The sequence below is a fragment of the Vulpes vulpes genome, chromosome 11 (genome assembly GCF_048418805.1).
Source record: "Vulpes vulpes isolate BD-2025 chromosome 11, VulVul3, whole genome shotgun sequence".
Taxonomy (NCBI): Eukaryota; Metazoa; Chordata; class Mammalia; order Carnivora; family Canidae; genus Vulpes; species Vulpes vulpes.
In genome coordinates this window covers 67,104,255-67,176,194 of record NC_132790.1, presented here as the reverse complement: position 1 = coordinate 67,176,194, position 71,940 = coordinate 67,104,255, and the positions used below count along the sequence as shown (strand labels likewise).

At 43.1% G+C, this 71,940-nt stretch overlaps 1 protein-coding gene and 1 pseudogene across 3 annotated transcripts; one reads left to right on the top strand and one right to left on the bottom strand.

Annotated features, from left to right (window-relative positions):
* Nucleotides 1–3,073: 3,073 nt before the first annotated feature.
* Nucleotides 3,074–9,844, bottom strand: EOMES (eomesodermin). 3 transcript variants are annotated; one of them, XM_026006376.2, is made up of 6 exons: nucleotides 8,560–9,844; nucleotides 7,432–7,586; nucleotides 6,660–6,781; nucleotides 6,055–6,213; nucleotides 5,901–5,962; nucleotides 3,074–4,957 (listed from the first exon to the last, which is right to left on the bottom strand). In XM_026006376.2, the coding sequence occupies exons 1-6, from the start codon at nucleotides 9,444–9,446 to the stop codon at nucleotides 4,219–4,221; spliced, it is 2,124 nt and encodes a 707-aa protein (XP_025862161.2). In that variant the 5' UTR covers nucleotides 9,447–9,844; the 3' UTR covers nucleotides 3,074–4,218. The 3 variants fall into 3 exon arrangements, with proteins under 3 accessions (XP_025862161.2, XP_072582756.1, XP_025862162.2); XM_072726655.1 differs by lacking the exon at nucleotides 8,560–9,844 and adding an exon at nucleotides 8,175–8,456; XM_026006377.2 differs by having other exon boundaries at nucleotides 3,512–4,900.
* Nucleotides 9,845–14,817: 4,973 nt separating this feature from the next.
* LOC112925624 (malate dehydrogenase, mitochondrial-like) lies at nucleotides 14,818–56,273 on the top strand (annotated as a pseudogene).
* The last annotated feature ends 15,667 nt before the right edge of the window (nucleotides 56,274–71,940 follow it).

Genomic DNA, 71,940 nt, shown 5'->3' with positions numbered 1-71,940 from the left:
ACTTCAGGCGTCATTCCGGTCCGGGAAGGCGGGGACCCCAAGGGTGTGCGCTGAGCCCAGGCCTCCGCGGGTCGCAGGATAGGTGACCTCCGCCCCGGCGAGGAAAGGTGCAGCTGGACAGATTGCGCGGGTTCGAGACCACCTGGGCCGGAGCTCCAACACCCGAAAGCCTGCATTTGAAGGATGGGAGACGGAGGGGTGGGGGATGTCACGCAACCGGACTCAATCGGGCTCATTGCAGTTTTGCAAATGGTCTTTAAAAAGTGCTTCCTGGTGACGCCGAAATCCCCGCGAGGTGGAAAGCCAAACTTGTGCAGTGGGCGCGCAACGTAGTGGGGGACATCGCGGCGCGAACGCGAAAAAAAAAGGATGCAGCCAGCATCCAGGCGAGTGGGAAATGAGTGATTTTAATTTCTGTCCCCCACTGGAGGATCAATTTCGATTAAAATCAAGGGACCTGCGGGAATGGTTTTTACTCCGGTGCGTTTCCTTACACCTGCAAATTTTTTAAAAACTGCATCATCAGCACCTTCCCGAGAGACAGAGAGAGAGAGAGAGAGAGAGAGAGAGAGAGAGAGAGACTTGTTTGGTTCAGAAAGAAGGAAGGGACTGCAGAGGAAAGGGGAGACTGCGAGTCTGCCTTTACACCAGTTTAAAGCTAATCAAAGGTGTCTGGAGCAGAGGGAGGCTAGGACCAAAAGCTGATCCCGAGCTTGAAATTTTCCATCACGGAGTTGGGAGATGCTTTGCTGCAGACTCCGAGCGGGCTCCAAACCCGGGCCCCCGTTCCCAGTTCGGCGCGCTAGTCAGCAGCTTCCCCCATCGCTTACTTCTTTTCCTACTCTTCCGGCCTTTCCCAGTGGGCGGCTCAGCACCCCACTGCCAGGTCGGCCACCCCGGGCCCCAGCGATTCGCAGCTTCGGACCCCAGAGGGAGGAACCTGGGACCAAGGGGAGCGACCTTGCGGCGGGGTGGGGAGCGCAGGGAGGCTCCGCCCCGAGTTCTTCCCAAACCAGAAAAGACTTCCAGGGGCTACCAGGAGCTTTTTTTTTTTTTTTTTTTAACTCTAACAACCAAAAAAAAAAAAAAAGGCTATGTAAAGGATGGCGTGGAAGATGGCAACACCATTTCCAACTCAGAGTCGGGTCCTTTTTGCACTTCGTTCTCCTCTGGGCTCTCTCATTGCAGTTTATTCGCTTTTGTTTGGAGCAGGAACCGAGGTGGAGCGAGCCCCGGCGGAGCAGCGGACCCCAAGCCGGGCTCTCCTCCTTGCGCCCGGGAGCGCCGCCCCGCGCGGGTGCAGACGCGGGGACCCTGGCAGGGAATGTAAACAAACGGGGCGCCGAGCCCTTGATCTTTATTTAAATAGAGGCTTGTTTATCGGTGTCATCCTAGGAGGATTAATTAGATACATCTCTTCACAATTTGGTGTCTGACACTCCATCTTAGGAATGCCTTATCACAAGGTGTTAATTGGGGCTACTCAGCCACTTACGTTTCTATTAAACACTGTGAGGGACTTTTCACAAGTACCAGGTTCTTTTTACTGTACGGTGCAAAAATATACAGGACTCGAAATAGACTGGGGCCAGAGTCAGCTTTATCCCGGCGGCGATGAGCATTTTCGGGCTTTCTAGAGGGCGGAGCATCGCTCCGAAATTCCGTCGCAGCTCCCAGGACCTGATGGTCCCTCGGGGGCGAGCGGGGCGCTGTCCAGGCTGGGGGGCGCTGCAAGCCCTCCCGCCGAGGCTGAATCTGTCATCCACAACAAATACACAAAACCAGATTTCGAGCTTTCGCTTCCAGCGTCGTAAAATTCCGGGCGGCTTTGGCAAAGCGTTTTGGACAGACACGGTCACCGACCCGGGGCAAGAGTCCGGGCCCCCGAGGTCGCGGGCGGCGGGGGAAGAACTCGGGCGCAGGGAGGGTGCGGGGCATGGGGAGCCGGGGAGAGGCTCCCGGCGGCCTTAATTGGGCGCGGAAGAGGAGGAGGTCCCGGCTGATTGCTCGCCTCCCAGCAGCTAATCCTCTTAGCAGCTGCATTTCCGCGCCGCGCAGTTTAGCAAAATGACCCTCCCGGCAGACCTTTACCCCGGGAGGGTCAGGAAGGGGCTGGAAGGGTTTGCAAGCTGGGCCAGCAGCCGTCTGCTGATAAGCCTGGCGGGACGTCTGGCTGGGGGACAAAGGGCCCTCCGCCCCACTCCTGGCTTTAACTTTCCGGCGGGCCCAGGGCTCAGCCGGGGGATGCGGCGGCCTTCGCCCTCCCGGGGAATGCGAGCCAAATAAACGGAGCTAGACTCCGGGCGAAGCGCTCCCCAGACGCTGTTTGCAGAGCGGAGCTGCACGGGACGACCGGAATCCTCATTTGTAAGTGTCGCGCCCGCCCCTGGCCCGCGGCGTCCCCGGCGTCCCCGGCGTCCCCGGCGTCCCCGGCCGGGTGTGCCCGCAGCGCGCGGCCAGCAGCTGCCGAGGGAGCGGCCCGCGACGCCGGCGGGGGCGCCCGGGGGCTCCGCGTACCGAGAAGCCGCAGGTTGCAGCCGACCCGAGTGGTGGGCGGCCCGCTTCCCGCCGCGCTTCGGGGACCGGTAACCCGTGGGCGCTCAAAGGGCCACGGGGTTTCCCGGGGAGCCCACGTGGGTCCGGGGATGGGTGGCCGCAGGAGAGCCTAGGAAAAAGCCCGGAGAACCAAGTGGTCACGGGCCGAGGCAGGGCCCGGAGTCCAAGGGCCGGGGGCTGAGCTTTTCCAGGCCAGGTTAAGCCTCGCAATGGGCAATCCTGCATCTCTGCAACCTCCCCTCTCCCCCCACCCCCGCCGGCAGGCCCAATACCCATTGTCCAGACTTCCCAGTGGGGTGAGGAAATAAACCCATTCATCTTCAAGAAAAAAAAAAAAAAAGAAGATAAACAAAAGCAACCCCACCCCCTTGTGACTACAGTGTCCACTTACAGATTCTAGAGCCTGGGGGAGAAGGGGGGTGGGTAGGGGACTTAGTGCTCATGCTGGAGGGGGTGGAGGAGGAAGCAAAATGATTTTTAAAACAAAGATTAAAACTCTTAGTACAGAAGACAGCTCTGCCCGTTCCCTTAATGAACCACATTTATTAAAAATGACTAAGACTGTACATAAAAATCCAAGGTATCTAAAAAGCCTATAGGAGCTGTGGCATCCGGTTTTAGTTTCTTCACATTATGGAGCTGGGTAGAGGGGATGGCAAAGAAAGAGGGTGAAGTAGGAGTTTTCATTAAACACGTTTCAAGTTAGTACAGAGTAGCTGAATACATTCTTAACTATCTAAGAAGTAAACAGAATATTCCCCAATATCCCAGATGATGAGAGAACCTATCCCCCTGGCCCTGCAACTGCTGTCGGGTGATTTGTGAGTTCTTTACAAAGCCAAAGCACCAATTTTACATAATCTCAGACACATAAGGAGGCTATTTGTACAATATATCCCACATTATTCTACAGTGGATCTAAGCACACACAAAACTGTACACTTAAAAATTCTTCTTTTTTTTTTTCTTTTTTGGCGACTCCCTCGCCTGCCCTCTCCTGAGTCCTACTAGCCACCCCAGCATGTGAGCAGAGGCCTAGCAAGTGAAGCAGTCCTGAACTAGGGGCAAACATGGCTTGCCGCAAAAGCCTAGGAGGAAATCAGTCAGGTAAAGCCAGCACCTTCACATAAGGTTTTTCTCACCTCCCAGGCCTAGCATCTTTTGCCCCTAGCAGAAAGTAACAGCAAAAAGTCCCCCGTTGAAGCTTAAGGCCCAGCCCTCTCTTCCAGAAGCAAAACACCTTGCCACTCTGGGATTCTCCTTGCTTACAGATTTACAAATAGAAACCAGAACCGAAGCTTTTGACCCATTGGCTAGCGCTCAGCACTCAAATCTTCACAGCCCGATTCTCGGAATGTTTAGTGCCTCCAATAAATAAATCCAGAACCTCAAATAACCTTCGAATTTTAAAAACGCTTTAAAGTCCTTCATTAATTTTATTTAAAAAAGAAAAAAAAATGGCGAGGCTCATTTCAGTTACCTGCAGCAATCAAAAAGCTTTGGTACCTTCTTTTAGAGGATTGCACAAAACGGGATGCATCAAGGTGGAATGCAAACGTCTTTTTGGCAAACCTAGGCAAAGAAGACAACAACAACAAAAAAAAACACCACCAAGTCCATCTGCAAAAAGTGAGCTCATTTTGACGAAGTTAAAATAACTCTCTAGGGAGTTGTGTAAAAAGCATAATACCCCCCCATGCCTTTTGAGGTGTCTTTACTGTACTCTTCAGCGTTAATGTCCTCACACTTTATGGAGGGTGAATTTTCATTACTAGAGGTGCTAGGAGACAGCCGCCGTCGCTTACAAGCACTGGTGTATACCCCCGAATCATTGGAATCGAGAGACTTGATGGAAGGGGGTGTCTCTATCCAAGAAGAGCTAATTTCTTCTTTGACTTTCTCCTTGGAGAGCTGATCTTCAGAGAACACAGGGGGGCTTGTTCTGGAGGTCCATGGGAGTCCAGCCGCCATTTTCCTCTGATAAGAACCCCGACCACCCCAGCCTGCCATGGCAGGGAAGGTTGGGTCAGGGTAATACCCCAGGGCGTGGGACGTCTGGAGGGGCAAGGATTTAATACCATAGGGGAGCAAGGTGCTGGAAGTATATTCAGACTCATAGGAACCGATGTCTAGTTTGTTGGTCCCAGGTTGTTGGACAGGCGTGACAAGCCACCGCTGGGGAGGGTTGGCCACCTCTTCGCTCTGTTGGGGTGAAAGGAGGCCGTTGGTCTGTGGCACGGTTCTCTCGCCATTATAATATCGGGCTTGAGGTAAAGTGTTGACAAAGGGCTCCGGGAAGAAGGATTGAACGCCGTACCGACCTCCAGGGACAATCTGATGGGATCTAGGAGAATCCGTGGGAGATGGAGTTAACCTGTCATTTTCTGAAGCGGTGTACATGCTACAATATAAAGAGAAACACTTAAAAAAAAACCCTAATGTTGTCCCCAAATAACCACCTCCCAGAAATCAAAAAAGCTCACATAGTAGGCTGTACTGGGAGCACTGGTCTGCTGGAGTGGAGGGATGGAGGTAGGAGATGCACTGGTCTACTTCAGCTAGACCATTGGCTCATACAAAAAAAGTTTCCTCCCAAGCTCTAGGTGTTTAAACTAGAGAAAAATCTGCCTTTCCAGGTCCTAGAACTTGGAGAACATTGCAATTCTCCTTTGTCAGTGTCACAGAAGGAATGCTGGCTATGGTGTTAGAAATCCCACATGTAAATGGTCTGGTGGGGCCTTACTGTTTAATGTTGTGAAAATGACATCCTCTTAGTTTTAGGTTTTTCTTATGTAAAATAATAATAATAATAATAAGAGAAAGAGTAATAATACCCAATCCTAAGAGGCTAAAAAAGTGGGATCAAATGAAAGGCATATAAATGCAGATTATGAAAATTTCAAATCACCACTCAAATGTTAAAAAAAAAATACCTCCTCATTTTAGAGCCCTTAACATTGCTTTAGAAAATGATCAAAAGGGATGCCTGGATGGCTCAGCAGTTGACCGGCTGCCTTTGACTAAGGGAGTGATCCCAAAGTCCCATATCAGGCTCCCTGCCTGGAGCCTGCTTTTCCGTCTGCCTATGTCTCTGCCTCTCTCTTTCTCTGCATGTCTCTCATGAATAAATAAATAAAATCTTTATAAAAAAAATGAACAAAATCATTCCATGAAAATTCCAAAGCAAGATTAGCCGTGGGGGGGGGGGGGGTTGCAAAAATAAAAATAGGTGAAAATCCCAAACAAATGTGAAATCTCTTCCTAGAACGTTCTCTGGGAAGTGTCAGGTTATATATGTCCTGTTCAAAGACGACCGTGCAAATATGAATAAAAGCTGCACTTACGAATCGTAGTTGTCTCTGAAGCCTTTTGCAAAGGGGTTATGATCAATCTTTAGTTGAGTTATCTAGACAGGGGAGAAAAACAGTCAGTCGTTGAGTGCTTTGTCACACTGGACCTAGCTGTAGAGATTCTTGGGACGTTTAGGAGGACACTCACATCGGTGTTTTGGTAGGCAGTCACCGCAATGAACTGCGTTTCAGAGAAGGTAAAGGTCTGAGTCTTTGAGGGCTCATTCAGATCCTCCACACCATCCTCTGTCACTTCAACAATGTGCAGTCGGGGTTGGTACTTGTGTAAAGACTGTAACACTATCATCTGGAAGTGGTACAGAGAAAGAGTTGCCAAATCCAAAGAGTCTCTTAGATGTAAATCTTAACAAACTACACGTCTTGGAATGGGACTCCTGCTTGCTCCCCCACCGACAGTTCCCTTGTTCTATAGCCACTTTTTAAGATCTTATCATTGCTGCTTTTGAAACTTAAACCCTAGCTAGCTGGGTATGCGTGTTTGAAAAACACTCTTTTCTCTTAGTTTACTAAGTCTCCCAAAAGACTTTAGTATTTCTTCTCCTAACAGTCAACTCACTGTTAACCGAAATCTAGTAAAAATGAGAAAGGTCAAAAGGGGAAAAAAAAAAAAAGGTCAGAACTAGGTAAGCAAACAGGTGACACCTCCAAATATTACAAGTACAGTGAAGAGTATGGAAACTTGTTAGGAAAGAGATCTATGGCCAAAAGACACCCCGTCCTCTGTCACTCTACCTGGGTGTTGTTGTTATTTGCGCCTTTGTTATTGGTGAGTTTTAATTTCCCAAAGGAAATCTCCTGTCTCATCCAGTGGGAACCAGTATTAGGAGACTCTGGGTGAACATACATTTTGTTGCCTAAGAGAAAATGAAACAAAACACAAAACCCAAGCAGATAGGGCTGATTACAAATGGACATAGGGGAGGGATGTCTGTTACTTCTGGGCAAAGATCTGAGAGATAGTCTTCTGGCACAAGGCTCCCCAGGACTCTGCTCTCCACTCTCCAACTAGACTCCACTGACAGCCCTCCCAGGGCCCCTGTGCTTCCTGCCTTCCATTGACAAGGCAGTCCTCTTAATGCTACCTCCACATAAAAATGACAGCCACCAGGAGATGTCTCTGGAAGGTCAATTTGGGCCCTCCTAAAGCTGGAAGGGCAACATCTCTGATGGAAAGTGGCTGGGTTCTCATGCGGACTCAACCTTGAGCAAGGCCTTGTCAAGTGAAGGTTAGAGTGTCAGGAGGCCTTTCCACTAGAGCATTTCAAAGGAATTGTTGGGGGGACTAGGGTCATGGTTGAAAGTATCCAAGCTTATACTGGTAGGCAAGAAATGTGACTTGGCAGTTCTCTCCCACTCTCCCCGTTTCAAACAATCAATATCAAGCAAACTCAGACTAACACCTCTAGGCCCCAGACCAGGGTGGAAAGTGTTGGATTTAAATGAATTTTTTGAGTCAGGGGTTCCCCGCCCGCTCCTCCCCTGCCTGGGCCTCCTCTCTCCTCACCCTGCATGTTACTGTCCGCCTTGCCGCAGGTCACCCACTTGCCCCCCTGGAATCGCCAGTGGTTGGGGTCCGCCAGCACCACCTCTACAAACACGTTGTAGTGGGCAGTGGGATTGAGTCCGTTTATGTTGAAGCTCAAGAAAGGAAACATGCGCCTGTGCAAGGGAACAGAACCAGGATCAGCGATTTGAGTCCAGATGCCTGAAAGCGGGCCAGGTCTGCCCGCATCTGGGGTGGGTAGGCGGGAGTGGGACGTTTAACAGCCTACACGAAGAACCGAATACCGGTACAGAAAGGGGCCCTAACTCTGCGAAATACACCAGTTGTCAACTCTTGGAACGTGTCTGTTTTCTGAAACCCTTTGCCCCAAAGTCAGTATTTCCCAAATCGAGGTGCTGCCACACCCTCTCCCCACTCAAGTCCTTAATTTTTCTGCCAAGGATGTTAAAAATCATTCATTTTTCTACGTTTAAGGGCCAGAGAACAACATTCAGTTGTTCCTGTTAAAATTTTTAAATTGTACTCGCCAGGTTCAAAGCTCCCCTCGAGCGCCCCTCTCCCGGCACCCACCGCTCACTTCCACCATTCGCACCCACCCTTAGCAGTCGGATGGGGATCAGAACCCCACCAGGTCCGGCTCCAGGGCCTGCCTGACGCACGGCCGGACCAACTAAGCCTCTGATGCCGCCTCCCCCAGGCGCCCCACGGCGCCTCTGGCGCCTAAACTGCGGGAGCCCACCTACCGCGCTCAGGAAGCCGACCTCTGCGCCTTTGCCCGCCGCGGCTCCTCGCGGGTATGCGGGACCGGCTCGGTGTGCCGAGCGGGCGGTTCTAGTAAATCCAGCTTTGTGGGCAAGCCCCGATTTCCATTTCCGCCCCCTCGCCAGTCCAGACGAGGGTGACGGGAGGGGAAGGGATGGGGGTGGGGGGGCAGCTCTAACATTAGCGCCGTGCACAGACCTGTGCGCGGTCCGGGAGCGACACCCGGCTGGAGGTGCGCGCGGGAAAGCGCCTCCGAGCGTAGCGCTGGGCCAATGGGCACAGCTCCCTCACCCCCGGCTTCCCCAGGGCCACGCAGTCAGTCACTCAATTGTCATTCACCTCGGGGCCCCTCCGCGCTGCTCTCACCTGCCCTGTTTCGTAATGATCATCTCGGTTTGGTGGCGGTGGAATTTGAGCCACAGAGGCCGGTTGCACAGGTAGACGTGGGCACGGAAGCCGGAACCAGGAACCCCCAACCCCCCCAATCCTCCGCAGGACCCCGCGGCGGCCGCCCCAGGGTAGGGCCCGTAGAGCGGGGCGCCCTGGCTGTACTGATAGGCCCCCGGGCCGCCTGCCCCGCCGCCGCCGCCTCCCGCGCCGCTACTCGCGCCGGCTCCCGGGCCGAACTGCGCCCTCCCAGGTGGGCACACCGCCGCGGGGAAGCCGCCGGGGGGCAGCATGGAGCCGTAGGGGTAGCGCGCCCCGTTGGGAGCAGGGTACACAGATCCGTGGGGCGCCCCGGCCGCCGCCTGGTAGGGGAAGAGCGAGCAGGGCGCGGCCAGCTCGGAGCCCTGAGGCCCGGGGGACTGGAGGTAGTAGCGCTCCGAGCTCAGGCTGTCCATGGAGTACCGCGCGGTGGCGGCGGCGGCGGCGGCGGCGGCGGCGGCGGCGGCGGCGGCGGCGGCCGAGGGCAGCTCCTCCTCCCCGCAGGGGGAGCCCTTGCGGCCGTCCGGGGGCCCGGGCTTGGCCACGGCCGCGGCGCTGGCGAAGGCGTCCCCGGCGTCGGCGTCACTGAGCATGGCCGCGGGGGCCCCCGCGCTGGCGGCCGAGGGCTCCCCGCTCCCCGTCTCGCACGCGAGGCTGCCAGGGAACTTCTTGGGCGCTTTGTCCAAGTCCAGCCTCTGAGGCGAGGGGGCCGCGCCAGGGAGGTGGCCTGCGCCCCCGCTGCCCCCGCCTCGCGCACTCTCCAGCGGGTAGAAGTGCGCGCCGGGCAGGTTCACCGAGCTCACCAAGAGCTGCTCCCCTAACTGCATGCTTTGCGAAGCGCAGACGGCAGCTGGCTGCTTCCTCTCCTCCCGCGGCCTTAATATAAAGGCAGGATGGGGGAGCCAGCGCCCTCTTCCGAGGGGAAGGTAACTTCCCCTTGCTCCGGTGCTGGGGCTACCCACCTGGCCGCACGCGGGCCGCTAAGGCGCGCGCTCGCGCGCCCCGAACACAGCGCCCTTTCCGCCGGGAAAGCGCCCTGGGTTTGAAGGCAGGGGGTGGAGATTGACCGAAAAAGCACTCTCCTTTTCCTTCCCGGCCTTCTCGCCTCTCTGGACCCCCGTCCTCCTCCGCACTCACCCCCCAGGAATAAGAAGATTCAGATCTCTGTCCCTATCCACCCACCAGCGCTGCTATAGCCTTTCTGCCCTTCTCGACTGCCCAAGTGCGGGTCAAGTTGACCACTTGGAAACTTGCAGCCTGTCATCGGCTGCTTTATATACGTGCGGCCAGGGAGGGGCTTCGCGGCCCCACAACCCGGGGGCTCTCCCATTGGCTGACGGAGGTGACACTAATTCAATTAGGCATTTACTAATTGGATCATGTCGACTGCGACTTTCTTTTCCTTTAGTCTTTTTTTTTTTTTTTTTTTTTGAGACTGTCCTACTGTGAGAATCAATCGTGGTGTCCGTATTTTGCTGGAGTTTAGGGGAACAGGGTTTGGGGTCTCCTTAGCGGGGTCCACTGCTGGCACAGAAGTCATCTCAGCACTCGGAGAGGAGGATGCCGGGGCGGGAGCAGGGTTTAGAGGCTGGCACGAGAAAGGCTCTGCAAGCCGAAAGCTTGCAGGAGGCACCGGTCCCAGAGGGTGGGGATCTGGGCAAGCGAGGTTTCTCTCCACATCAGGAGTTGTAGCTTCAGGTACACTTTCCTCCCGGTGGTGGAAGGCTCCCAGGCCTTCAGCACACAAGAACCCCATTTTCTTCGGTCCCACTCTTTTACTTATCGGGAAGGGTTCGTGAAGAAGAACCTTGAGCTTGGCTTTTGGGGTTCCGGGGTCGGTGAGAGCACAACGTCATCCTTGAGGACCCAGCTTATGAATCAGAGGCCCGGGTGGGGTGGGGTACTGGAGACACCCTCATCCTCACGCCCACACGCCTGCTTTCAGGAGGCAATCGCATTTGCTCCCCACAATTTAAAATCCACCGCAGCTCAGTTTCCCTGAACCTCGGATTCCCTCCACACACCATCTTCAGCTGGGCCTGGCACCAAGAGACAAAGGTTCCCCAGCAGCAGTGCGGTTGAGATTCCCTGCGCCTCTCCTCTGCGGCGCAACACAGAAGGTAGAATAATTAGTGAAATAATCAGTTTGATATTGAATCAAGCCCTTTTGCCCCAGCTGCCTGTTTCTCCCTTGCGTTTCCGCAGACAGTAGAGTCAAGAGTGGTGCCGTCTTATTTTATTGTTTTATTACCGAAAAGGGAGGGAGGCACGTCTCATTGCGGATAAGGAGAAGCATGAATATTCGCTGTTAATAAGCAATTACAGACGCGGCTTGTAAGCGCTCCGGGAGCGCATTTTCCGGCTGAGATGTTGGGACTCTGCTTCCCCAACCGAACGCGATCACACGGGAAACTCGTAGCCCACAACAGATGAGGCTGCCGCAGGATTTGTTGAGCGGGCACACGCCAGGGCAGAACGGCTCGAAGCCTTCCGACCTGGGCTCAGACCACAGCAGCGCCAGCCGACATCGGCACGTCTGGGGTGGAAACCGAGACGGTCCGTAACACACTCGGACGCTCCAGGGAATTTACCAGTTTTTCGGGGGGAGGGGGGGTGAAAACCGGGGGTGTGAGGTTGTCAGGGTCAGGCCACAGTCAGTGGAGAGCGAGCACATGAAGCGAGTGGGCCGGGCTGCGGCCCCGCAGGTCCTGGGCAGAGCAGCCCGGGAGCGCATCCCTGGAAAGTGGCCCAGAGCGCGCGCTGCCCAGCGCTCCTAGCACTTCGCCCTGCCAGGAGAGTTCGGGTTTGACGTGGCTCTCCGCTCTGCTCACCCAGCCATCCACTCCCACCTTGCGCCTTTTGTTTTACTTCGACCCATGGAAGTCTGGGAGAATTGAATTTTTCAAGTACTTTGTGCGTTTGAAGACTTCGTCATTTCCAAAGTGATGGGGAGTCCGTGGGGGGTCGCGAGAACCGGAGAGGAAGGGGCTGCGCGGTTCGGGCAGCTCGGAGACGTAGTCCGGGTTTGGGGAACCTGGTTACACGGCCCGTACACGGGCTTCTCCACGTTAGGCTGGACCTGAACCGCACGCGGGACGTGTGAGGGAAAAGTAGGGGTGAGATCGAATCGCACATTATTTGGAGATAGGATGGCTGAGGGTAGATACCAGTTTTGCGCTTTATCACAGAGAGAAAGCGGGCTTCCGTGGCCCTTCAGACTGCTTTCGAGGCGGCCAGGGAAGCGCTGCGCGTGGCAAAGTGCCATCGCAGGCAACAGGCATCGTTCCGACCCACTCTGGCGCAAATAACGCGGGCCAGCTGTCCCCCGCGCCACATCAGAAAGGGTTGATTTTATTCCAGCCCCAGAGCAAGCTCTGAAAGCGCGTGGGTTCATTCTGAGTGCTACCTAATTATTAAATATATACACTGTATGTGTGATCAAGATTAACGTGGACTCTTGGCGCGGGAAACTGCAGTTTATATCTCCTCATCTCCCCGATATATCTATTATTTTACCCAAACTTTAACACATTTGACAGATGGAGAAATGAAGAGGAATTCAAAGAGAATCAAAATCCAAGCTGCACAAAACTGCTCTGAAACCTGGGATTTGGGGAACATGGAAAACATATCCATGATTTATATTGCATTTGTAAGTTACAAATTACTTTTTGACATCATAAAAAAGCACTGTTTCAACTAACGATGATTTCCGCCCCCCCTGACAACATAAAGAAATCTCATTGTATTGCATGGTTTTTCCTGTATTGACTAATTGCATTATCATTATCGTCACATATGGAATATACTAATCTAAATGCCTGAAGAGTTATAGATGAGCAAATCTGTGATTTCCTACTTGGAATGGATTTTCTTTTGCTGGCTCAATTTTACTTATAATCAGAGAAAGAGACATAAAAAATATTTTCATGTATCCCAGCCAAACTTTAAAATCCATGCACTCTTTTCCAGAAATAGGAACAGAAAAGAAAGCTAAAGCAGTGGCTTCAGTGAACATGTCAGGCAGCACCCTCCTAAGATTGGGTGGGCAAATAACAGCGCCTTCCAGCCTGTTTGCTGTTTGATTTCAATTACACCCCAAGCTTCATGAAATCCAAATGAGACATTTATTGAAAGGTGCCTGGTTTTATGTGGCTCAACTGACAGTGTATTGGAATACATTGAACAAAAACATCAACACTGGGGAGGAAACGTGGAGACCCCTTGGAACCCCAGACCCAAATGCCGGCTGGATTAACTCAAATCTTGCACCTTTCAGCCTGAGCTGGAGCAAGCAGCACCCTTTGAAGGCTACCAGAAAGCCCAGGCCAAGCCTGTGTGTGAGCCTATGGAAGATCTTTATGCTCTACTGGTTTAAGCGATCATACCAGCTTCATGCCACCATCTCATCCTGAGAACACAAAGTTATTGCCAACCCGGGGCCAGGTGACCTCTTTACCCATCTCTCCCCGCTTAAAGGTAACCACTATCGGTACATTCTTTTAAGAGCAACACTGAGAAGCATTTTGCTAGAACAGGAGTATTACACATCAAATACATATGCATATATATAAGTTACAGTATATAAGTTACAGGGGTGAGTTATAGATGAGTGCAGTGATATATGGTTTTCCTCCTGCCCTGCCCCCCCCTCCACACACAACCAAGGGGGCCCATATAAATGTCCCAATAAATTCTATTATTTTCACCCCCACTAAAAATGTGTTATCAAAACACCGTCCGTGTTATTCAAACACTTTGTAAATTCTGAGCAGACTTGCTGCCGGTTCTCCTTTTAACCCTAGGAAAACATTCCAACATTACCCGGTCACCAGCGCTTCGCCTGGACTCTGGGAAAACGTCAATGGGTGTTTTGTGGTGAGTTGGTCCTTTAACTATTTATCTATGGCCTTTTCTTTGTTGATGTTACATTTTATTTCACCATCTCAGGTTAACTCTTTGGCCCTTTGTTCTCTGCTGGCCAGACCTGCCACCTCCACTGCGCTTTGCAAGGGGGAGGGAGCTTTCATCACGGTAAAGTTGTTCGTGTTTCACTTTTTTTTTTCTTTTAAAGAAAATGTCCTGTAAGATAAAACACTTTGGTAAGGACAAGTAGTTTTGATTCTGCTGACAACAGCAAGATACTCCCACCAACCCAGTTTCACTTTTATAAGAATTTATATTTCACCATAACGGTGAAATAGACTGATCACTTGCTTTAAAAAAATAAAAAATAAAAAACTCGCCAGTTCCACAAATGTGTGAGGCAAAGGATTACCTTAAACCTTAAACTCACTTTATTTTTTTCAAACAAACATGGAAAATTTAAAGTATTTTCTGAGTTATCAATCTATGTCCTTAGATTGCTAAGAGCAAATATAGTTCACTGGCATAATCTGAGGAGGTGGGGGAATCGTGAAAAGAAAGTTAAGAGATATACCCAAAGTTGCTCATTATGAAAAAATAACTTATGTTTTCTTAAATATTGAATCAAGAATCTTTTTTTATGAAAGTATTTTTTAAACTGCAAATGAATTCCTGGATTTCAGTGCTGCCTTATCATTATTATATTCACATTTATGGAAGTACATAGATTTACATAAATACAAGAAAACCATGTGGGAGCAAAGTAAATGAAGTAAAATATGCTCAGAAATAAATTATGGGGCTGTTTGGCTAATTATTGCTACATTAAAATACGAAAGGATTATACAGGGTTCCACCTGTTTTGCTTACTTTTGAACCCTGAAAGTCCTGACACTTAGTGGCGGTTCATCTGTTAACTGAAAGGAAAGGGTTACTAAACCAGAACAGATAAACTAGCCCAAGGACGGTCAGGTCTCAGGCTTTATAACCATAAAGACCAAAGTGAAAATGCTATTTTCTCCCATTAAAAGAAAAAAGATAACACAGATCTTCCTAAGTTAATGGACCTGACATCTTTATCTTTTTAAGACTTCTTAGGACTTAAAAAAATCTTTTCTAGACCTTTTCTAACCAAAAGTTATTACATTATTGCATGGCTTTTCCTGTGTATTTCAATGTTGACACACTTCCACAGGAAAATAGAAAAGTTAGTGCTGGAATTGCAGTACAGCTGTTGATGGCAGCGAGCAACATGTAGCCAAGGAGAAATATCATCCTGAACATAAATCACTCGCATGTCACTAAGAGAGCTGACAGGCCGAGCCTATAGCGATGGATGTTTCAACAACAGAAGGCACCTCTATGGTACAGGTGCGGCAGGATGTCTTACACAACAGGTGGGCAGGATCCGATCCTGTTGACCACAGCTTCAAAATGACCAGGCAGCTGGAATCTCCCATTCAGGCCCCCAGTGAGAAATGGGGAGAGGGGAAATCTTGGTTGGGGAGTTACTCAGCAGAAAGCTTTAAGCCGGTAAGATAACCGAGGAAGAGAGGGGGAGGGAGAAAGAAGGGCACCAATGAGATCATTCCATAAACTAAGAGAAAAGCAGAATGTTCTATGCAGAATTGTATGTGCTTGTGGCTTTACCTTTGACTAGCTTTGTGAGTCTGGGTAAGCTCCCTAACCTGCCTCCAAGGTCCAACTTGTAACACCAGCATACAGAATGTAAAGCAATTAGAACAGCAAAGGTCTTTCCTATTACTCCCCATCACGCTTCTGTTGAGCTGTCTTCTTGCCCTCTTCTTACTAGATACTGGGGCGAAATGAGGATGCCTAAGCCACAGTCTTTTCTCTTCCAGGGATTCCCATGCTACTGGGGGAAGGCTAGGAACCAACAGGTCAAAAGCAACACGAACTAGAAGTAGGAAGCAGGATTGAGTCAGTTAGAACCTGAGGGGAGAGTCCCCAGTTGCTGATAGAGCTTCTTTCAATTTCCCCAGAACCTCCTGGGATGGAAGGGGTGGGGGAGGGGTGGAATCCAGGGCCCTCCCCTTCAGCGCGGCTGGAAAGGTGCACTTCAAAGCGAGGCGGCTGGGGCGCCCTAGCCCGGGTGCGCCTTCCGCCCCCTCCAGGCTCCCATTAGCATTCTGTTTTTCCCAGGCCTCCTGGCCCTCCCGCCTCCTGCCGGGATTTTGCCGTTCTGGCCGATTATTTGTCAAAGAAAAAAAATAGGGTATTTAGCTCAGGTTTTGTTGTCCACCTACTAGGTTAAACGCCCGACCGCGAAGGAGTTGAGTGAATGGTCGGATGCCTCCCGCAGGGCTCTCGCTCCAGGAGAAGGCACCCTAAATGGGGAGGTGGGGGTCCTTAAAAGCACACCATCTGGATCCGCTCGCTGGGGGGCCCTGCGGGCCTCCGTGGAAGCATCTGCAAATTGAGAGGACGTGAGCAAAGCAAGATCAACCGTAGAGGGCTGCTGTTGAGGAGGGCCCCAAGTCCTGGTCAGCCTGGACCGCTTAACCACTTAGCAGGGTCCGGGAAGGTCCGTGGAACCCCCTCCTCCCAAAGATTGCAAGGAGTCCACAGGAAAGGAATTCCCCGGGGGAGCAAAGAGCAGCTGGAGTCCTTACTTCATCATCTACTTGGGGCTGACTTGTCTCAAATAGAGTTGATCCTCCAATCCAGAGCCAAAGGAGGAAAATAAAAGCAGCAGCAGCTGACCATAGGCCAGACTCCCTGCTTTATCTGTGCGATCTTTTAAAATCGGCACCTTAAAATGTTTTTAACAATCCATTTTACAGAAGGGTAAAGTGTACTTGGAGAAATGAAGGCCCTTTCCCACAGGCACACCGCTAAAAATGGTAGCCCGGGTTTTGGAATCCCGGCGGTCTGAGCTGCGGGGCTCTCAGTTGGAGGGGGTTAAGGATGCGTGAATGGGGAGGGGTGTGGGGCATTGTTTTCTTTGAGGGGTAAGGCTTCCCGGTAAGTGTTGGAATGGGAATCCCCTGTGAGGGAGGAAGAGAGTGGATGGCACTGGCTGGACCTTTAGAATGAGTCTCTTTTATGGAAGCTGGGCCCCATAACTCTACTTTAAATACCAATCCTGGGTTCAGGCTGGCCATTCTTGCTTGGGATAACCATAGCAGGGGTGGACTTCTCTCTACAAGCTAGGGCTGGGCCAAGTCCTTGGTGTACAATATTCCACGTAAGCCCTCGCTACCTCTTCACAGAGGTAGGTGCCTTTATCATCCCCATTTTACAGATAAGAAGGAAAACCGAGTTTGAAAGAGAGAAAGAGATCAAGTAAATTGCCTGAGGGCATACAATTTGGGAGCTCCTGCTCCGGCGGACCTGATTGCTGGGAGGGCACTGCTCTTTGCCCAGAACACTGAGACCTTTAGTAGAAAACCGAGGTTTCTGGGCTCGAGCTTTGGCAAAGGGGCGAGCCACAGAGCGAGCAGTGGCGAGCACTGCCAGTTCTGGACCCCCTGCCTGTCGCCTTTCCTTTCCCTTTCCCCTTCCCAGTTACCCGGCGCGCAGCGCAGCGCCCAGGCCACGCGCTCCAGGGCTGGGATTGCGGGCGGTTGGGGGCCCTTCCTGGCTATCTGGCCGACGCTCAAGCCTTTCATTTGCGGATGGGCGGGGAAGCGAGGCGGCCTCCCAGGTCGGTCTCTTCCAGGCGCGCCCGGCCTCTGCGGCCGCCCTAACCTGGCGACACGCAGCCCAGGGACCGAGTCCCGCCCTCAGAGAAGCAGACGGAGTCTCTCGGAGCTGGGAGCGCGCAGCGAGTGCCCCTTCCTGACGCAAGAGAGAGCCCACCCACGCCCCGGTGTGTGTGGCCCGAGCAAAAAAAAAAAAAAAAAAAAAAAAAGTCAATTCCAGGCGGGGCTGAAACCGAGGCTTCTGCGCCCCAGGCGTGGGTTCTCGGCTTCTGCGGCGCTGCAAGCGCAGAACTCCTAATGCACTCGGGTAGCCGAGCGCCTCAGTTTCCCCTGTCGCTCTCCCCGCAATCACCCGGGCGCCTTGAGTGATTAGATACGAGAGTGTCCCACATATTTCTGGTCTCCGTCTTTGCCTTTTCACTCCGCGAGCCTTTCTGTCTGTATAATGGGTAAGCCTAGAAGGCAGAGACCAATTTGAACTTTCTTGACTTTACCAACCAGAGATAAATGTATATACGTACTACATAACATATTGTATGGTTTTATAATAAAATATAATACCTTCCACAATAGAATGCATTATATACAACACCATACAATATATAGCACAACATAAAATCTATCAATCATCTATCTCTATATCTATCCATCCATACTTGCATAAGGCTTTAAAAAAAACCTCAAAGGCCACCAGGTTGCATGGCCTGGCACACACCTTGGCCTGATGGTAAGCACGATTAATTTCTTGTATTCTCGGGGCTTATTATACGTTTTGCACCAGCAAGTGTGTGTATGCACCTGAGTTCCTCTTCATCTGTCCCCCACCCATCTGCACGCTTTTATAAGCACCCTTCAACAACTTGATTGTTTTCCTTTGAAAATACGCCTTCAAGTTAGTTCCTGGGGAAGTCGGAGTTTTTGCAAGCTCAACACACCCCAGGGCACAAATGACCCGAAAAGCTTAAGTAAATTAAGTTGGTGTTTGGGGGCTTTCCTTGCAGCTGCGCGCGCCGACGCCGCGCCGAGCCGCGAGCCCCTGCGAGGCCGAGCGCCTGCAGCTCGGAGGCCCCGGAAGCGCGCGCGGCGGGAGGAGCGCGGTGCCCCGCGGCAGGCGCAGCGCCCCCTTGCACGGCGCGCGCGGAGCCCCGCCAGGGCCTCGCAGTGGGAGCTTTCTTGCCTTTGAGACCCCTCATTGTTCGTACTCTCAGACCCCAGAAGCAGGTAAACAAGCTCTCGGACCCTGCCCTGTGCTCCCGGGGCTCCTGGGCGGGGGAGCGATCTGCTAGACAGTCCCAAAGCTGATCAAAGAGGAGGGCCTGGAGGGGACCGTCGGCCGCATTAACATCCCGCCTGGCTGGGCTGCGGGGGGCGTGGATGAAGTTGGGTAGACGCAGGCCAGAAATCGCGTGTGGCGAAAGGCCCAAGAAATGACCCAATCTGAATTACTCCCTAAGTCCCCTCAGGCTTGGGGAGCCCGGGTGGCTCAGGCGGGCGTCGGCCTTCGGCTCAGGGCATGATCTCAGAGTCCTGGGGTCGGCCCCCCGTGTTGGGCTCCCTGCTCCAGGAGCAGCCTGCTTCTCCCTCTCCCTCTGTCACTCCCCCTGCTTGTACTCTCTCACTGTCCCGGTCAAATAAATAAATAAATAAATAAATAAATAAATATCTTTTTAAAAAAATCAATCAATCAATCAATCAATCAATCCCCTCAGGCTTAATGGCAACTCTTGAGTAAGCCAAAGCTCTCTATGCTTCTTAGAAGATGCACCGTGAGGCTCAGCTTCTAGGAGGGTGCTCTGGTGCGAGACTGTATGGACAGTGTTGACACAGATAAGCTTCCATGTCTTTAGAAGCTGGTGGGAGATACAAACATAAAGCAATTAAGAAAATATCAGAAAATCATCAAACAGGCTAATGCAGTGGTTGCCAATCTTGGCAGAATCACCTGGGGAGCTCTTAAAAATCCCAATGCCCCCGTAATATCACAGGAACAATTAAATCAGGATATCTGAGAGTGAGATGCAGGCATCAGTAATACTGGGAAGTGTCTAAATGATTTCAATATGAAGCAAAGTTGGAGAACCACTGGGCTGATGGGCTCCGGGGTTGATGGAGGTCTTTCTGAAGAAGTAACATTTGATCTTAGAAGGGAAGGGGGAGAAGACTGTGAGGGAAAACCCTGTGCTGGGGTCCTGTGCTGGCTGGTACTCTGGGATTGGCAGTGGAGAAGGGAGAAAAGGCATTTTAAGAGCAGAAAGAAGCAAGTGATAGCTGAGCATCTGGTCACAGTGCTCTGCATCCCTGGGAAGTCTTTCAATTGCCCAGTTCCTAAGGAAGCTTTAAAGATCACTGGAAAATACCTAGTTTAAAATGATTGATTTTATTTTATTTCTATTTTACTTTTTAAAAAATGATTGATTTTAAAACGCAGAAGTCAAATAAAGCATGGAAATACTTTAAAAATAGAATAACGCCAAAATGCTTCTTCATGAAGTATTTCATAAGGACATCATGAATTCTAAGATGCTATCCATTAACATATATCATTATCTTGTCACTAAGAGAGAAAAGGCCAGCTCCTAAAATTTTAATTTTGTGCTTACTTAAAAAACTGCTTTTTTAGACCAAGTGTTATTTTCATATTTCATTCCTATATACATAAAAGGAAAATAAAAGCTGGAAGCCCAGGTCAGGCTCTCACCTGACCAATAGTGATTGTAAGACATCATTGGTTATAGAATGCTTCTGGATTTCCAGAAATTAAAAGGTGTGTCCTAGAATTTATGCCAACCAGCATCATCTAATGAGCTCACTGCTCAATGCTTTACACCTTTTAGTTCATTCAATCCTCACAACTATATGAGGTTGGAACTATTTTTTATTAACATTTTACAAATAAGAAAAGAGAAACATTGAAGGGTAAGTTACTTTAAATCAAACCACTACTAAATTGCAGAGATAGGATGTAAACCCACTGGGGTCTTAACCAGCACACTAAGCTGAGAAAATTGTCTCCATTGAGTCAACTGAAACTCAGAAGGGGAATAGAGGTGAGGGGAAAGAAAGGACTCCAGAGCTTAATTAAGTTGTAGAGTGAGGTCTCTATTTCAGTTGGACCTCAGTTTTATAAATGTTTAAGGATAGAAGAGGATCACGTGGCAAAACAACATTATACAGCGAAGAGCATTCATGTCATCCATTAAAAAAACTTATAAGGAAATGATAATCTGCATTTTTCAGGCCATATTTTAAAAATAAACTTCCAAAATTCAAGTGTAGTACATAATGAAAAGTACACATATCCTAAATATATAGCTCAATAAGTTTCTCCAAATCAAATGCCCTTGTATAACCAGAAACCATGTTAAGAAATCCAGTTTTGCTTGAACTCCGGAAGGCCCCATGCCCTCTTCCGGTCAGTGCCTGCTAAAAGGTGACCACCATTTTGACTTCTATCACCATCAATTAGATTCCTCGTTTTTTGAATTCTGTATTAGTGGAATCTTTTTTTTTCTCCACCTGCGCACCTCCCTGCCACCTCTTGCTATATTAATGGAATCTAATAGTGCTTCTTTCATTCAACTTGTTTGGGATATTTGCTCAATGTGATGCATATGACTACATTTGTACATTCTTCTTGCTGTGTAATATTCTATGGTGTGCATATATAATTTGTTCATTCTGCTGGAGACATTTGGGTTGTTTCCAGTGTGGCTTATTACAGAGAGTATTAGTATGAACACTCTTGGACATGTCCTTTGGTGAATATCTGTAGTGCATTTCTATCAGGCCTCTGGGATTGCTGCATGATAGAGGTCAGATCATATATTTTTATTTTTATTTAAGTATTTTTAAAAATTTTTGCTTAAATTCAATTTAGTTGGCAGCGTATTATTAGTTTTAAGAGTAGAATTTAGTGATTCATCAGTTGCATATAACATCCAGGGTTCACTACATCAAATACCCTCCTTAATGCCCATCACCCAATTACCTCATCCCCTCCACCCACCAGACCATATATTTTTATATTTTTATTAGATTTTACTTATTTATTCATGATAGACACACACACACACACACACACACACACACACACACAGAGGCAGAGACACAGGCAGAGGGAGAGACAGGCTCCATGTTGGGAGCCCGACGCAGGACAAGATCCAGGGACTCCAGGATCGCCCCCTGGGCCAAAGGCAGGCGTCAAACCACTGAGCCACCCAGGGATCCCCTGGACCATATATTTTTAAACAAAGTTTGTAACATTTTAAAGTCTTGTACTGGGAAGCCTGGGTGGCTCAGTGGTTGAGTGCCTGCCTTTGGCTCAGCATGTGATCCTGGAGTCTTGGGATCAAGTCCAACATTGGGCTACCTGCATGGAGCCTGCTTCTCCCTCTGCCTGTGCCTCTGCCTCTCTCTCTGTGTCTCTCATGAATAAATACAATATTAAAAAAATAAAATAAAATCTCGTACTATTTAAGCATGGCAACTTTACTTATAGGACTGAATTGTAACAGTGCTAGGGAGTATTAAGGGAAAGAATATCATGTTAAAGAAAGAAGGAAAAGATAAAGAAGAGGCAGGAAAATCAATGCTAATGATACTTTAGCAGACATTTAGTGTTTTGTGTTCTGGTATCCAAGCCCTAAATGTTTATGAATGCTTACACTTTTTCTACAGATCATTGAACGTCCGTACATAAGGGTGTTGACAAAGCAGGCAGGGATTGGGAAGTACTAAGAATGCCAGAGGAAACCCCTTGATTTCCCTTCATCTTATATATTTATGACTCTCTAGCAATTGCCTCAGTTGAAAATTTCTAGCATAAATGTGGAGGCACTGATACTAGTAAATTCTCAAGTCTCAGTAAATTCTCAAGGTTTTCCACTGATACTTTGTTTTTTATAATCAACGAAAAACTTTTTTCCCCTCTTTAGAATATATGATGTTTGTTTAGGAAAAAAAAGGAATAGTGAGAAAAAAGAAAAAAAAAAACCAACCCTGAGCACTTGTAACCAAAGCTCTAAGTAATAACCCCTCTTTTCTCTTTGTGGCTACATATAGAGTTACCAATGGGTATCTTACCTTGTGTCCATCTTATTCGACTTGTTTTTCCAAAAAAAAAAAAAAAATCCTATTTTATTCAGACATTCCTTCCTCACGTGACTCAAGGAAAGGTGATCCTAAACCCAGCATGGGGGAGAGGCTTCTGTAGTGTAAGCCAATCACTATGCGTTGTTTCAATGGAAATTGCTACTGGTCCAGACTGAGGGGATAACTTGGAGTCAGTGGTTAGGCCAAAGGTTTATTTTTTTTCCTTTAAACAGTCCTACTTATGTAGGAAAAGGAAGCAAGTAGCCTGATGGCCTCGGGCACCATCGTAGGATAATGAGCGGTATCTCTTTAAGGGACCCAGTGCTCAAGCAACAGATAAGAGAGGCAAAGACTCTGGATCCTTGAGGACTTCTTTGAGTTGCTGATGGTTGGACCTGCCCTACCCTCTGAGATAATAATTAGGTTAATGTGTAAGTTAATTTGAATCAATATCCTAACTTTAACAATTGTGTATCTTTCCAGATATGGGTGGACACAATGTTACACAAATATAATACAAATGTAATATGCAAATATACAAACATTGTTCAACTTTTCCTGTTATAAGCAAAGCCACAATAAACACCCTTGCATGGAAATCTTTACATACACTACACTATTTCATTGTGTAATGTATGTAGTGTTCTACACTATTTCATTGGAATGAATCCCTTGAAATGGTGTTATTAGACCAAATATATTTGTATAAAATTTTAGTATACATTACCAACTTATATTCCCAACAAAAACGTTTAAGAACATCTATTTCTCCTCATTCTCACCAACACCAGCTATTACTTACTCTTCTAGTCTTTGTCATTCTGGTAAGGAGGATTACTTTACATTTCTAAAATGACTAATGAATTTGTGCATCATGTTTAAGTTTAGTAGAGCTCTTTAGATATCACATATATCATACTTTGTAGAGTGTTACAAGTATTTCTCCTTATTTTAGCATTTATCTTTCTACTTTCTCTCTCTCTCAGAATATGATGACATATTCTGCACAGAAAATTTGAATATCTTTCCTAATACATGTTAGACTTTATGTGAAACTGTAGGAAAACCAGACTATCTTTTTAAAGATTTTGTCCAATGTTTTCATATCATGTTTTTTTTGATACATTTGAAATTAATTTTGAAGAATAGAATGGTGGAAATTCATCTTTACATTCTAACAAGTAGCTAATGAGTTGTTTAAAAACCATTTACTGATTAGCCCTAATCTAAAGTGCTTCGAAAAATATATACTACATTTCCATCTAAACTTGGGTATACATGGATGGAACTGGAGGGTATCAGGCTGAGTGAAGTAAGTCAGTCGGAGGACAATCATCATATGGTTTCACTCATACGAGGAACATAAGAAATAGTGAAAGGGATTATAAGGGAAAGGAGGGAAAATGAGTGGGAAAAATTTGATAGGGAAACAAAACAGGAGAGACCTCTAACTCTGGGAAATGAATAAAGGGTAGTGTAAGGGGAGGTAGGCGGGGGGACGGGGTAATTGGGTGATGGGCACTGAGGAGGGTACCTGATGGGATGAGCACTGGTACTCATCCCATATGTCGGCAAATCAAACTTCAATAAAAAGAAAAAAAAAGAAACTTGGGTATACTTTTGGATTCTATGAACAGCATTGAACATTTGGCTTATTGTTTTAGTGACATATTATTTTTCTTAGCTTTATAATTTTCCCCCATAGCACCAAAATATACACCGCTTTTTTTTTTTAAGATTATATTTACTTATTTGAGAGAGAGAGAGAGAAAGAGAATAGGGGAAGGGGCAATGGGAGAGGGAGAGAAAGAATCTCAAGCAGACTCTGTGCTGAGTCTGCATTCAGCCCCAGGAGGGGTGTGGAGCCCAAGGAGGTGCTCACTCTCAGGACCCTGAGATCATGACCTGAGCAGAAATCAAGAGTCAGCTTAACCCACTGAGCCACCCAGGTGCCTCTACACTACTTTCTTTTTAAAGCAATTTTTTGGCTATTCTCTTATTAGCCAAGAAAGCCATTCTTTTAGATGAAACTTAGAATTGGAGTTTTGATCAGGATTGCATTACACTCAGTTACACTGGATTACATTGAATCTAAAAATTTATTTATAAAAAAAAGATGTCTTTACTAAATAGACTTTCTTTCCAAAATTAATGTATCTAACATTTACTCAAGTGTTCTCTCAATATAACCTGTACATTTTGTGCATGCGGGCTTATATCTTTCTTGATAAATTAATCTGTATGTATTTTTGTTGAGTATATTGTTACTCCTACTATAAAGGAGATCTTTTATTACATTTTCATTTTTTTTTAAAGATTATATATATTTACTTATTTGAGAGGAAGCGAGAGAGAGAGTATGAGTGCGGAGAGGGCAGGAGAAGCAGTCTCCCTGATGAGCAGAGAGCCTGACAGGGAGCTCCCTGGTCCCTGGGATCAGGACCTGAGCTGAAGGCAGACGCTTAACCAACTGAGCCACCCAGGTACCCCTACATTTTCTAATTGGATTTTATTTGCTATAGTGAAGCTATTGATTTAAAAGAATCATCTTGTTATTAACTACTTTCTGAATTCCCTTATGACTGAGTAGCTTTACATTTGATTATCTTTTGTTTTTTCCCATCATCCACCTAGACATAGTCATAATCCCTCCTCTTTTCTAATAGTTTAATTTTTGAATACTGAACTATCTTTTACAACAAATGTTAAATATTAGTGTCACTAAGCTCTTTTATCTAACTTTAGTGGAATGTTTCTCATATTAAATCATCCAGTCTGATGCTAAATTTTGAGTATATATGACAAATGTAGGAATTTAGAATACATTTGAATATGTTTTTGTAAATACATAGTTTGTGTCTGTATTTTGTGGATTTATGCAAATTAAAGAATTTGCCATCTACTCTTAATTTATCTAACATAATGTCACATGTTAAAAAATTAAATAAATAGCACATTTATGGGGCACTGGGTGGCTCAGTCAGTTGGGCATCTGCCTTCAGCTTGTGTCATGGTCCCAGGGTCCCGATCCTGGAATTGAGCCCTGCATCAGGCTCCCTGCTCTCCCCCTACTTGTGCTCTCTTGCTATCTCTGTCTCTCTCAAATAAATAAATAAAATCTTATAAATAAATAAATACATGAATAGGATGTTTATTCAAATGAATTATTTTTAAGGTAAAATTTATTAAGGTATGCTTTATATACAATAAAGATTCACTTTTTAAAAAAGGTTTTATTTATTTATTCATGAGAGGCACACAGAGACAGGTAGAGAGGTAGGCAGAGGGAGAAGGAGGCTCCCTGTTAGGAGCACGACATGGAACTCAATCCCAGGATGCCGGGATCATGACCTGAGCCAAAGGCAGATGCTCAACCATTGAGCCAACCACGTACTCCTAAAGATTCACTCTTTTTAGAAGTGTGTAGTTTGATCAGTTGTGACAAATGTATACAATTGTGTAACTAATACCATAGTCAAGATAAGGAACGTTTCCATCACCCTGAAAAATTCACAAGTGCTCCTTTGTCATCAGTCCCTTTTCACAACCCCCTCATCTCTGGCAACTCTGGTTTCCACAGATATTAGTTTAGTTTTTCCTATTTAATCTATCATTATGGTGAATTTTACTAAGATATTCTCTAATATGTAATACCCCTGATCCTGGAGTAAACTGACTATAGTCATATTTTATACCCATATCCATAGCACATTGCTAGATTCCTCATGCTGATCTATTATTTGGGAATTTTCATAAATACTTAAAAAAGAAATTGGTCTGTGTTGTCTGTCAGGTTTCAATCACAATAGTATGCTAACTTTGCAAAAATAAGCTAGAACTTTTTTTATTATCTATGGAACAGCTTAAATACCTGTATCAGTTTAATAAGAATGTATCCCTGAAATGAATACAACCTGGAAATGCCCTTTAAAGCTTTTTTTCTATTTTCTCTTATTCTCATCCATCTATTTAGTTTGTAAATTTTCAAACGTTTTGGAGTTATACCACATAGTATAGCTATATAATATAGCGATCTGTTTTACATAGTAATATAGTCATGCTTGATGTTTGGTCTCAATTCTGCCATTTTATTTTATGATTTTACTTCTTGCCACCTTTTTTGTTTTCTTCTTTTTGTGTGTGATGTAGTCTATATCTTCTGCCTTCTTTTCTCCCTCTCCATACTTTACCCGTATTTCAGAAAAAAACCTACTGTTAGTGACTATTTTTATGGCTTTAAGCAATATATTTAAGTTTTTAAAAATTTTAATTATTTATTATTATTATTATTATCTTTTTTTTTTTTTTTTTGAGAGAGAGAGAGCATGTGCACATGGGCAGGAGGGAGGAGAGGGAGTGGAGGGCAGAGAGAATCTCTAGCAGGCTTCACACCCAGCATGGAACCCCATGTGGGGCTAGGTCTCAGGACCCCAAGATCATGACTCGAGCCAAAACCAAAAGTCTGGCCTTTAACCGACTGTGCCACACACGTGCCCTTATACTTATGGTTTTTTATGCCTCAGAAACACAACTGCTTTTATAGACTATTGTGAATAAGGACAACCAGGTGGAATGGACGTATCATGGCAGAGTGCATATCTGTCTATTTCATTCGCTGCTTGGATTCTCAATGCCTGGTGCAGGGTCTCAGCCATAGAACATGTTTCATACATTGAAATCGACTGTGTGAATGAATTAGTACAGCCACTGCCTCACGCCTTTGAATTTCTGACTGTGGACTTTGAGATTTAGTTTCCAGTCCATTGTATCTACATTATACCTATCTTCTTGTAAGTTTGACATGTTGTTTTCCCTTCAAAAAATAAGAACATTTAGGTGTGCCTGGATGGTTCAGTTCCTTAAGCGTCCAGGTCTTGATTTGGGTTCAGGTCATGATCTCAGGTTCTGGGATCGAGCCCCAGGGCAGGCTTCCTGCTCAGAGAAAAGCACAGACACAGGCAGAGGGAAAAGCAGGCTTCCCCAGGGAACCCAATGTGGGGATTCAATCCCAGAACCCCAGGATCAGACCCTGAGGTGAAGGCAGATGCTCAACCACTGAGCCACCCAGGGGTCCCCATTTCGTCTTCTTTTTAAAAGATTCATCTATTTGTTTGAGGGCAAAGAGAGGTAGAAGGAGAGAAAGCATCTTCAAGCTGACTCCCCACTGACCCTGAGATCATGACCTGAGCCAAAATCAAGAGTTGGATGCTCAACTGACTGAGCTATCCCAGTGCCCCTCTTCTAGATTATTCTTATCACGGTTTATAATAGTAGGTTATTTGCTCCTTTGTTTTAGCATGGCTGGCTTATTCTTTGTGTAGTATGGCTTTTGTTCATTTTGTTTGTTTTGTGGAAGAAAGTGTTCTGTAAGCCTGGGCCACCTTTTGCAGAAGTCTATTTTATATTTATTGTATTATTAAGTTGTTTGTTTACAAATGTGATTTTTCACGTTCATAGTTTTCTAGCATTTTTTTCTTTACAATACTGTAAACATTAAACAGATTTACACTTGGCTTTTCTAATGTTTGGGGGTTTTAGTTTAGTTTGCTTCACCCAGACAACTATTGTTTGTGGGGGGTGTTCTTAGACTTGTCCTGAAACCAGACCTGATGCCTATTAAGACCCAGGCAGATAAAGTGAATGAGGGAAGCAGTGTTACTGCCACTTTCTTGTCTCTTAATATGTTATTGTATTTTATATCAAGATCAATTATACTGCTTGAATTTTTAAAGAACTCTTGTTGAAATCCCAATTTTTATTTTATTTTTTAAAGGTTTTATTTATTTATTTGAGATAGAGAACACAAGCAGGGGGTAAGAGGGAGAGGGAGAAGCAGGCTCCCCAGTGAGCAGGGAGTCCAACTTGAGGCTTGATCTCAGGACCCCAGCCCAGGATCATTACCTGAGCTGAAGGCAGACACCCAACTGACTGAGCCACCCAGGCGCCCACCAATCTTTTATTTCGATGATCATTTTCCATAGTTTTTTGTATTTCTGGTTAAAGTTCTTACTGTGCATTATTTCATAATGGGTCATCCATTTTTTTGACACACATACATTTTATTTGCATATTCCACATGCAGAAATATGCTTTGCTTTCTGAGTCTATTGTATATTTTCCACTTTCAATAGAGACAGAAGGTTAAGTGCGATTTGATTTTTTTCTTAACTCCACCATAAGAAAACACAGCTCAGGCAAGATGGTGATAATACCTGGTGCTTACTGGATGTGTCACTGGATTGCAGTGTATATGTGTGTTTGTGGGGGGGCACTATTTTAAGTATTTCATGTATAGAATCATTTAATTCTCATCACAAAGGTGGGTAACAGCTATTATCCCACTTTACAAATAAGGAACCAAGGTACAGAAAGATCAGGAAACTTCCCTAAGGTGAACACTGGTCAAAAATGATGGAATCTAGGGATCCCTGGATGGCGCAGTGGTTTGGCGCTTGCCTTTGGCCCAGGGCGCGATCCTGGAGACCCGGGATCGAATCCCACATCAGGCTCCCGGTGCATGGAGCCTGCTTCTCCCTCTGCCTATGTCTCTGCCTCTCTCTCTCTCTCTCTGTGACTATCATAAATAAATAAAAATTAAAAAAAAAATGATGGAATCTAGATTCAAACCCAGGCAATCTGGTCCAGAGTCCATGCCCTTAGCCACCATGCTTGACTGCTGTCTGCAATGCAGCCATCACAAGTGCAGCTGACATTAGAGATTGCAGACAGAATTGGAGGTGGGGTGTCTGTGGCACATTGGACCCCCCCCCCCAATCTAAAGAGACAATCATGATTCAGCCCTAGCCCACTGCCACCTGGTGAGAATAAGAGACTACTTTTGTTAATTCTTCTCATTTTTATTCAAGAAAGATCAGAATTTAGATATTTGTGCAAATTTCTGGGTTTTAAAATATTGAAAACCATTTACATATCTTAAAATCCAGAAAAATGTTGTTTAGGGCCAAGAAAGCATATCTGTGGGCTGAATATGGACTATAGGATATCTAATTGAACACCTGGTATAGACCATCTCTTCTGGACCCAAATCTACTTCCTAGATGGCTCACTATCAACAAAAAGCAATAAGAGAGATAAGGTAAAAAAATGTTGTTTATATACCTTTTTCCTTTTTTTTTCCTTCTCTTCTCCCCCTCTTTGTCCTGGTCTTCCTCCTTTTTTTTTTTTTAATGTTTTTATTTTTATTTATTCATGAGAGAGAGAGAGGCAGAGACACAGGCAGAGGGAGAAGCAAGCAGAGGGAGAAGCAGGTTCTGTGCAGGGAGCCTGACGTGGGACTCGATCCTGGGTCTCCAGGATCACACTCTGGGCTGTCGGTGGCGCTAAACCGCTGAGCCACCCGAGCTGCCCTTCCTCCTTCTTTAGTAGGATTATAAACCATTGCTACCAAAAAACTATAGTTGGATTAAATGAGCTTCCAGAATAGGGAGAAAGACTTTAGCAGAGTACCAAATAAGTCAAAGGATCTTAACAACTGACTCCAGGTATGTGATTTATCTTGGACAACATAACGCTTTTCCTAGGACTACAGCATTTTTTCAGTGCCAGCTACATTTAACACAAATTTAACACAAATTTATAAAGGACTGAATAGGTGCCAGGCTCTGTCCAAGCCTTGAGGATGCCAGGATTAATAAGGTTAGATTTATGTCTTTTAGGATTGTTAAATCTATTAATTCTTTAACATTGTCATTATTATTTTTTTAAGATTTTGTTTATTAATTTGAGAGAGTAAGAGAACAGAGGGAGAGGGAGAAGCAGACTCCCTACAGAGCAGAGAGCCAGATGTGGGGCTCGATCCCAGGATCCTGAGATCATGACCTGAGCCACTTAACCAGCTGAGTCACCCCAGCATTCCTTGTTACTATTAGTATAATGTGATCTTACAAATGTTACTGGTAATACAAAACACCAAAGAATGGCAACAACAGAAAGAAGACAATTTAATTTGAAAGAAAAAATTATATTTTTAAGAAGTTATCTAGAAAAAGTGAATGTTTGAATTAAACCAAAGAATGACTACTTATAGATTGCTTGTTACTTATTTATTTTTTGCATGCCTCATTCTTTAAAGATCTAGTATCACTACTGCTGACTACAATGCTTAAACTTGTGATTCCAGAGAAAAGGAATGGATGTAATGTCAATCTCTTTATCTGTGCCTGTAAAGACAGAAAGCAACATTGTTGCCAGTATATTATCTTTGTCTAAGAAGGCCAATGGTATACTTTCAACTAACTTCCTGTATTTAGGAGTTCAGAGTATACACACTGATACAAAATGAACTGCAACAACTGGATGTGGAGAAGCGGACTGTTAAGTATCCCAGATTTATGAAAATTGTGCGAATGTCCTCAGATTTCCCCTTTCAGAACATGAGGAAAGTGGCCAATTACTTTTCTGTTGAAAATTCTCAGATGTTGTGTGACAGAGTGTGACAGTTTAGGGAGTGAAGCCATTTCTCCATTAAAACTAGCCGTTGCACCTCTATTTCTTCCCTCTCTGAAGAGATCTGATGGCACAGGGTATAGGGACCTACAGGGTAAAGACTTGGTTTTCATTCTTAGGTTCATAAATATATGATGGGCAAAATGCAGCAATTAGATGATTGAAACTTAAGGTGATAGTTACTTTTAAAGTTATGGGACAGGACATCTCAAGAATTTGAAGACATTTTATAAAAAAACATCTTAAAAAAATATCTATAAAAAATATTTGGCACCCGGGTGCCAAAGACATTTTATAAAAAATATCTTCAAGGGGTACCTGGGTGGCTCATTTGGTTAAGCATCTGCCTTCAGCTCAGATCATGATCCTGGGGTCCTGGGATGGAGCTCTGGCTTTGTGCTCCCTGCTCAGTGGGGAGCCTGCTTCTCCCTCTTCCTCTGCCTCTTCCTAGGTTTGTGCATGTTCTGTCTCTCTCAAATAAATAAATAAAATCTTTAAAACATTTTTCAAAAAAGAAGTCTCAAATTTCCTTTTAGCTTCCCAAATGGTTGAAATTAGAAAACACAAAGATGATGTTTTTTAACCATTACCAAAAAAAAAATCGTAAATCAGCAGTATAGATTTGAATGTTTAAAACTCAAACCGCTTTGGAATTTACAGAAGCTAAGCAGTCACTCTTTTCTAACAATATTGGGACTAAGGGAGGAATTAAGAATAGAATTAAGGTATCTTTAAAAGAGTAAGAAAAGCATATGAGTAACACATGCCCACACTAATAGGATGCAGCCCAGACTACAGCTGCTTCAGGTCCTTTACATTTCCATATGAATTTTAGATTTAGCTTGACAAATATCTATAAAGCAGATCTTTTTTTTAAAGATTTTATTTATTCATGAGAGAGTTTTTTTTTTAAATTTTATTTATTCATGAGAGAGAGAAAGGCAGGACATAGGCAGAGGGAGAAGCAGGTTTCCCTTGGGGAGCCTGATGCAGGACTCGATCCTAGGACCCCGGGACCATGACTGGAGCCAAAGGCAGATGCCCAACCACTGAGCCAACCAAGTGTCCCTATAAAGCTGCAGCTTTATTTTTTTAATGTTTTATTTATTTACTTGACAGAGATAGAGAGCATAAGCAGGGGGAGAAGTAGGGAGAGAGGGAGAAGCAGGATCCCCTCTGAGCAGGGAACCAGATGTGGTGCTTGATCCTGGGTCCCTGAGATCATGACCTGAGCCAAAGGCAGACACCTGACCAACTGAGCCACCCAGGTGCCCAAAGCCGCAGCTTTAAATGAGTTTATAAAACAAAATGAAAAAGAGGAGGTAAATGAACTAAATACTTAAATTACTTAAATCACTATTTTAGAAAAAGAAAAACGATGTATTCATGCATATTTTCATTTATCTTTGTTAATTTCTTCCTTTTATTGTTCCTTTTGCTATGGAAAAAAAAAAAAAAGCCTGCTGGGATTCTCATTGGGACTACATCAAGTCTAATTCATATCTTAATAATATGGAAGAAAAAGGCAGAGTCTTCCCCAGAAGCTCCTGGCTTCTTCTCTAGTCTCAGACCTGAAGTAGCTTTCCTATCCTGGTCATCACTGAACCAGTGTCTGTGCCTAGAGAGATCAGGCCACTCCTGGCCTTGGGGATGGCACACACACAACCTCACAAACATAGAGAGTGGTAAGGAACAGGAAAGGGGAAAATGAATACTTGGGGGTAATAAACACTAAGTCACTGCAGAAGACATTAATCTAGGGACGGAGGTGCAGGAGAAGAGCACCAGGGGACTCCTGTCTGTTCATCCTCCTGCTCAGCATCCAGCCGGACACTTACTGTGTAACCTTCACTATACAAAGTGCTGGGTTTATGGGAATGAAGAAGACACACAAGATCTTTCCTTTCAAGGAATTTGTAAAAGAGGATACAGAAGACAAATCGGAAAACAAGTAGGTAAGGCAATTGCAGATCCTGATACGAGTGAGGGAGAAAGTAGAGCCAGTTGGTATGAAAAGCCATGGGAGAACCGCTCTGGACAGAGAGCCCAGGGAAGCCCACCCTTGGGAGTTCCTATCAGCCCCAAAGATGGGCAGCAGCCTGAATCAGAAGGAAGTGCAATTTCAGCATGGGGGCAGCGCGCACAGCACCCGCCATGTGAGGACCAATTTATGATTTTCTTGAACCTGAAAGGAGACCGTTCTGGAGACAGTGGCAGACAGTGACATGAGAGGAGATGAGAAAGGTACTCAGGGACCATATTGTACAGGACTCGTGGTCCCCAAATAAGCATTTTACATTTTAGTCTAAATGCTATATAATAGCAATATGAGCAGCAGAGGATTACAAGCAGGATTTATATTTTTAAAGTATCCCTCCAGCTGTCAGAAAAGGAGTTCAGAGTTTGTGAACTGGTCTAAGCAAGTGATGCTAGTGGCTTGAGCTCTGGGTGTTGCAATAAACATGGAGATCACTGGCTTTAAGAGATGCTTTGGATTAGACACTGCTGGGCTTGTTGATTAGGTGGATGACATATGTTTGGGTTTGGGGTGGGACAGTGACCACAGATAAAACTTGAACTGGATTCTATGCAAATTCTGATGAAATCTGCAGAGATTTTGGGATATAAGTACATACAGTGAGACAGCTACCTCAAATGAGTATAGAGAGCAATTCTTCATTAAATGGTATTGACAGCCCAGCTCAGCAATTGTGGAGGGACAGGAAACTTCATTTTATTTTATCTTTTAAACCTGTTCTTGTTTTTTTGTTATTTAAGTTTTATTTATTTATTTATTTATTTATTTATTTATTTTTTTTTTTTTAAGTTTTTTTTTTTTTTAATTTTTTAAATTTATTTATGATAGTCACAGAGAGAGAGAGAGAGAGAGAGAGAGGCAGAGACACCGGCAGAGGGAGAAGCAGGCTCCATGCACCGGGAGCCCGACGTGGGATTCGATCCAGGGTCTCCAGGATCGCGCCCTGGGCCAAAGGCAGGCGCCAAACCGCTGCGCCACCCAGGGATCCCTTAAGTTTTATTTATTTAAGTAATCTCTACACCCAATGTGGGGCTCGAACTCATGACCCCGATATCAAGAGTCACACATTCTCCTGACTGAGCCAGCCAGGAATCACAAGGAAATTTCGTTTTTAAACCTATACCTTGAATAACATGTCAAAATTATTTCCTGGTGAATTTAGAGTGAAAGATTTTAAAAATAAATACCCTCATATATCACATTTTTGGAGCATACTTAATTTTCTAATCTTAGAAAAGATGTTTTTATAATTACTGAGGAAAAGAGAGACAAATTTGACTATAAGAAATAGAAAATGTGCATAATTTAAAAAACCTCAAACCAAAATGAAATGTAACAGTGGAGTAAGGAATACTCATTGTAAATATCATATGTCAAATAAGGGAATAGTATGATAAGTGATAATGAACAAAATTTTTCATGAAAGAAGACTGCATCTTTAAAACAAAGTTGTACATTACTAGTAATTCAAACAATTCAAAACAACTAAATCAAACCCATGAGTCCCTCTTGCCTAAGGAATATTTTTAAAACAATAAAACCTAATACTGCTGAAAGTATCAACTGTGGTGCTGTAAATGGATTTACTCCTTTGGGAACCAAATTTACCCAAGGAATCAAGGACCGCAAAAATGTTAGTATCTTTTACCACAACTTGAGGTTTGCCTCAGTGACTCTTCTGGACTGTTCTCTTCGATACCTCCTCTCCAGTCAATGCAATGGAACTATCTGCGGATTTGAAATTCTCTGCGTTTCTGACTTCATCATTTTAAAAGTGAATATCTATGGGGCGTTTCAGTGGTGCAGTCAGTCGGTCAAGCGTCCAACTCTTGGTTTCAGCTCTGGTTGCCATCTCTGGGTCTTGATATCAAGCCCCATGTGGGGCTCTGCGCTCAGGGCAGAGTCAGTTTAGGATTCTCTCTCTCTCTCCCTCTGTTCCTCTCCCCTCCACTGCATACACTCATGTTTGAGTGCTTTCCCTCTTTCTCAAATAAATACATCTAAATTAAAAAATATGAATATTTGTGTAAAATGCATATAAAATCAGGAGAGGAATATATAACTTTGAGAGAAGTTGTGTTATTTCAGTCTGATAGGTTAAAAAATGGTATGTTACCTTGATTTGCATTTTAAAATTAAGGACTGAAGTTGAAGATTTTTTCCTTGTTCATTGCCATTTGCATTTCTTTTTAAAAATTAACTATTTGGGGTGCCTGGGTGGCTCAGTGGGTTAAGCTTCTGCCTTCAGTTCAGGCCATGATCCCAGGGTGCTGGGACAGAGCCCTCTGTTGGACTCCCTGCTCAGCAAGGAGTCTGTTTCTGCCTCTGCCAGTTTGTGTGCTTGCTCTCTCTCTCTCTCAAATAAATAGGTTAAATATTAAAAAAAAAAATCAGCTATTCATCTAAATTGGATATTTTAGATGAACAAAACCTTGTTAGTTACTACCAACTTAATTATTAAACATTAATCTTTTGTAATACATATTTTAATACATCAGTTTTGCTTAAAATAAGCCTTCTTAACTGCTACCACGGATAGTTTCTTAAATTGATGGCTGGGACAAGTCAATTATTTGCAGGAGACATCTTCAGCATTCAGGAGTCGCTAAATTCTGATTGGTTGAATTTGGATATGATTCCACGGGTCCTCACATCTGCTAGTGACACACACAAGGCAGACTGGAGGGTTGTGGTTTTTTTCTTTATATAGAATGTAATAACCTTTATTTGTTCTCACTATATAGCTGATGATCTCCAACTTAGAGGCTTTTGCAGATGAGATGCTCTAATGTTGCACTAATGTATGGCTGAAAACACACATACTTATATTGTGGAATTCTCCAAATTGTCACAGGTGTGAGAAAGTGGAAATTGATTGTTTTCCAGTGTTTCATGTTTGATGTTCCCTAGTTGGCCTGAGAGGTTGTGGTCTTGGGGTCTAACAGCACTTGATTCATCTATTAACAAGATGCCTTGAGGCACCTGGGTGGCTCAGTGGTCCAGCGTTTGCCTTCGGCTCAGGCCTTGATCTTGGGGTCCTGGGATCAAGTTCCGCATCAGGCTCCCTGCATGGAGCCTGCTTCTCCCTCTGCCTATGTCTCTGCCTTTCTCTCTGTGTTTCTCATGAATAAATAAATCTAAACATTTAAAAAAAACAAACAAAAAAACCAAGATGCCTTTGACCAAGATGACAACCCGATGTCTAGCTGCAAGAGCCAAGGCTAGTTTCTTCTCTATCAAAGAACAAGCTAAGGAAGGAAAGTATAGCAAATAAAGGTCAAGGTGGGAATGAGGCAAGACCACTGGAGTCTATTCCTGTGACCACTTGAGTTACCTTGTGTTTTTCTTCCTGATGTTGGCCAAATATCCAGAGTGAATTATCTTAGGTCTGGTTAAAGCAAGAGTTGGAACAGACACTGTGCCACTTGGTTTGACATGAGTATACATATCTTTTAAGGATTTGTCTATGGTACTAGGAATCCTGTTTTCTTGAGAGGAGTTCTCTCAGGAGAGTGGCACAGGATGTGTGCAAGAGAGAGGGGTGGTGGCAAAAGGCAGTCAGGAAACCTAAGTATGAAACCAGAATGCAATGAAAAGAGGAACTCTCCATGCACCACCATTTACTGGCTAGGTGACTCAGCAATTTCTCCGTGCTTCAGTTTCCTAGAGATAATAATTCCTACCTTATAGGTTTGTTGTGAAGATTCAGGGAGTTCATTCAGGAAAAGTGTTGTTAAAAGTATCTGGCACTAGTGAGTAGTCAGTAAGTATTAGCATCATCAGGACCGTCACTATTAAGAGGGTCATCCCTCCTGGTCCATCTATAACAAGTCTCTTTCCCATCAGCTGAAGTGTCTGAAGGTGGATGTTAAAGATCGTTGTGCTAAAGGGAGAATGAGACTTTCCCAAGGATAGGATGTGAGAAGAGAAAAGAGAAGGGAGAGACATTTTAAATCCTATCCAAAAGGAAGAGCCACCTGTAGGGGTAATGAGGCCACTGAGAGACTGTGGAGTGGACTGATGGAACACTTCAAATAGCAGAGGGGAGTGTGGCCAAAGAGAGGAAATGCTTCACCTGTGTCATAGGAAGTGCATGTTCCCTCTGGTGGTCTCCGAACAAAACATGAAAATTCCCGGGAAGGAGAATCAACTTTCATCAATTGGCAGCCTCACTTATCATCATATGACAATGACAGGATCAGACCAGTGAAAGGTTTCTGCTTCTTTTCATCATCTCCCCGCTGCTCTGATTCCCAGAATGAGTCAGCAATCCTGATGGGAAGAGGGGAGGATGAGGCAGGAGGTGTGGGGATGAAGAGCATGAGAACAGGTTCAAGCTGCTTCCCCCAGCTTCCTGTCTTCAGAAGCCCCCAGAGTTAAGAAAGGAGAATGTTTTACCTTAAAATTATGTTCAAAATTCATGATTAGTATATGAGATTACAGAGGTTTAGCTACTAAGACAAGTTTTCTAACTTAAAATGATTGTAATCCTGCCTGCCTGCCTTCCTCCCCCCCTCCCCACTTTCTTCTTTACTGTTATTAGAAAAATCACAGGACTGAGTTTTCATCCTGAATTTTATCCTGGGGCAGAGGGCATTTCCACATTGAATGCATTTTAACAGGAGAGTAGGAGGCCTAAAATAAAGACGAGGTCCAGTTACATGCTGTAAGTTCTCTTTGTTTAATATAATGCTTTAAAAAAAAAAAAAGATTTACTTATTTATTTTGGAGAGAGAGTTGTGTGAGCATCCGCATGCCCAAGTGGGGAGAGGGGCAGAGGGAGAAACAATCCCAAAAAGGCTGAGCACTGAGCGCCAAGCAGGGCTCCCTCCCAGGACCCTGAAATCTTGACGGGAGCTGAAAACAAGAGTCAGCCACTTAACTGACTGAACTACCCAAGTGCCCCAAGTATGACATTTTTTAATGTCACTATGAAGGAAGGATAATAAACCATCTGAAGACAGCTTCTCTTAACCGGATTATGCACATAAAACAAATTGTCCACATTTGCACCATGTTCTTTTATTCTGGTGTCACTGCTAGTTTTGAAGGATTTTATTTGACAGATGGTACCTAATGCAGCTTTTCCCCCCTCGCCTATTGTGAAGAGGAAACCATTGCCAAGATTTCACAATATGAAAATTGCTCCTGTTTCCTAAAGGGCAAAAATGAATCACTTTCTTTCTGGATTCTGAACAAGTTGGGATGGCTCAGAAAGGCATTGCCGTGGTTTACTTGCCAGAGTGCTGACATTCAGTGCTGTATATTTTTCTGGGAGAAGGTTTCATATTGTCTCCCTAGAATAGCCAGCCAGTTCCTAATGTTAAAGTGCTAATGTTGAAAGCAAGGCATTTACGTGGCATAGATTTCCGTGTGTGGAGTTACAAAAATTTTGTGTTTTTTAAACTAAAGCAGTTTGCAATGTGTACCAATTATGACTTTTTTACTTCTAATCTTAGCATTGTTAAGGAGTTCTTAGTTAATCTCCTGGTAGTTGAAAACAGTAATAACTTGTTTTAAAATGAGAGATTGAAACATCAACTCAGCTCATTCTTATTATGTCTAAATTGCCCTTGTTTTTAAAAATCTGTACAAATTACCACTTCTTTCAGAAGGCTTTCCTAAAATTTTCACTTTTAGCAACACATCACTCTTCTGGTATTGACTTTTATTTTCTCTCTCATCTATTTTGTTTTCTTTGCCTAATTTATTTTGCACTGCCTTCTCAACACATTTATCTGCTTCATAATTTTGACTCAGATATTTATAATATATCTAAGATACAGCTATCTATACAATTTATGATAAATATTCCCATAACCTCATACCATACCATACCATACCAAGGCATTTGGTAGGACCTCAGTGAGTCTGATTATGAGCATAACTGCTTTCTAGGAAATTAGTGTTAATGAGGAAACAGTTATTAATTAAATAATTAGACTAAAGAAATGGCTCATAAGATAGTTAGGAGCTGCTATTTTTGCCCTCTGCTTCTGTTAAAGGATCCCTCCCCCGCCTCTATTTTGCCCCTTTTCGTTGATCTGCCATGTGATGTCAGAGAACTTTTTTAAGCTGCACACCTGATTACGCCATGCCTCTGATCAGTGGCTTCCCATGATGTGATCTTCAGGATAAGAGTCAAGGTGTGTGGTCGGCTCCCAGGGTTCTCTGTGATCTGACTGCTTATCACTCTCTCAGGCTCCTTCCACTCTTTCCAGCACATGCTTCAGCCCCACCCCAGAGTCCTCCTACAGTGACTGTACAGGAATTTGCCTGGCCTTGTTGGCTTTCCACCCCCCTTCCCACCCCCCTCATTCAACCCCATGCTAGGTTGAATTGTGTCCCCCACCCTGACTCATATGTTTAAGTCCTAAGCCCAGTACCTACAGAACGTGGCTTTATTTGGAAATAGATTCACTGCAGATGCAATTAAATTAAGATGAAATCATACCTGAGTACGAGAAGCCCTTATTCCAGTATGATTGATGTCCTTGGAAAAAGGGAAAATTTGAACACACACACACAACCAGAAGGAGCATTGTGTGAGGATTGCAGTGATGCTGTTACAAGCCCAGGAATCACCAGAAGCCAGGAGGCAAGCCTGGGACAGAGTCTCCCCCAATGCCTTCAGAGGGACACCTCAATTTCACACTGCACTTCTAGAGCTATGAGACAATAAAGTTCTATTGTTCTAAGCCACCCTGTCAGTGGTTCTTTGTTATGGCAGCCCTAGAGGCTAGGACATCTTCTTTACACTTGGTAAACTCCTACCCACTGTATTTGGTTCAACTGTCTCATCTTTTGGAAGCTTCTTCTGACATTCCCACCCTCTCCCATTGCTGAATTAGGAGTCTCTTCTGGCTCTTTCTTCAAATCTTTAAAATTTGACCATTGATTTCTTTGCTTGTGTGTCACCATGATCCGTGTCTTATTCATCACTTTATAACAGCTCCTTGCTTTCTTATCTCAATACATGATATTGAACAAATGAATTTTTACCTTTTTGATGACTGTATCAGCAGCCCTGTGGAGAAATATTTATATCAGAGGAATGTGGTGACATTCATTTTCTAGAGAGACATCTAGAGGTATAAAACACTGGAGTGAAAATACATGATCAAGGTTACCTAGCATCTCTATGTCACAGCCAAGAGCAATCTTCCACATTTGGGATTTAATATCAAAACATTTTAGAGACTTCCAGAACCTCCCTTTTCAGATAGAGAAGCTGAGATCTGTTTTGTTAGCTAGAAATTTCTCCTCATTTGCATGGGAAAAAAATCCAGGAAAGAATGAAGTTCATTTGTTTGGATGCATATGAAACAATTAATAAGGTTAGGGAGTTCTGAGAAATTTAAATGAAGAGTCAGAATGTAGACTTATCAAAAAAAGAAAAAGAATGTAGACTTATCTTGTAATGTAAACTCTTTTTATCTCATCTCAAGATGAGTGGGTGGATCTTCCACCATGGAAGAGTGTCAAATTTCATTTAAAATACATCTAAGTATACTTTCCCCCCAGCTCTCACTGGTCCAAATTTAGTCAACAAATCTTTGTATACAGCAGAAGAAAGTTCATTTTAAAGGGGTTGTTAGAATTTAAGAATCTTAAAGTGATCCAATTCAAGGCTCTCCTGACAATAATATTGATATAGTCTGAGTCACAATTCTAGTGCTACCTCCTAATACAAATGAGTAAAGATTCCATGGCTAGCCCTGGGTACCTAAGCACTTTCTGCTGCTGGTCTGTTAGCTTCAGGAAATTCACCGTGGACCTAGTTGAAAAACAAAATGGAAAGGAGTGGAAGGATCACATTTGTGTCATAAGCAAATCCTTTCTAAATCATCAGGAGACTGCAGAGATGGCCACAAAGAGATTTTGTCAAGGGTTTTATACAACTAAAATCAATGCATCCACTTTATCTGTTTTGAGCATACTGGGGACGCAACCAGAGATGTCACTTAGAGTTAGAGCTGCTCAGAAACCTTTAAGGTGTCAATTGACCATATTTTTAGGTGCAGAAATGTTACATGGACACACCACAGATTCACCAGTGATTTACTTTTAAAATCTGCAACAAATGGACCCAGGAATCTACAAGGGAATAAAAATATCATGAGAGCAAAGCTGAGTTGAAGCAGGGTAACTCAAAATCAATATTTTGCTTTTAAACTCTTAAGGGGAGACCCAGGAGGGCTGCACTCATTTTGTCCTCCTTACTTATTATCCTCAGAGGATGAGGTAAAAAGTGACAAGCCTGCTCCTTACTTCAGTCAGGACATTCTCTGCTAACAAGCCACTTGTTAGAATCCTTAGCTTCAATTTCCTGGTGAATGGCTTTTTAATAGCTAGGCTATCAGATGCTGGTTCAAAAAAAAAAAAAAATCAGACTTACTTTCCATATTATATAAGAGAGATTGCATTTGGGGAAGTAGGCAAAGGATGGTCAATGTCAAACTTGATGGAGGAAAAGGGATCCTCTTGTTAGCTGTACCCATGAAGTAAAGGGAGTTGGAACACCACACATTGAGGCTGAGCTGTTCCTGCTATGAGTTAGAATTCCTTGCTATTAACTCAAACTATTTTCTGTCCTTGTCCAGGGACAAGCAGAACTGCATTTCCATTACTTTGCTGGTACCTGCAGTTAAGTGCAAACAGTAAATTGAGGAGTAGGTGGGAATTTTATTTAAGGAACAGCCGAGGAATAGTTTTTAGTCTGAGAGGATGACATTATTTAAGTTTTCTCCTTAAAGAGCCTACTTTTTGTTTTTTATTATTTTTTATTTTTAGATTTATTTACTCATGACACAGAGAGAGGCAGAGACATAGGCAGAGGGAGAGGCAGGCTCCATGCAGAAAGCTTGATGTGGAACTTGATCCCAGGACTCCAGATCACAACCTGCCCCCGAAGGCAGATGCTCAACCACTGAGCCATCCAGGTGACCTGAGCCTACCTTTCAAAAACAAAACCGAAACTAAGTTTGATGATTTCAAGGGTTCAAACCATTTAGAAATCAAAGACAAAGGTCCTGGTTCAGTGTGAAATGTCCCCTCAACACCTGACTTCTTGGCTTGTTGTGCTTGCTCGATAAGCATGGCTGACTTGAGCATTTCCTTCATAGAAAAGACAGGAAGAGATGACCTCAGTGGCTTAAATTTTACTGTTGTCAAGGAAGAGTGTGAGAAGTTTTAGGCAAAATGTGTGAAGGAGAGATAATGCTCAATGCACTCATATATAAAAATATTTCCTGGTATAGTATTTAGGGTCCAAACAGGAAAACAGACACTGCAACAGTTATGTTGGTTGAGAGAATTTCTTTTTCTTAAGCTTTTGTTTTTTTTTTTTTTTTTTCGTAAGCTCTACACCCAAGGTGGGGCTTGAATTCACGACTCAGATCACGAGTTGCATGTTTCTTGGACTGAGCAGGCCAGGTGCCCCGAGGGAATTTAATATGAGGAATCAGCTATACAGATAGATAATTCTGAAAAACTACACAGCAGTGGTTGAGGTAACTCAGAGACCGTAATTCCAGGAGGCAATTATGAGCAGAAAAATGACCTGACCACAAAGGGTTAAACCAAGATAGTTTTTTTTTTTTTTTTTTTTTTTAGAGAAAAGAGTATTGAATTATTTTGCTCTCCCCAAGTGCAGAAAACTTTTTTCTTCCTTTTCTTTTTTGCTTTTTCAATTTTTAAGTGAACTTAAACCTATTAGCGCATTATTGGGAATATAAATGTAAATGTATTTACTGGGTTGGATGTGAGGAGGAAAATGATTTGGAGACAGCAGATCTAAAGAGAAACAAACAAATAAGCAAGTATCTCGCACTGTGAACTCCTTGCAGTCTTTAATTCACCACTGGGTCTGCAGCCTGCTATACAGTGTCTGGCCTGAGAAACACAGTAGATGCTCAGTACAATTTGTTCTGATCCCTCCCAAGTTGTAAGTGCTAAGGGCATGAAGGTTGCAAGGTATTATGGAAGTCAGTAAGAGGGGTATTCAAAACTGATCTGCGTGGTTAGGGAAGAATCACAGGGAGTAGAAAGAGAAGGAGGTAACTAGGTGACAACAGTGCAGCAGAAGGTAAAACCACCTGCAGGTTTCCTGACAAGTGTACTAGAAGGAAACCAGGTGGTTGAGGTGGGGCAGCAATGGGGGAACGAAAGGATGAGGTGGGCTATGGTCAGTGTTGCATTCAGGATTTCAACCACTTTCTGAGTTAACCCACAATTTATTTTTTTACTGGAGAATAGTTTATTTCACTGACAAGCTAAGTAATATTTACTGCAGCATTCTCGTAAGATATGCTTATAAATAGAAGTATTTCAAGGTAAGGAAGTGTTGAGTGAAATATGAGAGAACTAGAACAGTTAAGTGGGAACTTGGATATGTGCAGACTTCTTACCAGCTCTGCGATCAAATTGTATATATAAGGGCATACTCAGGGTAGATGAATAGGTAGTTAGATGGATAGATAGATTCTGTAGGAATTTAAAGCAACTATTTGTCTATTTTAAATTATTTAAGTGAATTCTTCTTTGTAATAAGGTAAATAGCACAGACAAAACTAAGGTTCTTTACCCCACATTGAAATCCTGCATCAGGGCAGCCCAGGTGGCTCAGTGGTTTAGCGCCCCCTTCGGCCCAGGGCGTGATCCTGAAGACCCAGGATCAAGTCCCACATGGGGCTCCCTGCATGGAGCCTGCTTCTCCCTCTGCCTGGGTCTCTGCCTCTCTCTCTCTGTGTCTGTCATGAATAAAAAAATAAAATCTTAAAAAAAAAAAAAAGAAATCCCACATCAAAATCCCTTATCTTGATATAAATACTTTGGAAGTTATGTTATGACTCTAATTTCTTACTCTAGGTTTTTTTTCTTCTCTGTGCATTTATATACATATATATGACCTGTAGAAAAATACAGAGTTATAGTGTTTTTGTTTTTAAAGTAATTTGTGGGTGAGCCTAGGTGGCTCAGTTGGTTAAACGTCTGCCTTTGGCTTAGGTCATGATCCCAGGGTGCTGGGATCAAGCCCCACATGGGGCTCTCTGCTCAGTGGGGAGCCTGCTTCTCTCTCTCCCTCTGCCCCTCCCTTTGCTTTTGCTCTCTCACTTTCTCTCTCAAATCAATCAGTCAATCTTTAAAAAAATGTAAGTTGCATCATACTGTCTATATTTTTCTCCTAGTTACCTTTTTCCATTTCACATTGATTCTTAAACAGTGTTTTATGCTAGTAATCTCAATCTAATTTAATCTTTTTAGCTGTGAAGTATTTTCCAATATGGAAATAATTCCAATATTTCCAAATAGTTTGCAATTACAGACATTCTATCATTTATTCTATTCTTTTGATAGAAATTTAAGTTGTTACCAGTTTTTTAGTCATCACTGACAATGTCAACATAGACAAATTTCTGCTTTCATGGAATTTACCCTAGTTGGGAAAGAGACAATAAACAAAATGAAACAAAATACAAAGGATATTAGAAAATAATAAAGTGTCAGGAAAAAATTAAGATGGCCACAAAATGTCAGATGGGGAGGTAGCTGTTTTAGGTGAGGAAAGGCTTTATTGTGAAAATGATTCCTTTATGACCTGAAGGAAGTGGGAAGGGACATAAGGATATATAAGAGACATACTACATGTCTTTGCTACTGGTTGAGAATCCTCAGAATTTTTGCAAGCTTATTAGCAACGCTAGAATTATTTGTAACATATAAGAGCCAACGGAAGTATTTTTTTAAAGATTTTATTTATTTATTCATGAGAGACATAGAGAAAGAGGCAGGGACATAGGCAGAGGGAGAAGCAGGCTCCATGCAGGGAGCCCAATGTGGGACTTGATCCTGGAATCCAGGATCAGGTCCTGAGCCCCAGGAGCCCTGGATCATGACCTGAGCCAAAGGCAGATGCTCAACCACTGAGCCACCTGGGTGCCCCTTAAGTATTTTTTTTAAAATACTACTCCACTATAGTAAACATGGCCTCAGCATTTGCCAAATTGTATTTTTGTGGCTTTGTAAGTTTTCCATTTTCTGCCTTGGTTAACCACTTTTTATTAGCTTATTTATCTATTTATTTAATACATTTTCTCAGTTTTGCTAAGTATAGTGAGCCTTTGGATTCCCAGTTGAAACTATCTAGTGCTTTTATTCCATAACTTTTTATATCCAGATGAGGTTGACCAGACTAAATGAAATATTTCTACTGATAGTGTATATATTCTATCCATTCCTCTGAGAAATTGGGTCTTGGTGTATGGGGTCACAGACTCCATTGAGAATCTGATGAAAGCTATGGATTATCACTCTGAAAAACACATGTATTTTTGTCCTCTTCCCATGAGATTTTGCGTCTGATAATAGTGGGTTCAGAGATATCCAGAAATCCAAGCATAGATCAGAGTACAGGAGATCCCTGGATGGCTCAGCGGTTTAGCACCTGCCTTTGGCCCAGGGCATGATCCTGGAGCCCCGGATCGAGTCTCGCATTGGGCTCCCTGCGTGGAGTCTGCTTCTCCCTCTGCCTGTGTCTCTGCCTCTCTCTCTGTCTCTCATGAATAAATAAATAAAATCTTAAAAAAAAAAAAAAAAGGTTAGAGTACAGAATAAAACAAAACAGAACAGAACAAAACAAGAAAGGAATCTTTCTGAAACTCTAAAATCTGTCCCCAGTATAAAAATGACCTCTGGAGAACCTGCTAGCTGAGTCACATACATTGGAGCCTCTGAAGGACTGCCTGGTTTTACCTGTGCTTCAGCATAAAGCTGGAGCCCATAAAAAGGAGTGAGATTTTAAAAAACTCCACCTCTGAAGCTCATTATTGTGTTTACTCTAGGATCATTTAATTTATTGTGTTTTGGGACACCGGGGTGGCTCAGCAGTTGAGCTCTTGCCTTCCGCCTAGGGCATGATTCTGGAGTCATGGGATCAAGTCCTGCATCAGGCTCCTTGCATGGAGCCTGCTTCTCCCTTTGCCTATGTCTCTGCCTCTCTCTCTCTCTCTCTCTGTCTTTCATGAATAAATAAATAAATAAATAAATAAAATCTTTTAAAAAAATAATGATTTATTGTGTTTCTTTGTTGAGGTCCACAGGAGAAAGTTCTTTGTCTTTTTAAAATTTTATTTATTTATTCATGAGAGACACAGAGAGGCAGAGACACAGGCAGAGGGAGAAGCAGGCTCCATGCACGGAACCTGATGCGGGACTTGATCCCAGGATCACAGGATCACACCCTAGGCCGAAAGTAAGCGCTCAACCACTGAGCCACCCAGGCATCCCAGAAAGTTCTTTGTCTAGATGTAGTTTTGGGAAAAACTTTTATACTTTCCTGACCAATGGATTTATTTTAATTTGCAGTGTCTCCTGGAAATCCTATCATCTTGGTGGCTGCTAGAAAGCTGAGATCCTGTGGAGGGGCTTCTTTTAGAATGGGAGAGGTTACAAGAGAAGGCCTTCTTTTCCAAGCGCTGTTTGATAAACAGTGTGATAAATGCCTTGGGGAAAATGTTCTCAGGTATTCCTCATAACAGAACGATGAAGTAAATGCTCTTTTCAATCTCCATTTTCTTGAGGAGGAAACTGAGACTTGGTAAGTGGACTTGTTCAAGGTCACAGGAGAATAGTAGGGCAGAAGCATAGACTTAGTTGTCTGACAGCAAAGTGCTCTTAGTCACTCTCTAATGCTCCCTTGCATGGCCAGTATTTAGGATACTTAAACTTTCCTCTTTCTCTGCCTTGCCATCCTGCTTTTATCCCTGGTTTCATTTTTTTTTTCATGTGTTTTAATTTTATTTTATCTTAATGTGTTGTATACTTCTTTGCAATTTGCCTTACTTTGTTTTCGGAAAAGGGAGAATATCAAGGAATAAATACAGATATTTCCGGGTAGTAATTGTGCACTGAGTAAACTTAGATAAACACTTAGAGCCTCCCTATCTCCTAATTTATTTCCCCCTGCCCTAGAGTGCTATGCATACTTCGATGCTTTCAAAATCTTATCTAATCAAGACACCGAATATTTTATTTTGTTAGAAAAATCCCATATGCCAGTCCTTTCTTTTTCCAAACAGGTCATTTTTGCCATTATTTCTTCCCCTTTGAGATAGTGTATTTATGATTTCCTCCTTTCAAGTTAGCGTTAAAGTCCTTACTTCCCTCCACCATCCTGTATGAATTAGCAGGGTTGTTTTTTTTTTTTTTTTCCTCTGAGACATTGAACCTTTCTTTATGGAAAGATGGTTCTGTAGGAGGGTAATACATTGGGATTTGAAATGTCGGCTGTTCAGCATTTCTTGAGAGTCACTGATGTATTATGTTTACATCAAATTGCTTAATTTCTCAGGGCTTTGGCTTCGACATCTAGGAAGTGATGGCAAGACATTCACTCTATTTTTCTCACAGGGAAGGAGTAGTTAAAGATCAATGAAGCTTTCTGAATGAGCAGGAAGAGGTGCTGGGCACCCAGCAGGGTGGGGCTCAGTGCTGTCTCTGGAAGATCAAAGAGCTGGGCTGTCTCCTGAAGTCTCTTCTTCCTTCTGTTATTGCAGGGACCTGGATGGAGGCCATGGGTGGGCTGAGAAGGAACAGTGGAGGAAGTAAGGGAGGGCACCAGGGAAGTGTGTATATGTTTTCAAAGAAAAAGGACTTCTGGTGAAGGAAGAGCATATGAAGATGATTCCCCTCTTGGCCATAAGTCAGAAAGGATCTGATTGTGCTTAGCCCTCTTAGAATGGTAATAATGCCTTTTGAATGCTTTTTTCCTCCAGGTTTCCCAAGATTGCAGAACTGAATTTCTGCCCTTCTCCTTATTATCCTTTTCTTTTCTCCTTGTACGGTGGCACACAGCCCTCCGCATGGGGTGATGCTCATCATTCTTCCCTGTGGAGCCTTCACCCTCCACACAAAACCCACTCAGCAGACTATAGCTCTTGCTTGCTGTCTGTTCTTTGCATCATAAACCTACTCAAAGGATATCATTGAACTTTTACCTCTCTCACTGTCTCTTAGAACATTTTCCCTTTTTCATTGTTTGTGACCCTGCCAGATATTTTTCTCCACTCAGGGAATGTTGATCAGCCCCCACTGCTGTTCCTGCAGAAGCCCTTCTCTCGACCTTGTTTTGAACAGAAAAGCATGACTTCTTAGCAAAAGTTCACCTCGGGAGATGAGCATAAAATGCAGCTGGTGGAAAAGTCAATTCTGTGATGAGGGCAACTGCCTATCTCTTATTTCTTGTCCAGTCTATGAAGCTCTGGAACAGCCCACTGTTCAGGGTGCCTTACCTCTTTCTGCTCCAGCCAACCTAGGACTTCTACTTCAGCCATGTAGTCCTCTCTTGGTGACTGCTTCAGCCGGTAGCACGCCAGGGGTTTGATCCAGGTTGCTTTGGTTTCTTTTGAATGACTTCAGGTCTGTTGCCTTAAGGAACCGTGACTTATGGAGCTTTTTGGATTAGCATCTTGCTCATGGCAGTCATACTCCCTACCCCACCGCCCTTAAAGTGACTTGCCAGTTTATCTTTTCCACATGATGGAAGAAGTGTTCCAGCTTCTCTTTCACATGGTGAGCATGCACCCAGGCCCCAATCCCTCCTCCAGCTGCTTAGAACTACAGTAATGACTGTGTTTTCTTTCTCCTTAAATCCTGTATGGGAGACGTTTGCAGGATTCACTGAATAAACAATTAAAGAATCAATTGACAGGATAGCCAGGGAGATGGGACAAGATTCTCTTTGGAGATAAGGTGGTACCAGGGTCATCAGAATGATTGAATTTGGCAGAACTACTATACAAAAAAATAAATAAGTAAACCAAAAGATGTTTTCTTTCTCCAATCCCATGAAGAGGTACTGGACTGCAAGGGCTCAGATTCTCACTTCTTGGCTTCCTCCAATTGGGGTCAAGAAAGTGAGTACTTTGTGCACTTAGGTGTGTTTGGGTTTATTGGCAGTTACATTGCATCACTTCTATAGCTCAGGGCTGGGTGAGTCCAGATCTACAGGTAGAAAAGAGCAGCTAGAGACAGGGTATTGTTAACGAGGCTCTAAACTGGCTGCAACCTGGGGGAGGACAGGGAGTCATGGACACCAGTGGCTGCATACACAGTTGTGACCTTCAGGAACTTGAAAGCAGATCTGGTGGGCACTGAGCATTCCCTCAAGCAGGCAAGAGCTGAACTGGAACCACCACAATATCAGAAAATGACTCTTTGTGGAAGGGTCTCTGTTTCATTGTTTGACCAACTTTGGGTGGGTGGGAAAAGACCCTTTGCTTTTCTCATGGTGACATCAATTCTGCTTCCACATCTTCAAAGCTTCTCATTATGCCTCCTTTCTTTTTCTGATTATCATTCTTTTTTGCTTCCCATTCTATGCTTATTTTTTATTTATTATTAAAAAATATTTATTTATTTTACAAAGAGAGAGAGAGTGTGTAGGTGTGCATGTGAATGGGGAGAGGACCAGAAGGAAAGGGAGAGAGAATCCTGAGCAGACTCTGCACTCAGCAGGAGCTTGACATAGAGCTCCATTTCAAGTCCCTGAGACCATGACAGAGCCGAAAATCAAGAGTTGGCCACTCAACCGACTGAGCCACCCAGGCACCCTTCATTCTAATATATTCTATATTATATTCAAAGTATGAGGTGAAGACAGAGGAGGAAGCATGGTCCAGATAGGTAACTCAGTGTAAAGACCTAATCCTATTTTTGAGCCGGCTTGGAATAGCTTTTTTATGTTTGTCTTTCATCGTGTGCATTTGGACAGAGATCTCTGGAGTCCTGGCACTTGCAGCATGACCTTAAAAGCTTTGAATCAACATCCCCTGGCCCACAGACTCCTTGCCCCATGGGGAGATGTACGGCAGAGAAGCACCAGACAGTGTCGTCGTGTAGAACAATGCATCTCAAACTATATTTGGTGAAGGTCTGTTTCTTTAATATTTATAATGATTTTAGAAATAATATGTTATATTGTGGACCAATAACTTTGTAAAATTCAGTCAAGTGCATAGATGTTGTGGCAATGTCAAGTCATAAAAGTTTCTGAATACTTAGGCTTACTCTCTATATTTCCCTTGCTGCATACGTGTAACTCATAGTTTCTGGACTGACACCAGGCTGTGGACCACCTATTGAGAAGCCCTGCTCAAAAACCCTCTTCCCTGACTTTAAGAGTAAGGATTGTCATCTGTGGTTTTAGTAATAAATTCCTTTTTTCACTCAAGCTCATACGGTTTCTATTATTTGCAACCAAAGGAATATAATAACTGATGTAGAAAGTAGCCAGCTTTTTTCTCTATTTTATTTACTATTTATTTATTTGAGAAAGAGAAAGCATGTTGGGGAAAGGGGTAGAGGTAGAGAGCATCCTAAGCAGACTCCACACTCACCATGGAGTGTGGCATGGGGCTCGATCCCACCACCCTGAGATCATGACCTGAGCCAAAACCAAGAGTCCGACACTTAACTGAGTAAGCCACCCAGGTGCCCCTCAATGCTCTATTTTAAAGGACTCATGGAGATAACTCACTGGCCCCACCCTTTTATACATGATGCATTTCTTAAACTGTAGACTCTCATCAAGTGATATGTTTACACACTGTAATGCATGCTTTTGTTTCCAGAGAGTTAAGATATATTATATCCTTAATTGGTTCTGACATCTGACATTTTAGGTAGTCTCCAACAAGATAGTTCTAGATACTATGTATATTCTTTAATTGTATTCTGGGGTGGTTTTGTTTTGTTTTGTTTTGTTTTGTTTTGTTTTGTTTTTAGTGTAATCTCTAAGCTCAACATGGAGCTTGAACTCATGACCCCAAGATCAAGGATCAAGAGTCGTCAGCCAGGTGCCCTGTTTTTGCTTTTTGTTTTTTGTTTTTAAATTGTACTATGTCAATAAGTTAAATCCTTGAGCATCTCATCGAAGGTAAAGATTTTCTGTTTTTGAGACACAACATATTTTTTACCTTTGTATCAACTGTGTTAATTTATGACCCATATGCTATATACAAGTAGTGCATGTACTTATGTACTTCCATTTTTCTGTGTGGAATCATTCATCTTCAATGTTATTCATCAAACAACATATTAGAGTTCATATCTGGTTATGTAGATATATAAATACTTATAAAAAGAAATAGATAAATCTGTCTATCTACCTATTGAATTAATAGTATGAACGTATCATGTTCAAAAAAGTGAGGTTATTCAAAAGCTGAATATTATGGAATTTCATAATAGTATCTAATAAGAAAAGCAAAAAAGAAAATTCAGAAATATTTCATGTAAAATAACTTGAGAATTGTGCTCTAGCATAACTAAATATATGGTGATGTGTATATATGTAAATGAATCAAAGCTTTTTATTCAATTATTTGTCTGCTATCTGCAGAAAATATTCATCCTAGAAGCACATTCCACTTTTGCTCCTCTCCTTCCCTCCTCCAATTCCATCTTCTTTTCTCCCCTCCTCTTTTTACAACCCCTTCCCCCTGTTTCTTTATTTCTTCTGTAATGATTTACCAATTATCTACTTATGGCTGTACATAGTGCTAAGTGTGAATATGGAAAAGTATAGCAAATGGTCCTTACCATTTGCAAAGTCACTGGGGAGATCAGATACGTACAGCTCTGCAGAGTTAAGCAGCTTCACACGAGTTAAGGAACCAGCTCAAGTATTGTGGTAGAGATAGCAGAAGTAGAGATAGCAGAGGGTAGCGTATATAATGGTGTATATAATGAGAAGTGCTCCAATTAGGGACTATGAGTTCACAGGACGCAAAGAAAATGTTTTCTGAGGACTTGAGGAGCCAGGGAAAGGGTCTCTGAGAAAGCACATTTGGAAGTGAGCCTACAAGGGAAACTAAGACTTGAATTAGCAAGGAAGTCTGGGCAGGAAATTTATGAGATTTAAAAAGGCACCAGGCAAAGCAGCCTGGTATTCTTGGGGTAGAATGTAGGATGATTTATCTAGACCAGAGAAAAACTAGAGACAGGATGTGATTGATCTGGCAGAGAATCAAGAATTGGTTCCTACTATGGACCCATTAATTACCAATCTATTGATCTTGTTCCAACAGGATTCTTAGACTATGGCTCCTTGTTTGGGGTTCTCCAAGGTCAAATATCAGTGCCTTGCTGTATTCCTTGGAATTCATCTTTGCTCTCTACACTTATGAGGTTGTTTACTGCAAATATGTACTTTTGCCTTTGAGCTTTAATCTCCCCCCACCCTAGCCATGTGAGCATGGTTGCTGGTGCAAAGGATAGGCTGGAAGTTTCAGAGAGTTAAGTCTCTCAATTGATGTCTGATGAGAACTTGGTGGGTACCTATTCCAGATCCTTTGCCCTCCAGTTGGGATAAAACCAGGGTTTGCTTTTGTGTCCCAGGGTTCCCTATCGGGAATGAAATCTAGTGTCCCACAGTGGATGTTGTAGTATTGGCCATGCACCATTTATTGACTGCATTCCTTTCCATCTCACTTTCCTACTGTCTTACTGGGGTTTCTCAATGTCCGTTCCCAGATGGACTACTTGCACTTGAATCTTGTGTCTCAGAGTCAAATTCTGGGGAATCCAAATCAACATACCAAGTAACCTCCTTTTCTGCATATTGGTTTCATTAATTGAAAACTGATTCTCTTCTATATGCAGAACACCTCCCCATTGCAAGTCCTTTCAGTAGATAAAAGATGATATGACTTTTGGATCAAATGGAAACACTGATATATTAATTTTTAATGGTAAGTGTTATAATAAAGAATGCCCCCATAGAAGTTTATTTCTCTTTCATGGAACACTCCACTGATGTTTTTCTCCAAGCAGTCAATCAGGGACCCAGTGTGGCAAAATCTCTGTCACTGACAATTCCATGTAACTTCTAGGGTTTTTCTAGGGGCCATCTCCATCCTAGTTAGTGAGAAGGAGGAAAGAGCATGTGGGAGAGTGCTCACAGAAGGGTGTGTGTTTCTGCTCAAGCCTGGAATTGGCACACATTCTACTTCTATTCCACATTCTGCTTCAACCAAATTCAGTCAAAAGGTCAAATCCAAGTATAAGGGAGGCAGAAAAATGTGGTCTAGCTGTGTGCCAAAAGAAGAGGACATGGATATTGTTGTACAACCATCTTTGTCAAAATGGACATATTAATTGAATGGATGAGTAAAACAAAAAATAAATATTCCATGTGGGCAGGGAATGGTGTCTGTCTGGCCCATCATTGTATGCTTAGTGCTTGCAGCATTCTTAACACATTCAAGGCGACAAATACTGGGGTGAATTATGCATGTCTACCAGTTCCTCCCTGGGAGTGTGTAATGAGTCTCTACGTATCTCTTATTTCCGTGGTTCCCTTGAGCTCACCTTGGGGTCTGAATTCAGATGACAATGTATTGGGAGCCAGTGAAGTTTCTGTACTGAGGGAGTATCTATGCTGTCCAAAGGAAGAGAGACTTTTTTTTTTTTTTTCATTTTCCAGGCTTTATTGTTTCAAGTAGGTTTCTCATTTGGAATGGAAGGTCATTTTTAAAAATGTAAAAAATGAAAAAAATTTTTATCTCCTAACAAATGCTATGTGTGCCTCAATTTTTAGGGATATGGAACATCAAAAAAGCTCCTCCACATGACAGCTGAGATGTTATCATAAAATCACAATAGGGGGGATCTGGCTGGCTCAGTTGGGAGAACATGTGACTGTTTGATCTCGTGGTTGTGAATTCGAGCCCCATGTAGGGTATAGAGATCACTAAAAAAATGAACAAACAATAACAAATACACACAATATTTAGAAACAGAATTTTGATACCTGAAATATAACAAACTTACAAAGCTTTTCCAGTATTTATAAGCTGTTTCTGTGGATTTTTTAGAAATCTTCTGACTAATATTTTAAAACCTTTTATTAATGTAAAAATATATATCAAAAGTCTATGGTTAATGAATTTTCACAAACTGAACACATTTGTGCAGCCAGTGCCAAGATCAAGAAGCAGAATTTGCTATCATCCTAAAAGCTACCCTCAGACTTCCTTCTAAGCCCTACTTCCTCTTAAGAGGTAAGTTATAGGGATCCCTGGGTGGCGCAGCGGTTTAGTGCCTGCCTTTGGCCCAGGGTGCGATCCTGGAGACCTGGGATCGAATCCCACGTTGGGCTCCCGGTGCATGGAGCCTGCGTCTCCCTCTGCCTATGTCTCTGCCTCTCTCTCTCTCTCTCTGTGACTATCAATCATAAATAAATAAAAATTTTAAAAAAAGAGGTAAGTTATAACTTCTATTAGGTAGCCTAGAATTGCCTGGTTTTTGTCCTCAGATGAGTTAAATAATATGCTATATACTCTTCTCTGTTTGGCTTCATGCACTCAAAGTATCTTTGTGAAATTCACTCATGTTTATGTAGTCTGTCCTCACTGCTGTATTATTCAATTATACCATTATTCAAATATACCACCATTTATTATCCACTCTATTGGGGTTTTAAAATTATTTTAAATAAAATTTATTTATTTATTTGAGAGAGAGAGAGAAAGAGAGTGAGCATGCACTAGTGGAGGGAAGGAGCAGAGGGAGAAGGAGAGGGAGAAGCAGACTCCTCAATAAGCAGGGAACCCAATGGAGGGTTTGATCCCAGGATCCTGAGTCCATGACCTGAGCCAAAGGCAGACACTCAACCGACTGAGCCACCCAGGCTCCCCCTATTATCCATTCTATTGTTAACGAGCTTTTGAGAGGTCTCCATTTTTCGCTACTGCTGGCACTGGTGAATTTTTTTTTTTAAAGCTGTGCTGTGTAATGAGGTTACCGGACTCTATTAACAGAGCTCTGTTATTGTCAATTACTCCTTTTTCAGTGACTGGATTTATTTTCTGTAGGTCAAATAAGTGATGGGTGTAGGTGGGAGTTAAGAAAGGGAACTAAAGGGGAGGCCCTGTGCAGTGCGGAGGTCGCTGGGGTCACCTGCCAGCCGGGGGTCCTGCACGGGCTGTTGGCTCCCCGCCCCGCGCACCCCGCCCCGCGCACCCCGCCCCGCGCACCCCGCCCCGCGCTCCCCGCCCCGCGCACCCCGCCGCAGCTTCAGCACCCTGGCCAGAGCGAGGCTCAGGTCGCCGTGCATGTGGGCTTCGGGAGGAACTGGGCAGCCCCTTGCGCTTCTCCCCCAGACCAGCCCTTAGTGAGCCGCCTGGCCCTCTACGTATTGCTCATACGCCCGGAGGGGCTGCAGGTCCGGCCACATCCCGACCAGAGCCACCGTGAGAGGCCACCTGGGACCTGAGCAGCTGCCGGGTTGCCTTGAGGCTGCGACGTGGTGGGAGTTCCCGCAGGAGTCCCGAGAAAACCAGGCAGGACACGGGATGACCTGGTCAACACCAGTGCCTCACCTGGGGCCCCCCTGGCTGCTGCCTGCACCCAGCACCGCCCCGAGGCCATGATCTGCGTCATTTCAAATCCGGTCAACTCCACCATCCCAACTGCAACGGACGTTTTCAAGAAACACGGAGCTTACGACCCCAGTAGAACCCGGGGTGACGACCTTGGGCATCGTCAGGGCCACCACTTTCTTTCTTCTTCTTCTTCTTCTTCTTCTTCTTCTTCTTCTTCTTCTTCTTCTTCTTCTTCTTCTTCTTCCTTCTTCTTCTTTCTTCTTTCTTCTTCTTCTTTTTAAAGAAAACTGCAGCCTGCTTTTACTGATGCACACATCGACGGACCTGCGATTGGGAGGGGCGGCGACGGTAACAGGACACTCGTGGTTAACGCAAGGGAAACGTGAGGGCAGGAGATGGCTTTGCAGGGACGGGATGCCTTCATAAGTCAGGAAACGGAACGCCAGCTGGCTGCCCTCTCATTTCAGGTTCTTCACAAACTCCTCTCCCTTCTTGATGGAGGCCTTCAGCTCGGGGATGGCCTCCGCTATCATCTTCTCTCCAAAAGGGGACACCTTGCCAATGCCTAGGTTCCTCTCGATGCCCTTTTCCCCCAGCAGCAACGGTATGGAGAGACAGGCACGGTCTGCTTCCTGGGGTTTAACAAGGAACATTCGACAACTGCTTCCTTCCCGCGGGCCACCACTTTCACTGCAGAACTGAAGGGTGTGGATCCCGCGCGAGTCAACCCTGTCGTCGGGGGCCTTGCCGGGAAGACCATCACCCCCCGACCTCCCAGTGCACCCCTAAGTAGACCTTCCCCAGGACCCGCTGGCAGGTCCAGGAGGCCGGCCTGAGGTGGTGAAGGCCAGAGCCGGGCAGGCTCTGCACCCCTGTCCACGCGTGCGCTGCAGCCCGGCTTGGCTCCTCCCTTGTGGATGCAATGAACGGGAAGGAAGCAGTTGTGGAATGTTCCTTGTTAAACCCCAGGAAGCAGGCTGTGCCTGTTTCTCCACATAGTTACTGCTGGGGGAAAAGGGCATCGAGAGGAATCTAGGCATTGGCAAGGTGTCCCCTTTTGGAGAGAAGATGATAGCAGAAGCCATCCCCGGGCTGAAGGCCTCCATCAAGAAGGGAGAGGAGTTTGTGAAGAACCTGAAATGAGAGGGCAGCCAGCTGGCGTTCCGTTTCCTGACTTATGAAGGCATCCCGTCCCTGCAAAGCCATCTCCTGCCCTCACGTTTCCCTTGCGTTAACCACGAGTGTCTTGTTACCGTCGCCGCCCCTTCCAATCGCACGTGTGTCGATGCGTGCATCAATAAAAGCAGGCTGCCAGTTTTCTTTTTCAAAGAAAAAAAGAAAGAAAAAGAGAAAGAAAGAAAGAAAGAAAGAAAGAAAGAAAGAAAGAAAGAAAGAAAAAGAAAACTAAAAAAACCCTGATATCTATTACTGTATGATAAAGAACTCCAAAATTTAGTGGCTTAAAAATAAGTTTTATGATTTCTCATAATTCTGTGGGTTGATTGAGGTTAACTGAGCAGTCCTTCTGCTCTGAGAGGTGCAACTGGAATCCTCATGTGGCCACAAATCATCCCGGGAATATCCAAGATGTTCACCCACATGTCTGGAAACTTGTCTGTTTCTAGAATGGCTAGAATGGCTGAGGGCTGCCTGCACTACCCTTCCTCCTTCTCTCTCTATATCAATACTTCCCATTTATTATGAATCAAGCTCAAGCTTCTTCATGTGGTGGTTGGACCCCAAGAAAGGGAAAATGGAAGCTACATGACCTCTTGGGGCTAAGGCTCTAGAGCTCACAGAACATCACGTGTATTCTATTAGTCAAGGCAAATCGCAGGGCCAAACTGAGATTCAAGAGGAGGGCTATTGGACTCCCTCAGTTGATGGGAGAAGCAGTGTGCTTTTATGGATGAAAAGAATAGTTGGTAGCCATCTTTGCAGACAATCTACATCAGTAACTTATCTTGTTTCCAGCCAGAACTTGGGGGAGGGAGGAAGACTGTGCTAAGTCTTTATGGTTATGTGGAGAAATGAGTAGACATTGGTATGGGAAAGGAATAAAGTTGATGGCATAGAGGAGGAGGGGGTGCTGCATAGCATTGGAAGGGCAATGAAGAGTCAGGATAAATATATCATCTGCTGCCCTTCATTGCTGTGGGTAGATTCATTCATCCAGCAAATATTTAATGCAGGGGACACGAGACAGTATAACAGACTGAGAGATAATTTCTGGGAACTACAATATCCTTCAGGACTGCCTGTTCAGATGGCAGTAAACATTTAGAAATTAGATTGCTCAAAGGACAGAGAGAGGGACAGAGGTAGGGACTCAAGGGAAATTGGGACACCTGGCAATCATGGAGGGAGGGTTGTTACAGAAGTAGAGGGAGAATGGCCCAAGATGATTCCTGAGGTGCTCGGTGGCCTGCAAATGCATGGCAGGTACTCACAAACTTTTGTACAGGCTTAATTTAAGAAGCTATGTAATAGAGAAAGTCAGGATTGTTGAGAAAATAGGACAGTCTATGAAGATGTTCAATCAATGTGTTGGCTGTAGGTGATGTTTCTAGAGGATTGCCAGGGTTTTGACCATTTGATTCACCCCTGGAAAAGGAAAGATTCAGATTAGGAAAACCCGGGTCACCATGGATTTTTGCAATTGGTTGAAGGGGAGACACATTTCGGAATTTATAGGCCCCAAAATCTGAGTCAACTCCAGGTGATATCCCTGATGTTTTTAGTGACCCAAAGAGGATGTCAAAGTTCAGGGGGCTGAAGGGAGCTCTGGTCAGTAGGGCAGCAACATTATCAGTGCACTACTCATATCACTGTATCCACACCACTTCAGCACCTGATTGTCTTTGTCTCTTGTCTTTGGAGCCAGTTCTGTCACTAGAAGAGACAGGATTTGGTGTGTAAATAGCCCAATTTCCTTGTTCCTCAAGAGACAACCTTGAGGTGTGTGTTCCACTTTGGCTCTAAGTGAGATTAGGCTCCAGCAGCCTACAGTTTGTAGCTGGCTTGATAACATATGCTTTAATGACCACCTTGCTTTCAACTGTTTTAAAATATAGTGTATTAACAGACCAGATCAGGTAATGATTGCCATTGGAAAGGTAGTTTGTTACTCATAGCTCCCAAGAGGAGGGGGAACTCCCTGCCACAGGGGTTTAGTGGGGTAAGGGGAAAAGAGTGGGGTTGGTCAGGGGGCAGAAGGAGAGGGGAAACTAGGAAAGAACCCTTACTGTGGTTCCTCGAGAAGGAACAGAAGGGGCAGGATAAGTGGGTTTAGCATTGGCTAGTTGGAATAATTTCAGCAGGCTCTAAGGCATAGGGGTTGTTCCTAGTTGTCTGATACTTGGTCCTGGGTGACTAGAGCAGGTGATTAATGGCCTGGAGTATGAAAGCCCAATAACGGAGGTGGTTAGGATGTGGGCTCTGGACTGACTGGCTAATATTTGAAACTCTCTCATGAGCTATTTTTTAACTATTTCTAGGAAATGGTCAACTCTGGGAGAGGTGAGGGGTAGTCCCCTCCGACCTCCCATTCTCCCCAAGTCTCTAGATGTCAAAGCATCAGAATACAGAATATAAAAGACATGATGAATATAGACTCTTACTCCTCCTCTCCCATATCCAAGTTCTTATCTTTTCCCAGATAAACAACCTGAATTTGAATCCTTTTCTAAGGCTCTGCTTCTTGGGTAATCAAAACTAATTCAGGTAGTTATGGTGACTTGCAAAAATCTGGATTTGGGTAGCTCAAATAAGACAGAGGCAGTGAAAATAGAAAGAAAGGGGTTCTCTAGCATACATACAATATTTTCACTCTCAGAATTGTGTTAGTTGAATCAGAAAGTATATAGGTATCTTTTTTCCAAAACAACTTCAATCTTCATTAAAATTTAATCCTAATCCTTATTACTGGCTGCTTGATTGGTATGCTGGAGCAAACTCACAGCACCCCATTAGAACTGATTTCTAGGGATTCCTGGGTGGCTCAGCAGTTGAGCATTTGCCTTCGGCTCAGGACGTGATCCTGGAGTTCTGGGATCGAGTCCCACATTAGGCTTCCTGCATGGAGTCTGCTTCCTCCACTGCCTATGTCTCTGCCTCTCTCTTTCTGTGTCTCTCATGAATAAATAAATAAATAAATAAATAAATAAATAAATAAATAAAATCTTTTTAAAAAAACTGATTTCTAAATATACAGAAAATTTGAAAGCTGGTTGTCATTGTTGTTTTGAAAGCTGGTTGCTAAAATGTTAGTAGCTTGAAATTGGTGATGATGGGGATATGTACCTAACAGAAAGTAGCAAGTGCTGCAAGTCAGGGGTTGTCTTCCATAGGAGTTGCTTTACTAGCACAACACTGCTATAGTGGGAGGTTTAGGAATAAAAGAACAAAATGTCATGGAGTTTTAGTATTGGGAAAGTAATCAGGAATCATCTAATATAATTTCCTAAATCCAATATAGGAAATGAAATCCAGAGAGGGCTAGGGAGAAAGTTATCCAGAATGAGAGTTGGTGGCCAACCAACTCCCTTAGTAAATAAGATTCCTCACAAATCTCATACCTGCGCTGGGTTTTAAAACCATTATGACTATTACTAGTACTGGCATATTTTTCCATTTTCATATTTTTTTTTCCATTTTCATATTTTATTGACAAAATAGTGTGTGTGTTGAGGAGGGGAGATGGAGCAGGAGAGAGAGAGAGAGAGAGAGAGAGAGAGAGAGAGAGAGAGACGGAGGAGAGCCTTCCACGGTATTCCCCACTGGAGTTCAATTTAATAGAAACCATTTTGTTACAGGCTGTAGAAAATAAATAAAAATTCCCTGAGCATTTGTTGACACTGTAAATATGGAAAGTCTGTTATTTAACAGTAGTTAAATAGATGCCAAGGGGGAACATTGTGACAAAATCTCAACCAAATATTGATATGAACATATTTCTGTTTGCGTGAAAATATGTTCCCTCCGTATGGAGAAAGGAAACTGTAAGGAGAGAAATAAAACAACACATTGACGAAATGTTGAGTGGAGAAGCTGTTTATCTGCCAGAGCAAACCACTCCTCTTCATTCTGTGAATTTTCCTAGAGAGGTTGTCATGAAATTTACTTACACAAGTGGGAAGCCAAAATTGTTCCATTCAGGGAAAAATGACAGATTTTAAGGACTGCTGTTTGGTAAGGTTGAAAATACACACAATATGGTTAGGTTCTGAGCAGGTATTTTGACTGAATTGTCGGGGCTTTTTAAATCCCAGAGAAAAAGTTAAGTGATTTCACTTTGAGAAATTGGTGCATATTCATGTATTTACCTACAGAAATTTATGTTTGATATCATGATCCTTGTTCCTGAGAGTCCAACATGTTTCAAATTCGGTGCTTCCAGCTGATAATTGATTCCACAGCTTTAGACCCTCCAAGTCAGATTCCAGATTAAGAAAAATCAGAATATTACCCTCTCATAGCCTTCTTTTCTTTCCAAATATGAGACATATTGAAACCATTACTATGATTGAGACTCATGAGAAAGAAGAGATCAAGCCAGAAAGATGAAAAATAAAACAACCCCTAAATGCATCATACTAGTCTAACTTTGAGAAATATAAGAGACAACGCCTGATTGAGGGGCATTCTACAAATACCTGCCCACTACTTCCCAAATGTCAGGAAGAAGTCTGAAAAATGGCCACAACCAAGAGGAACATAAAGAGATAAAACAAACAAACAAGCAAAAAAAGGAGAAAAAAACAAGCTAATGTGTGTGTGGTCACAGGTGTGGGCTCCTGGAGCAGGGAAAGGACAGCAGGGAGAAACTGAGGCAATTTCAGTAAGATATGAATTCCAGTTAATAATAATATATCAGTGTTGATTCATGAATTGTAATAATGTACCCTGCTAATAAAGGATGTTCAGAATAAGGAAAACAAAATGTGGGATATACGAGAACAGCCTGTGAAATCTTTGTAAGAATTTTGTAAATCTGAACCTGTTCTAAAAACGTTTAATTTATTAAAAAAATAAATCAGAAACTTACTTGGCAGGGCCGGGGGTGGGGGAGACAGAAGAACTGTTAGGTTTGGATTTTATTTTTATTCATCGTTTGTGTACAGTCTTATCTCACTGCTGTCAGGAGAAGCAGCCACTTGAAGCAGGAAAAGGGAGAGAAAGAGGATGAAAACATCAAGGACATTTGAGGACCTGCCAGAGATAGTACATAGTATCAAATCGGTCCTGGCTTTAAATTACCCGGTACTCCAATCAGCGGGCACCTCGCGTCCAGGAACCCTCTCATTCTTATTCTACATGGGAACAGTTATGTCTGTGGGAGGGAACTGGGAAAGAAGAGCACGAGCTTATAAAATCCACCTCCTTTTAATGGGGCCCTTATTGAGGAAAAGAGGCTAACGGATAGTGCCTATTGTTTTTTATGCCTACATTTATTTCCTGCATTTGTCTCTTTCTGTGATGGTCTCCAAGGATGGCCACCACTAATTCCTTTCTTCCCCATAGGTACATGCTGCTCTTCACATCAAGAGGTGGAATCTAACTCCCCTCCTCTTGGATCTGGGTTGGGCTGAGTGACTTGCTTCCTTGAGAAGTGGGGAGGAGCTGACATTTTGGAACCTCTGAGGCTGGGCCATAATAGGCTTCATGGCTTCTTCCTGGGCTTCTCAGGATGCTTGCTCATGGGACACTCCCTTTCAGGGCTCTCCTTGGAAATTAACCACCATTCTGTGAGGAGAATAGTTGCATGAGAGGCCGCCTACGGGTACTGTGGTCTCCACAGCCCCAGCTGAACATCCAGCATTGACTGCCAGCTGTTTGAGTGAGCCATGTCCCATGTCCAGCCCAGTTAAAGCATCATATGGTTCCAGTGCCAGTCACTGTCTGACTCGAACTGTAGGAGAGATCTCAAGCCAGAATAGTCTAAATGGGTTCAGTCAACCCATAGAGTTGCATGAGAAAATAAAAGATGATTGTTTTAAGCCACTAAGTTTTGGGGTGGCTTCTCTTTTTTAAGATTTTATTTATTTATTCATGAGAAACACACAGAGAGAGGCAGAAACATAGGCAGAGAGACTAATGCAGGACTCGATCCCAAGACCCCAGGATCACAACTTGTGCCACAAGCAGATGTTCAACCACTGAGCCACTCAGGCGTCCCTTGTTCTAAGCGTTTCATACAGATTGACTAATTTAATTCCAAAGACAACCCAATGAGTTTGGTACTGTGATTATATCTATTTCTTTTTTCTTTTTTTAAAAGAAACTGAGGCACAGAAAATTTAAAAAATTCATAGAGTGTTGGTTAGTAAGCATTAAATCCGGTTTCAGACCTGAGTCATCTGATTCTAAAAGCCATGTTTTGGGGGCATGCATCTAGGTGCCCTGGATGGCTCAGTTGGTTAAGAGTCTGCCTTTGGCTCAGGTCATGATCCCAGGGTCTTGGAACCGAGCACCAAGATGGGCTTCTTGCTTGATGGGGAGTCTGCTTCCCGCCCCCCCGCCCCCCGCTTGTGTTCTCTCTCACTCCATCTTTCTCTTTCTCTTTCATGAATAAATAAAATCTTTTTCAAAAAAGAAATAAAAGCCATGTTGTCACCTGCCACTCAACATCTGCAAATTTTAATAAGGTGTATTTACTTTAATTAATCAATTAATACTTATTATAATTAATTCCACATGTATAGTTAGCTAGGCATTGGTCTTCGGCTTACCATTAACTGTGCAAGGTAGCCACCTTTGCAAACTCTTTAGTAACAAGGCCTGCATTCTTGTGTGCATGAGTAGGAAAAATGAGACACATATATTCTCTTCATAATTCTCAGCTTGTATAGAGAAAAGCGATGGAAAGAGTGAAATTGAGGACAAACAAACAGCAACACAAACATGGAATAGGGTCTGACAGATTTGGGTCGGAATCCTGGCTCTGGCTCTGGAGCTGATTGCAAAGCTCTGCTTAGTTTCCTCATCTGTGAGAGGCGGGCACTGATGCATTCATTTTACCACAGAGAAGTAAATGCATTTTTGTACATTCAGTACCTGAGCAGAGTGGGAGAAGCAGGTTGGCACTGTTATGAAAATCTTGGGGTTTGGAGTCAGACAGACTGGGGTTTGAAACCCATGTCCCAGGCCTACTCAGTATATAACTTCAGAAAACAAATGTGAGAATCACATGAGCTCATGTTTGCGGCACATCTGTTACATGCTGAGAAAGCAAAGAGAAGTAGTTGTGCTGATGCTAATGTTACTTCTACTGCACCTCCTTTCTCTCGTTTCATTCCACAGACTCTCATTCTTTGGGGGGGAATGGGAATGTTTGTATTAATAGAGGTTTCCCCCCTCATTTTGTTTTTATTATGGAATAATTTAAATACAGTCAATTCACTATTTTTAGTGTACATTTCTGTGAGTTTTGATCGATGCAGGCAGTTGTATAAACACAATGACAAGACATATAACATTTCTGTTACCCCCAAAATGCTTATCACTCTTTTATGTCAATTCCTACCCCAACCCTAGGCTTTGGCAGCCACTGGCTTGTTTTCTGTCTCTATTATTTTGCCATTTCCAGAGTGTTACATAAATGAAATCATATAGCAGGTAGTATTTTGAGTCTGGCTTCTTTCACTTAATGTAATGCATTTGAGATTCATCCCCAATAGGGTTTTAATTACTTTTAAAAATATACATTTTCCCTCTCTGCTGCATCATTCTGTTGGTGATAGATGAATTAATTAAGGGTGAGATTTCAGGAGTCCCTCTTACACTCAGAGATTATTCTATTCTTTGGTTCACTCCAGTGCCAGCAAAAACCCAAACCAAACTAAACCTAGCGAAAACAACAGAATATTGGAATATCAGTTTCATCCAATTTAGAATAGTATTCTGTGACAAGCAAAACTTTAACACCCCTCTTTTATTTTTTGCACAATTCAAAAAGAAGAAAAGAAAAAAGAAGACTCACTATTTTGACATATTGTTTCTGATTTACTCATTCATTTTACAGGAATGCTTTTTTTAGTGACTTGGTCACAGAAATCTGCAGCATCTCGTTTTGAATTCAGTGTCTTTGGATACCATTTTGAGACACTTATATTCTCTGCATTTAGCCATAATGCGATTTCCACTTTCATGCTGACTCCATACATACTAGTTGGCAATGGATTGAAATGAAACCTGCTGAGGAGAATCCGTTGACAGTAGGAACTCAGGAAGATCAACGGGCTTAGGGAAAATGGATCATGGTCTTTTTCATGCTTCTTCTTATTTTAACTCTTAGAGATTCCAAATCTTGACTTCCTAGCACTTACTGTTACATCTTAAACAAGGAGGCAGGGAAAAAAAGAGACATATGGAACTGTGTTTTCGAAATAGGAAGGGAAGGCCAGAGATGATTAAAATGGAATAAATATAGCAGAGTTTGGGTGGGGGGGAAATTATAGCTAGTAAGCTTTTTTTTTTAATTTTTATTTTTTACTGATTTACTGCAATGATTTCCTCCAAATGACAATTCCAAACTTCAAATGTATTATTATTTTTAAGTCTCTAGTTGGCATCCTCATGCTTTGCTACTACAGAAACTGCTAGTCGTCTCCCCATATTTATTCTATGACAATACAGTATCCTAGTGGTAGGACTGTTCATTCAACAGATAATTCTGAGTGCCTCATAGGCATTGTGCTAGATATAGAGAATTCAAGAGGTAAAGCAAAACAACCAACTCTTGCCCTCATGGAATTTACAAGCTGATGAGTCTGAGAATATCTTATAAACTTATGATCATAACTTCCCAAGGCCCTAAAGGTACCATGATATCAGTGTACCACATAAGCATTCTCCAAAATATAACTCCATTTGATAGGACGAAGAAAATAAAGGGCATGGTGTTTGCTTTGAAAAATGAAAGAAGATGACTCCAGAGATTTTGAAGCTTTAATATTGTTTTATTATTCTTGCAGTTTATATTTTATTTTATTTTCAGCTTTATGGAGGTATAATTGATACAATATTTAAGATATTTAAGAGACACTGTGATAGTTCGGTATACAGTTGACCCTTGAACAACATGAGCATTAAGAGCACTGGCACACCCTAGAGTCAAAAATTGTGTATAACTTTAAAAAAATTTTGTCAGCTTCATTAATTTTTTTTTAAATTTTTGATTTTTTTTTAGTAGTTTGCATGCCCAGTGAAGGGATCAAACTCATGACCCTGAGATCAAGAGTCACATGCTACTGACCAAGCCAGCCAGGTGCTCCCTGTGTATAACATTTAACCCCTTCAAAACTTAACCACAGAGGATCCCTGTGTGGCTCAGTGGTTTAGCACCTGCCTTTGGCCTGGGGCGTGATCCTAGGGTCTCAGGATCGAGTCCCGCATTGGGCTCCCTGCATGAGGCCTGCTTCTCCCTCTGCCTGTGTCTCTGCCTCTCTCTCTCTCTCTCTCTCTCTCTCTCTCTCTCGAATGAATAAATAAGTAAAATCTTAAAAAAAAAAAAAAACCAACAACACTTAACCACTAGGGGCTTACTATTGGTTAGAAGCCTTACCAATAACGTAGTGAATTGATATATTTTCTATGTTATGTGTATTATATACTATATTCTTATAATAACATGAGATCCAACAGAGAAAATATTATTAAGAAAATCATAAGGATGAGAGAATATACTTACAGTACTGAACTGTAGAAAATCCATGTTTAAATGGACTTTCACATTCAAACCTATGTTGTTCAAAGGCCAACCGTACATTCACCTCATGAAAGGATATTCCCATTCAGTTAATGAACATATCCGTCACCTCACATATTTTGCCTTTCTGTGCATGTGAGAACATTTAAGTTCTACTGTCTTAGCAAGTTTCAATAATATAATACAGGGTTAGGAACTATAATCACCATGTTTCACATTAAAACCTCAGAACTTACGCTTAGGTTGCTCCCATATCTTGGCTATTGTGAACAATGCAGGCGATGAACATTGAAAGAACAGATATCTTTGAGATAATTATTTCATTTTCTTTGATATATACCCTGAAGTGGGATGACTGGATCATATGGTAGTTCTAGTTTTAATTTCTTGAGGATCTCCATACTGTTTTCCATAATGGCTATTATAATTTATATACTAACCCCCCAACAGTGTCCAAGGGTTCCCTTTTCTCGACATCCACACCAGCAATTATGTCTTATCTTTTTGATGATAGATATCCTAACAAGTATGAAGTGATATCTCATTGTGGTTTTGATTTGCATTTTCCTGATGATTAGTGATGTTGAGCACCTTTTTATGTACCTATGGCCATCTGAATGTCTTCTTTGGAAAAAGGTCTAGATATTCAGGTCCTTTGCCCATTTTTAGACAGGTTGTTTGTTCTGTTTTGTCTTGCTTTTTGCTATTGAATTGGATGACTTCCTTGCATATTGTGAATATTAATCTCTTATCAAACAAGTGGCTTACAAATATTTTCTCCCATTCCTCCCATTCCATAGGTTGCCTTTTCATTTTGGTGATGGTTTCCCATGCTGTGCTGAATCTTTTTAGTTTGATGTAGTCCCATTTGTTTCAAGATTGCTTTGGCTATTCAGGATCTGTTGTGGTTCCATATATTTTAGATTTTTTTTATTTCTGTGAAAAATGCTGGTGGATCTTTTTTTTATTGCTTTGGGTAGCATGAATATTTAAAAAATATTAATTTTTCTAATCCATGCACATGGGTTATCTTTCCATGTATTTGTGTCTTCTTCAATTTCTTTTATCACTGTCTGAAGCTTTTAAAGTGTCAAAGAAATTCCTAGTTATTTCTTTGTGTCTCATTATTTTTTATACTGACTCATTCCCAAAAGGGTTTGTAGAGACTTATAAAATATAAAATGTACAATTAGATAAACAAACACATACACAAACAAAATTCCAAACATACAACAATGGCAATAACAAAACAAAATAAAAGTGATTTCCCAATTGAATTAAGAGAAAATCAGTGTAAGTAAATTGAAATATTGGAGTAGCATTAGGGTAAAGTAAGATTTAGAAAATTAGAGTAGCAAAAGCATACCATAAGAGCCATATTCTATAAAGATGTATGGTGACAAATTTAGATCTCTTCTGATTAGTGTAGCAGGGAACAGGATTTGTCCCACAATTCACAGCACAAGTACCATAAAGCAAAAATTGCTACTTGAAAGAGGTAAAATTATTCTTGGTACTGAGACAGGATAAATTTTTTCTCAGAGTCTTTGGAGGAAGTAATAAAACTGGTATTAATATAAATAAATATCCATTTTATTATCAGAGTTATCACCTGTAGTAACTTGAATACAAGAGCTTTGTGAAGAAGACATTTACAAATATCCCTGTTTTCCCTAGTTCTCTGATGATGCCAGTTATTACCATATAACAGAATAAATAAGTCTGTTATATGGGAGCTTTCCTGTAGAGTTACTTTGCTGTAGAATTATTTTCCTGTATACTTCTGAGTAAAAATAAGGGATGTGGCTTCTAGGGGAGTACCAGAAGATGAATAGATAACTTCCCAACATCTAGCCTAGTCCCAGGAGCTCTGGCTGGAGGAGACAACTCTGACCAGTACTCTTTCTTTCAGGCCCCAAGGACAGAGATAGTTGGTTACAGTACTCCAGGTGACCTAAGTTGTCCTGGTCAGCAAGCTGCTGCAGACCTCTTCTACTCAAGGAACCTACTTTCCATCTGTCTGTTGCTTCTGACATTGTGTTTGGGCCTTGATTTCCATGAGACCATCCATTCTAATGGTCCTCAAGACCTCCTCTGTGGCTTCTACTTCATGCTATCTGTCTTGACTTAAAGTTGTTGGCTTGTTCAGCGTCAACATCTCCCATGAGCTGTGAGATATAGGCTCTCCTCCCTTCAGTGCTAACGTCTGAACTAAAGCCAGAAACAAATGCTCCCCGCTTCTTGAAAACTCACTACACTTTCTCACTAGCTGATATTTAGGCTCTACAGTTCCTTTCTTCTTAGGAACTTACCCCAAGTTCCCCCAAGATTCATCCAGAGCTCAATTTAGATGCAGGAGGGACTATTTTGCATGTAAACTACTCCTTTCCCTTAAGTGCAGCCAAGATTATCACATTAAATGTAAGGGCTCTGACCTCCATTTTTCTCAGACAAGGACTATAGCCATGGTTTCCCACCCCCAATTTGTTTGGAAGTCTTGTACTCTACAGCTTCTAACATCACTAATTCAACTAATTCAGTTATTTCATGTCTAAGAAGGTTCATCAAGCCTACTTCTCAATAAAATCATAGGTAGCCCACCCCATCTACTCACCCACATATGCAAGGACATGCTCAAATTCAACCAATTAGGCAGTCAAAAAACATTTCTTGGATGTCTTCAATATGCCAGACAAAACAGTGATAAACTGACTTAGCATCTTTCTTCATAGATGATGTTTAAGTAAAACTGTCAATGGATAAGCAGAATTGGCTCTCCCCAGGGCCTCACTAGATATAGAATTTCAGATTAGAATATTCTTCCACTGTTCCTTTAGTGTCTGATTTAGTCAATTTCACCTGATTGATTGTAGTTGGATAGGAAATGTCTTTTAAAATATTGTAGCAAATATGTCATAGCTTCTTTATAGTAACATTTTTCATTGCTTGTTAACTCTTACTGATAGTGAATTTTTATATCCAACTCATCTCCCTTCTCATTCCTGATGCCTGTTTCCCTTAGGTCTGGCTCGGTAAATGAGGATTACAATTCAAAGTCTTTTACAGAGAGCAGTGGTTAAGAACATGTGTATAATGCAACCAGGATTAGAGTCCAGGCATTAGGAATGATCTTGGAAGTTTATTCTTCCTTACTAGGACTTAATTTCCTCATATGTAAAATGGGTGAAAATGATTGCACCTCTCTTCCTCATGAAATGAAAGTAGTCAATAAATGATGTCTATTATTATTACTTAACAGAAATCATAGCATTCTAAAACCAATATAAGCCTTAGAAATTATCTATTTATACACAGTTGATAGCATCTTTTGACATAAATTTTTCTTCAAACTGCGCAAAAGATTTCCAACTGCACTGCGCATGCAGACGTAACTGCACAAATTGCCTTAAGTATTTCAGGTTGAAGAATATTGGAGACCTAAGTTGATTAAAAATTAAGCTTGGATTTGGCACCTAGTAAAATAACGTTTTCTGACAAAGCTCTAATGAAAATAAAAATAGCTATAAAAGAGTCTTTTACACCAAGCTGATTCATATCCTAGTTAAAAGTGATGTTTTATGTCTATGCCTGTCATTACCCTGGTTTCCATTTCAGACAGGAAATGGCTTGAATAAGAAACATTTTCATCCATCTCTCTTCTCACTTGGCATCACATAGGACATTTAAGGCTGGACTGGGACTGTGTCAGGGGAGTCCCAGAGAAACAACAGGCTGGCATCTAATTTACACTAAAGAGTTTAGGGAAGAATCAGTAGAAGTTCAAATGAGAGGTACCGGAGACTAAGGGCTTAGTTATAGAATATGAATGAGGTTAAGAAGCCAAGTATCTTAATCCATTTATGCTAACTGGAGGCTGGAAGCTGGGAAGTCCAACATCAAGGCACTAGCAGATTCTGTGTCTGGTGAGGGCCTGTTTCATGGTTCATAAGATGCCTGTTTTTTTCTTCTTTTTTAAAGATTTTATTTATTTATTTGAGAGAGAGCGACCGAGCAAGCGAGTGAGAGAGAGAGAGAGTATGAGCTGGGGAGAGGGGCAAAGAGAGAGGGAGAAGCAGACTCCCTGCTAAGCAGGGAGCCTGATGTGGGACTTGATCCCAGGACTGGGATCATGACCTGAGCTGAAGGCAGAAGCTTAAATGACTGAAGCACTCAAGTGCTCCAAGATGGCTGTCTTCTCACTGTGTCTTCACATAGTAGAAAAAGTGAGGGAACTCTTGGAGGTCCCTTTTATAAGAGCATTAGTGCCATTCATTGAAGATTTCACCCTAATCACATCATCATCTCCCAGTGGCCCTGCCTCCAAATACTATCACATTAGAGATTAGATTTTAACATGAGAATTTGGGAGGGATACAATCATCCAGTCTTTGGCACCAAGTCTCTAAGAAAGGAGGCAATCTAATGGATATCCATCAAGTTTAGACTCTTTCACTCAGAATTTCTTCCTCTTCTTCCTCCTCCTCCTCCTCCCTCTTCTTCTTTTCAGAGTCTATTCTTAATAATGATATATGTCATCTTGAGGCTATTTTTATCAGGCTCATATAGGCCTGTGGTGTCATGGTTGTGAATGATCTGAAAGGATAGTCTACCTCCTGGGAAGGGGGAAATACTTTCAAAAAGGCACTTCAAATAAGTCAGCAATAATATTTAGTATACATATTCAGTTTAAGAATCAACTATTAAGGGGATCCCTGGGTGGCGCAGCGGTTTAGCGCCTGCCTTTGGCCCAGGGCGCGATCTGGGAGACCCTGGATCGAATCCCACGTCGGGCTCCCGGTGCATGGAGCCTGCTTCTCCCTCTGCCTATGTCTCTGCCTCTCTCTCTCTCTCTGACTATCATAAAAAAAAGAATCAACTGTCAAGAAAAAACTACTAGAATTAGAGAATCAGAAGGAACTTCAGTTTTCCTGTCTCTTTAGCATCCCTCAAAAGAAAATTTCAAACATGGCCAGTGTTCAAAAGGCCATTTTGTTGTTGTTTTTCAGTTTATTAAAAGATAGATGTTTTCTTATATTGAGTTGAAATCTGCTTCCTTGTGACTCTGTACACTTAGTAATTCTATTTTTTTGTGAGTGGAAGGAGGCAGATGACTTCTATGATGCTTGGTATAAGAACATGTGATGCTTGGAAACATTCTTTTGCTCATATTCTTCTTTCTCTTCATAGCCTACCCGGCATCTCCTGAAAGAACTTTGAAGGTCAAGACAAGAGGAGATATCATATATTTTATATAAAGTTTGGGACTGATGTCCATTTTCTTTCTGCTTTTTTTAAAAAAATTCTGGTAAAATGCACATAACAAAATTTGCCACCTTAACCGTTTTTAAGCATACAGTTATACAGTTCAGTGGTATTATGTACATTCATGTTATTATACAACCATTTCCACTACCCATCTGCAGAACTCTTTTCATCTTGCAAAACTGAAACTCAGTACCCAACAAACGTACTTCTTATTCCCCATCTTTGACCCCTGATAACCATCATTCTCTTTCTGTCTATATTATTTTAACTACTCTAAATACCTCATGTAAGTGGAATAAGACAATATTTTCCTTTTTGTGACTAAAATAACACAATGCTATTTCACTTTGCATAATCTCCTTAACCTTCTTCATCTATGTTATATAGCATGTTAGAACTACCTTCCTTTTTATTTTTTTTTTAAATTTTTATTTATTTATGATAGTCACAGAGAGAGAGAGAGAGAGGCAGAGACACAGGCAGAGGGAGAAGCAGGCTCCATGCACCGGGAGCCCGACGTGGGATTCGATCCAGGGTCTCCCAGATCGCGCCCTGGGCCAAAGGCAGGCGCCAAACCGCTGCGCCACCCAGGGATCCCTACCTTCCTTCCTTCCTTTTTAAAATGGAGTAATTGTCTGCTGTATGTATATAGATCACATTTTGTTTTTGCATGTTTGTTTTCTTTAAATTTCATATCAGAAAAGGAAGAATCAGAGAATTCAAGGTACAGATGGAACTTCAAAAAATGATCTTTAATGTAGTATAAACACATACACAAGCAAACACACACACACAAAACATTAAAAAAATAACATTGGCAAAGCCACCACAACATAA

Excerpts from the sequence above, each read along its gene's own strand:
- EOMES (XM_026006376.2), bottom strand. The coding sequence starts at position 9,446 with ATGCAGTTAGGGGAGCAGCTCTTGGTGAGCTCGGTGAACCTGCCCGGC. Across the intron at positions 7,587-8,559 it reads ATCATTACGAAACAGGGCAG|GCGCATGTTTCCTTTCTTGA; the intron begins GTGAGAGCAGCG and ends TCCCTTGCACAG. Across the intron at positions 6,214-6,659 it reads CAAATAACAACAACACCCAG|ATGATAGTGTTACAGTCTTT; the intron begins GTAGAGTGACAG and ends TACCACTTCCAG.